The sequence below is a fragment of the Phascolarctos cinereus genome, unplaced genomic scaffold, assembly GCF_003287225.1.
Source record: "Phascolarctos cinereus isolate Bilbo 61053 unplaced genomic scaffold, phaCin_HiC Scaffold_2;HRSCAF=192, whole genome shotgun sequence".
Taxonomy (NCBI): Eukaryota; Metazoa; Chordata; class Mammalia; order Diprotodontia; family Phascolarctidae; genus Phascolarctos; species Phascolarctos cinereus.
Genome location: NW_027555625.1, coordinates 239474692 through 239546780, shown reverse-complemented (window position 1 = coordinate 239546780; position 72089 = coordinate 239474692).

The following is a 72089-nucleotide window of genomic DNA, read 5'->3' as shown; positions in this document are numbered from 1 at the left end:
GAGAGGTTGCAATTTGTCTAAGGCCATACAGAAAGTAGAAAAACCAAGATCTGAACCCACATCTTCTGGCTCCAAATCTAGTGGTCTTTCTGAGCCTAGATAATAAGAGTTAGAAGGAAATTTATAACATAGTTTGTGTATATCCCATAGCCTAACATGAAAGACCTGAAAGAGACTTAGAAATCATCAAATTCAGCACCTTCATTCTACAGATGAGAAAGAGAAGGACTCAAGAAGGGAAAGTGACAAAGTGGCTTAAACCCAGGCCTCCTATGAGTCTAGGACTCTATATTGCCCCACTTAGCCTCCCGTCACTGGCTTACACAGGGCTGGTCTAAACCCAGGAAAGCAAGCTCAGAGTCACCGTTGCTCCTTCCCTAATACACCATCTTCTTAGAGTTTTGTTGTTTATTGTTCAGTTGTTTCAGTCAGGTCCTGCTCTTCGTGACCCCATTTGGGGTTTCTTGGCAAAGATACTGGAGTGGTTTGTCATTTCCTTCTCCAGCTCATTTTATAGATGAGGAAACTGAGGCAAACAGGGATAAGTGATGTGCCCAGTGTCACAGCTGGTAAGTGGTCTGAGGCTGGATTTGAATGCATGTCTTTCTGACTTCAGGCTCAACACTCTATCCACTGCACCACTAGATCCAAAAAGCTTAATGAAATCCTGCCACAACCTTGTTTTCTAAAGCAGCCAGTAATCTCATTACGTGGTATAATGAAAACAACAGTGGAAGTAAGAGTCAGAGGGCCCGAGTGTGAACACCAGCTCTGCTACTTATTACTTATCTGTGTGACCTTGAGTAAATCTAATAACCTCTCTGGGCCTCTGTTTCTTCATCTGGATTATGAAGGAGGTGGACTAGATGACACCTAAAGCCTCTTCCAGCTCTGAGTCCAGGACACTGTTAAAATATTTTAACAACAAACAAACTGAGTCTAGTTCCTTTCAGTCAGCTAAGGATTTGAATATTACACATACCCCTTGTCTTCAGAGACAAACTTCGATTATAAGAACATCATTGGTCTTTGCCTGAACCATCCCAGTATACATCCTTGTCTCCCATGCCTGGCACCTACTAGAAGAAGAGCGAAATTCAGAGAGGCCACTCTGACACTTCTTCTCCATTCAGATGAGCAGATCAGATTTCACCTCCTGTCACTCAACTTCTATAAGAAGACAAAGAAAGGTAACTTCTGTGGTTACTCTTAACATCACCCATCCCATTTTCACTCCCTCCCTTTTTCACCCAAAATACACACACACACACACACACACACACAAAGTCTCTCTTCCAGCAGGCACCTTCTGTATATAGCCTGTTTTCTTTCAGGAATAGCCTCATATTGTACTGTGTCCCTTCCTTGGTGAGGAAACATTAGAACATCTACACTAAATGTAGAAGCCCAAAGGTGTGCATATCATCCATCCATTGGAGGTGGTGAGGAGGAGCAGAGCAAAAGAGAAAAGTTGCCAGAGACCATACAATTTAGAGCTAAAAGGGATCTTTTTAGAAAAATTTATACGTATATTTTAGCTAGGCAATTTGGTTAAGTGACTTGCGCAGGGTCACACAGCTAGTAAGTGTCACGTGTCTGAGATCAGATTTGAACTCAGGTCTTCCTGACTCCAGGGCCGGTGCTCTATTCACTGCACCACCTAGCTGCCCCTAAAGAGGGATCTTAGATGTCACTTAATCCAATCCTCTCACTTTACAGATAAGGAAACCAAGGCTCTGTAATGAAATAAATTGTCCAGTATCATACAGGTTGGAAGTAGAATCAGGATTTGAATCTAGGGCTCTGATTTCAATTCCAATGCTCTTTCCATTACCCTATGCTGCTTCTTATTATGCAATTAAAAAAATGTGAGAGAAAGGCCCTTCTTGACTTGGTGTGAGAACCCAAAATTGAAATCAATACTACTAAGAGTACCACTACCTTTCCTACACACACACACACACACACACACACACACACACAGATAGGCATATTTTGCCACTGGGTGGCAATGATATGGTAACTAGGTCTGCCCCTGGACTAATAACACAGTTCCTGTATTACCTTGGACAAGTCACTACCCTCCCTCTATAAAAACAAGGGAGTTAGGAAGGATAATCTCTAAGGTCCCTCTTTCCAGGGCAGACATTCTATGAGCCTCTGTGAAGATCCCTCCACACAGAAACAGTCTTCTTCCCACCTCCACCCCCACCCCCAGCCCGTGGGCTATTTTTTTGTGCAAGCCTGTATTTCTCTAAACATTGCCAGAACGGCAAGAAAACGGTCTTAACTCTGTCTGCATGCTGGTACTTGCCTTTGATGGAAGTCTCCAATTTTCTTTCCTTTCTTTAAGAAAACACACACACACACACACACACACACACACACACACACACACACACATGCACACGCACACACGCACACATCATAGACCTGCAGTAACCTAACTTTCTATGTGCTCGGTGAATTCCTGACTACTTTTTCCTCATAACCAAGCCCTGCTTGGGTCTTCTCCCCAGCCCATCCTCCCACAGAAACCTCAGGGATCAGCCAAGCCATCTGCAGAAGCTGGGTCTAAATCTTTCGCTCTTCTCCCCTGCCCCTCTCCCCATGTGAATGTGACTCCTCTATGAGTCATCAGCTTTCATGTGTTTAAGTGAAGATAAAGCATATGTCACCGTTTCAGTAGCCCTAAATCCAGCACAGCTGGGTACCAGCTTCCAGGTGAGTGAGCCCATGGAGAAGCATGACCACCAGGAAGAGTCATGTGGGATTTTAGGCATCTCAGCATAGAAGAGAAGCCACAGACCATCCAAGTTGAGAAAAGTCCATAACAATCATTGTTATTGTTCATTCCTTTCAGTCATGTCCCACTCTCTGTGACCACATTTGGGGTTTTCTTGGCAAAGATACTGGAGTGATTCACCATTTTTCTGCTCCTGCTCATTTTACAGATGAGGAAACTGAGGCAAGCAGGGATTCCTATTTCAGGCATAGCTTTGAACAAAAGGACCTCTGAGGTCCCTTCCAGCTGTAAGATTCTGCTATTCTATGCCATTGTGCTATAAGAAGTGATGAAGGGAATCAGAAAAATCTGGGAAGACTTATATGAACCCAAGTAAAGTGAGCAGAACCAGGAAAACACTGTACACAATAACATCAATATTGTAATGATAATTAACTGTGAAAGACTTAGCTACTCTGATTAATACAATGATCCACAACAATTCTGAAGGATTCATGATGAAAAATGCTATCCACATCCAGAGGGAGAAATGACAGACTCTGAAAGTGGAATGAAGCATAATTTTTTTTCCTACTTCCTTTATTTTTGCTAATATGAAAATGTTTTGCATGGCTTCACATGTATCATATTTCTTGGCTTCTCGGTGGGTGGGTAGGGGTGGAGGAAGGAAGAGAATTTGAAACTGAAAACATTTTTTTTAAAAGATACATTTCAGCTATTCTCCTTTCATCATCTCTCCAGGACTACACAATTAATGATCTGAGTGTTAATTTAGAACATCACCAATGTGTTGATTTCAATATTACTTCAATAAAAGTTGTTTATCATATTATTGTAAAAAAAATTTCTACTGTTCTAAGAAAGCGGCAAGTGCCTTGCGTTGTCTCTTTGAGAACAGAAATAAGTGGGTAGTAAAAGAAGTACAGGGCACTGAGTCAACCAGAATGTTCATCATAGCTCCCACTTCCCAGCTGTGTGACTTTATTCAATTCACTTCACCTATATCACTGCTTCAGTTCTACCATCTGTAAAACAAAGGCATTATTACCTCACCTATCTACTTCACAGGATTGTCATGAGGAGCAAATGAGGTTATGGATACATAGGTACCTTGTAAAAATATAAAGCAATGGCTTGGATTCTTAAAATATAGCCACTGTTCAGATTCTTATAATCTAGCCAATAGCTTACTAAGGTTCAGACTCCTTAAGAGTCTGTCCAATATGACAGATATTCTAATAAACCTTGTCTTTGGCTGAAAAAATATAAATAAAGCACCATATCACTATATCCTGTATCAGGTTATCCTGTTCAAAGTCCCCAAATTGCTTATTAATATCATCAATACATCATTACAATAGAATGCAAGTTCCCTAAGGACAGGAATTATTTCATTCCCTCCCCCTTTATCTCCCCAGCATATAGTAAGCATTTAATACATATTTGTTGAATTATATAGCCAAACCCCACCTGAAAGCCTTAACATTTCACTATAACATAATTTGACCATTGATCCACTTATATTTTGAACATTGTTTCAGAATCACCCCATGTAATGTCATTTCCCCTAATGATGTGTTTTCATTAGCCTGATTAACAACATTCAATAGGGTGTGTCTAAATAACTGTGAGATATTGTTGTTATAAGCTTACCCTTTTGGGGAAAGTGGATAGGGAGAGGCAGTGGCCTGAGCCCCGGAAACTCTCCAGCCACCTGGCATCATGAGAATCTTCCCAGTCTGCAGAGGGGAGCTTGATTCACCCTCCATTGGGAACTGGCCCAAAACAGCCAACACTCTCTTCAACATTCCACAGTTTTTAGCAGGCTCTTAGCCAATGTGTCATTCATTCCCCGCCACAGACACTCAATGAGAAAGAATGAAATTATCCCAGTTATACTCTTTTTTTTTTCTTAATAAATGAAACAACAAAGTCAGGAATCAAACAGTTGTCTAAGAAGCCCCTCAAAATCATGCTTTTCAGAGCTTAGGCCTGGAAGCAGACATAGCGGATAGAATAAAAGCCTTGTGATCAGGTGTCACAGCCCCCCACCATTTATTTGCTCACCAGATGAATAAGGGCAGGTCACTAAGCTTTAGTTCCCACACCTGTAAAAGGAGCGAATAACACTACCTGCCTCATAGGGCTATGGTGAGGTGCTGTTATTTTATACCTCAAAAGTTGTAGCAATCTATAGAGCATAGAATAAATAGCACAGCATAGGCCCTTCCTGGCCAAACTTAGAAAAAGGTCAATAACTGTCTGTGGAGAAGTATCCCAGGGCTGGTTGGGTATAAGCAAGTGACTTAAGCAATTACCCATCTTCCAGTTACACTTTCACGCACTCTACAAAAGTTTCTGGTTCCTCAGTGTTCCCAGAAGCTGTTATCTCCCTAACTTCTGTGGAGGGAGCATGGGACTATGTTCTCTGCTGCATGTTGGGGTGAAAGTGAGCCTTCTGTTGAGTGGCTCATGAAGGAGGCTTCTGGTATGTAGTCAGGCTGTGGGACCTGGCACGAGATGCAAACCAATTGATGTGATACATAAATCCTCAGCAAACCCATCGTACACACCCAATTGAAAAATGTAAGTCAACAATAAATCCTGCCCCTTTATACCTCTATGGCTTCAAGCTCAAGCCTGCCTTAATCCTGCATTTTATTTGGTCTCATTTACCTTATCCAACACGTATAAAGGGATATTGCCCTCCGCCCCCTTCTGCCCCTCTACTCCTCATTAGGCTGCATTAAACGTTCTATGAAACTAACTTTAAGGAGCGGGACAATATTTGTAGAGCAGTTAATACCTAAACAAGGCAGCACGCTCTTAGGTAACCAGAATACTAGGCTGAAAAGTCACAAGCAAGCGCCTTTAAATGGGGCACCTATTGTCAGGTTAGAGACGCAGAGTCTGCTTCCCCACCAGAGTTTATGGACAGGGAATTTATTGGCTTAAAATCTCAAAAGAGATTGAAAGTGTAATTTCTATTCAACTCTTCTTCAGCACACCTAATCAGATGTGTGCAGCTCCTATACACACAGCACAGGATTCGGAGCTGGAAGGGAGCTTAGAGACCACTTTGTCTGAGCATTTTGTTTTGCAGAGGAGCAAACCAAGGCCCAGAGAGGTCACATGACTCATCCATAATCAAACTGCCAGGACTTAAAGTGTAAATCATTGTGCTGCCAATCCATTGGGCTGGATTCACTCTGTCACAATCCTTTTCAGGATCCTTCATGCTTTTGCCAGTATGACTAGCTCACTACCAATTGTGACATTTGTCCTTTCTAACCCACAATGCTTACATGAGCCCATGACCCACCTGTGCAATGAAAACACAACTGATTTCACATCTGATATGTCTTTTCCTTTGATCTTATTCCTTTTTAACATTTTTGCTTCTGAGGAAGCCTCACGTATGTTCTTAAACAAGTCTCTTCCCTTCTCTGAGCCTCAGTTTCCTTTTCCTGAGTATCAGGATCTCTAGTAGACCTTCCTCCAGGTTTCTAGATGCCTGAATGTAAGTTGCACAGGACAAAAGTTTCAGATGGTGGAGGAAACAAAATGCCTCCACTTGCTATTTCTCAGTGAGTAATCAGGCGTAAATAGTCACTGAGCTATGGGCCTGGAAGGGATCTCCACGAAAGGTCATTGGGTACAATCCCCTATCCCTAAACATTAATGTGCTCCAGACCATTGCTGCTTTTGGCCCTTGATGTCTTGTATGGTTGCTTCATGCCAATTCTTCATATATATATATATATACACACACACATATATTTTTACTTAAAAGTTTTACCACAAGAGGTTTTAAAGACCAAAGAGACTGGTTTTTGTACAGAAATCAGTCTTCCATTATACCAGGAGAATGCATTGGATGGTCCATTAGCCATGTCCAAATCCAATGCCCCATAAACTCTGCAGATCATCCTGTGTTTCTACTCCCCCCTCCACCTTCAATGAATGCCTTTGCCCACTATAACTGACTGTCTTCAGTTTCTTCCTTGTCCCTTGATTCCTTCACAGGGCTGCATAAGTAATAGCCCTGTTGCAACAGAATGTTCAGATAATTCCTTTGCACAAAAACCTTCAGTGATTCTTTGTTGTTGATGAGTCATTTCAGTTATGTCCAACTCTTCATGACCCCATTTGGTATTTTCTTGGCAAAGATAATGGAGTGTTTGCCGTTTCCTTCTCCAGTTCATTTTACAGATGAGGAAACTGAGACAAACAGAGTTTGTCCAAGGTCATACCACCAACAAGTGTCTTGGGCCAAATTTGAACTCAGGAAAATGAGTCTTATTGACTTCAGGCTCAACATTCTATCTACTATACCACTTAGCTGGCCATCAGTGATTTTCTCACTGGATCTCAAATCAAATGCCAACTCCTTATCCTAATATATACAAGGCCCTTCATTATCTGACTCCAACATATCTTTCCAGACTTTGTCTCACATAAGTCTTCATCTATGGATCACTGGTCTTAGAGGTGGGAAGACCTTGGTTTGAATCCAGGTTTACACACTTAGTAGCTATATGACTCTGGACAAGTCACATAATCTTTCTCAGCCTCAGTTTTCTCATTTGTAAAATGAAGGAATTGGACTAGCTGACCTCAAAGATCTCTTCCATCTCTAATTCTAAGATTCTATGCACTAGAGTCCAGTCAGACTGGACTATATGCTGTTCCCTGATCTTCTGTTCCTCTTCTATCTCCATGCACTGGTATATGCCATACCATCTACCCATACCAATCTACTCACTTGTTGAAATTCTTCTCTTTTTCAAGACTCAGATCTGCCGCTACCTCTTTCAGGAAGCCTTCCCATACCTCTACCTTTCAGTTGGCAATGCTCTCTTCCTCCTCAGACCTCCCACAGAACTTCATTAGGGCTTCTCCCTTTGTACTTAAGACATTCAACAAATCCAATTCAAATAAACATTTATCAACCTCATTCCATGCCTAGGGAGCTATTCTGGGTGCTGGAGATATAAAGATGAAAGGGGATATCCTTAGGTCTTGTTTTCAAGGACTTTAAAGTCTAATGGGGAATATGGCAGACGTATGAATAAAGACAATACCTCTATGGACTATGATGGGAAATAGGGATGGTCTGGGGAAAGTGCTGCACCAAACTTAGGAAAAGAGGGATCACTTTTACTGGGGGTGGAGGGAACCATTTCATGGAAAAGAGAGTAACTGAGCTCAGGATATCACAGACATAGGGAGGCAAAGGGAGTCTTCTCAAAGTTTAAGGAATAGTGAGAACCAAGGCACAGAGACAGGAGAAGGTAGGATAAGAAGGGGGCAGTGCAAAGAGTCTGACCATGGCACTTCCTTGTTCCATAGCCTTCGATAACCTTCCATATTGTTTCCATGATAAAATATAAAACTCCTAAAGCTTAGTATTTTAACTCCCCTCCAAAACTGCCTCCTCCCTCCTTTCCCAAACTCAATGAACATTTCTCCTCTTCACACACTCTTCTTCACACTTTCCAGACAAATTGACTTACTAGATATTCCTCTAACTTAATATCCCACCCCTCCCCCCATCCTCATGCCTTTGCTCAGGCAAATGCCTAGAATGCGTTTGCCTCCATCTCTGAGAATCCCCAGCTTTCTCTAGGCATTGCTTTGTAGGGGAAGCCTTTCCTGATCCCTCTTGTCGTTATCACTTCCACTTCAAATTATCCTACATTTACTTGTGTTGGATACAGTGCTGGACTTGGAGGCAGGAAGAACAGAGTTCAAATCCCACTGTAGACACTTACTAAACATGTGGCCCTATGCAAATCTCTTAACCTCTCTGGGTCTGTTTCCTCATCTGTAGAACAAGGGTATTGGATTCAATGACCTCTAAGGTCTCTTCCAACTTTAAAATCCATAAGTCTCGGTTACATTTCTTTATTAGAATGTAAGCTTCTTGAAGGCAGAGACATTTACTGAGCCCCTACTAAATGCTTGGCACTGGGAGTACAAAGACTGAGTGGGAAAAACAGTCCTGAAGTTGGTGGGATCTGTGTTTGAATCCTAGATATGCTATGTGATCTTGGATAAGGTCTCTGTTTCTCCTATTAATTGAGAAAATTAGACTTTGTGGTCTTTAATCCTTTCCAAGTCTGATATTTTATAATTAGATTATGCTGGAATCTTCCATATTAGTGTATAAACCCCTTTGGGGGAAGGGGGAAGCAGGGAACAAGATTTATTCTTCTCTGAATGTCCCAAATCTGGACTAGATATATGGAAGATAGTTGATGGATATTTGTTGAGTTTGCTTTTTGATAGCATTATCTTTCAGGCCCCCTGCTCTTCCCATCCTGGACAATGAGCTTAGCAATAGAAAAACACCTTCCAAAATGAAAACCCTTATCCTTGCCTCCCTGCTCCTATTTGTTCTCCCTGGCATCAGAAAATGTCTTGTTTGGACATGAATCATAGAAGCAAACCAGAGGAGAAAATACAAAGACAGTGATTTCAGAGGTGAAGGAGACCTTGAATGACAGGTCTAGGCATTCTGTGTGTGTAGCTTGCACAAAAGTTTTGGCAACAGGTGGGACCTCCTTGAGGGCAAGATCTTGGTTTTCTCACAGTGTCCAGCACCATTCTGTGTACATAGTAGCTGCTTACTAAATGACAGATTGAGACAAGGGGACTTTATGTCACCTTTCATTTTAGAGAAAAATATAGTCGCCTGCTAGCAGCTGGAATGTGGTGGAAGGAGCATTAGCTTTGATCCCAAAAGGCCTGGGTTTGAATCTTGGATCTTGCCCTTACTAGTTGCCAGATCTTGGGAGAATCATTTGACCTCTCTCAACCTCAGTTTTCTCATCTGTAAAATAGAGGTAATAATACTTGCATTTACCTACCTCATAAGTTTGTTATGAAACTCAAATTAACCCAGTCTTTATAAAGTGCTTTCAACAATTCAATAAAACATAATTTCAATTGCCATGATGAGGTGATGGTCTTCTTCCCATGGTTTCACTACCACGATGACTGTGCTTTTTATTATTTTATTTTATTATTTATTATTTTGGTCTTGCAATGGCATATTCAAAGAATACATTGACTATTAACTAATAGGCAACAGGCATGTTGCGATGGCCAAAGAATGCATCACAAAGAGGAAGTCTCTCCACAATCAGCTGGACTGGTTCTAGTTAAGCAGACATTTCTATTGCTGGGACCAAAGTGGAAGCTTGTATCTGGCTGGCATACCCTGCTAGAACCCAGGGCCACCTCTGAGAAACAGCTCATTTGGAAGGGTGTTAGATCAGTGATCTTAGAATTACGTGATTCAAGCTAGTGGAGACCTTAGAAGTGATCTAATCCGATTCCCTCTTTTTACAGGGAAGGAAACTGAGGCCACAGAGCTTAAGTAATTTGCCTAAAGTCATTTAGATATTGAGTAACAGAGCTGGGATCTGAACTCCAGTCTGACTCCAAATGCCCTCCCCCATGCTATTTCCTTTAAAGGAGCCAAGGGGCCTTGGTTCTGTCCTGGTTTCATCAGCTTTGGTGATATGACTAATTTTTAGAAAGGAGGTAAAGTGACAGGGAAGAACATGGACCTCGGAGTCAGAAGACCTCGGCTCAAATAAACTCAGTGTTTTCATAGGATTTTGAGATTTTACAAGACATTTTACACAGATCACCTCATCTGAGCCTCACAACAACCATGTGAGGCAGGTGCTATTATTCTCCCCATTTGACAGAGGAGGAAACTGAGGCTCACAGAGGGTTAAGGGACTTACACATGGTCACACTGCTAGTAAGTATTCAAGACAGTATTTGAACCTGTGTCTTCCTAGCTAGAAGTCCACAGCATCAACAGAGATCCAGTAAATCAGATCCTGGGCCACTTTGCCTGGACCCCAGACTATGGAGTTTCACCAGTCAAACATCCAGGAAACTGTATTTTCTTATTTGCTAGCCTGGAGCAGCACTAAAGTGAAGATCAACAGAGTACAGATAGAACTAATATCAATTTTCATTCTTGGATAACAACTTGACGTTGCCTCCAGGACAAAGGCGGGTTCTTTTGCTCTGGACTGGAAAAAAAAAAGGCACTTTATGATCAAGTGCTTACTCTTCCCCAGGCAAAACACGTGGGTCCTCTCTTTCCAAAGTGCTCAACGACTTTACAAGTTACATGATTCCTACAATCTTTTCATTTTTCAGGTTGCTAATACTGAGTGTGAAGAGAGCTTGCAAAAATGAGGACAGCAGCTGCCAGGCCCATGTGACACTCACAGACACACCCGTCTGATCCTTCACTCATTTGCAGCCTCATCTTGTCTTGTTCTAGAGGCTGAACCTCAGCTGCTGACTGAGGCCAGGCCAGTAAGAGCCCCAGGGGCCAAAACCTTCAAGGAAGCACAGCATCACTGCACAGCAGAACCAGGAGAGGCCTTAGAGTATAGTCCTCCCTTTACCAACGGGGAAATCAAAGCCCAGAGGGGCAGTGTGACTTACCCAACTCGGCAGATCCAGGACTAGAAGCCAAGTGTCCGGCCTCCCGGTGCTGGTAGAGTATGGATACAGAACTAGCCCTTAAGTCAGGAAGACCATTCAGGAAGCATCACCCTGGCAAGTCACAACCTCTGTTTATATATGTACTGTACCTATTGTCTTTCCCATTAGAATGTAAGCTCCTTGAGGGCAGGACCTATTTCACTTTTGTCTTTGTATACTGAGTGCATAGCACAATGCCTGACCATAGTAGGCACCAAATAAATGCCAGTTGATTGATCGAGCAATAAAATGAAGATTATAATTGCTCCTACCTCACCAGGTTTGTTATGAAGATTAAATAAGATAACATCTGTAAAACAACTTTTCAAACGTGGAAGATATATCCATGTAAGCTGTTTTTTCCCCACTGCACCAGTAAATGAACTAACATATATTTACTGGCCACTTAGAGATACAGAAGAAAAAAAAACATTAGACACAGTTTTGTCTTCACACATAAGATCATACATTTAAATCTGAAAGGGACCTTAGGGTCATCTAGACCAGCTCCCTCATCTTTTCAAATAAAGAAAGTGACACTCAGAGAGGTCAAATTATTCAGGTAGATAGGAAGAAAGGAAGGAAGAAAGAAGAAAAGAAAGAAAGAAAGAAAGAAAGAAAAAGAGAAAGAAAGAAGGAAGAAGGAAGGAAGGAAGGAAGGAAGGAAGGAAGGAAGGAAGGAAGGAAGGAAGGAAGGAAGAAGGAAGGAAGGAAGGAAGGAAGGAAGGAAGGAAGAAGAAGAAAGAAAGAAAGAAAGAAAGAAAGAAAGAAAGAAGAAAAAAGAAAGAAGAAAGAAAGAAAGAAAGAAAGAAAGAAAGAAAGAAAAAAGAAGGAAAGAAAGAAAGAAGAAGAAGAAAAAAGAAAGAAGAAAGAAAAAAGAAAGAAAGAAAGAAAGAAAGAAAGAAAGAAAGAAAGAAGAAAGAAAAGAAAGAAAGAGAAAGAAAGAAAGAGGGAGACAAAGGAAGGAAGGAAGGAAGGAAGGAAGGAAGGGAATTTGTTAAGCATTTACTGTGTGGCAGGCACTGTGCTAAGTAGTGGGGATGCAAATAGAAGCAGACAAGACAGTCTTTACCCTCAAAGAGCTTGCACTACGATGGAGGCCCCTTTTTCCCATTGGTGAGGTCCTCCAGGACCTCCATTTTGGGGAGGGGCCCAGGTCAGCTTTCTTTTACCCAGTACCAACCTCAGCTTTTCATCTGTATTTTGTGTGTTGTCTTCCCCCATTAGAATGTAAGCTCCTTGAGGGCAAAGATTGTCTTTTTTGCTTGTATTTGTAACCCCAATACTAAGTAGTCTATGCCTAACACATAGTAAACATTTAATAGCTTCTTTGGCTTGCTGCCTGCCTAGAAGAACAAAATACTTAAAGGGGAGCTGGATTGGGGGAGGGGAAAGGCAGCATGATGAGTTGATGACCAGGAAGTGGCATAGAGGTCTACAGTGTTCCATCAAGATAAATCAAAATCTCACCTATCAGAACACAGGTCTCAGGGTGGAGTCCAAGGTTTCTATCTGGAGGAGACAGGGATGATTGCCAGGGTGCAGGCGTTACAGTGTGGAGATGCTTGGGAAGTGGCCTGACATCTAGCAAGATAAGGTGATGAAGTTCACCTATCAGAGCTCAGCATCCTAGGGGAGGAGCTCAACATTGTATGTGGGGGAACAAACAGAAGATGGCTGCAGTAGAGGTAGCAAGCTGTGGAGGTCAGAATTCAAACCCCGATCCTCTAACTTCAGATTCAGCACTCTTTCCATTACCCCACAGCTATTTACCATGAATAATAATAAGCAATACAATGTAGAATAGTGTTAAATTTTCAACTGGACAATACAGCTAGAAAGTTTTATTGGAAGAGAAATCAGAGATTGGTGAATGAGTAGGGAAGTATAAAGGGAGAGCTTCATGGAAGATATAGATCTTTAGCTGAGACTTGAAGGATGCATGGGATATTTTCAGTTGGATAGGGAAAGGGAACCAACAGGGCCCCCTGCCTTATAGTTTCTGGAAACTAAGAGCTGGTCTTGAAGCAAGAAAGACTTGGCTTCACCTTTGACACATACTGGCTATTGTGACATTAACCTTTCAATGCTCCAGTCAACTTCTGAGATAGTTCTCAACCTTAGTTAAGGGGTTGGGGTTGGGAACCATAGGGTTCCTGTGGAAAATTTTCAGGGAGTTTGTGAACTTGGATGGAAAAAAAAATGCATCTTTATTTCCACTAACCTTTGGTTTCCTTTGTAAGTCAATGCATTTTATTTTATTCACTTAAAAACATTATTCTGAGGAGGTGCCCACAGGCTTCACCAGACTGCCAGAGGGGTCCATAACACAAAAATGATTAGGAATCCTTGGTCTAAAATGATAAATAGCAGGGAAGGTGCCCAGTTTCCTCATTCAGGCATTCCTCATAACAATGAAATCGTAGTCTGGGTCCTTATCCATATCCAGTAAAGCTATCTATCCAATTCGATTCAATTCAATTCAATTCAACAACAACAACAACAAAAAACCAAACATGAAGCATCTACTGTATACAGAACACTAGGGAGATTCAAAGTTTAAATAAGCTTTAGTCCCAGCTTTCTTAGAGTATGCCTTTTGAATAAGTGATAAAATATAAATACAGATCATTATAATATTAAAAAAGGTAAATACATGCTTGAGAAGTGAAGTCTAAGTATCATGTGATGTCTAGGGGTAGAAGGTCACTATGGAAGACTTCATGGAGAAGAAGCATCTGAGTTGGGTTTCAAGGATGGCACATGTGTACCTGTGCATAGAATATAGGGCCTTTCACAGAGTGAGCAATAAATTGAACAGTCAGGGATTTGACAAATTGAGGGGGAAGGAGTTCTGGGGTGTAGGAGAGGAAAACCACGAGGAATGAGCAAAGGAGAAAGAGTAGAGAGCACAGGGCATATGCTTTCATCAGCAGCATCAAGGGCCTGCTGACTAGGAGGAATGGAGAATGGAGAGAGTTATTCAAAAAACTCGGGCCCCAACTCTGCCTTTGACACAACTGGCCTGTTGATCCAAATAGAGGTGTAGGTTTCCACCCCATATGTACACTCTGTCCTTTCCCTTTCCCTTCCTACCCCAAAATGCATCACAGTCAGGGAGGTCTTCATCCATACTGATGAGGACAAGGACCCTTTAAATTCTTCCAAGGATCATCAGATGTTAGACTGTTGGAAATGATTTGGTCTGAACCAGGGGTAGGGAACCTGTGGCCTACAGGACCACTTGTGGCCACAGGTTCCCCACCCCTGGACCTTTAATTTTATAAAGAAAGACACCAAGCCAAAGAGATGGGAGGCAAATTGTTCAAAGTCACCCAGGTAGCTAGGGGCAGAGCAGGGATTGCAACTCAGGTCATTTGACTCCAAGTCTAGCTTTCCTTCCACTAAACTAGACTGCCACCTTGTTACTAGCCCACCTCAGTCCTGAAATCCAGCCTACTGGAAGTCACGGCTCTCTGATTTGTCTACCTCTTGTCTGTTAAATAGGAGTTTGGGGGTCTAAATGAGACTTCTTTTAGAGATGGCCAAAAGGTGACGGATTCTTCATGGCTCAACCAATGAGCCAAATTTCCCAGACTTCTCCTTCCCCCTTCCCTCCCTCAGACAGAGGCGGGAAAGGTAAAGAGCCAGCTATCCAGACTTGTGTATTGGACCAATCTAACCCAAGAGCCAAGGAAACACAGAGCAAAGAGGAAAGACCGTCTCTGGCCTGAGATGCAAAGCCATTCAAAGGAGACATTTGTTTTTAACCTGTTCAGAGAGTCTTGCTTTGTTTAAATATTCTCTTAAACCCCTGGAGCCTGAGATTCCTGTTCCTAGCAGCTTAAACGTTCTTCCTCTTGGGTACTTCTTCCTTTCCCTTCTAAATGTGTGTCTATTTTAAGAGAAACTTAATACATGTGCTTCCGATTGACTTACACTTAACTCATCAAAATCTTGTTTAGTAAAAGGCATTTGAAGTCCAAGAAACCGTTGGAACTTTTTTCCTTCTTTTAATAAGCCCTTTTCTTTTCTTAGACAAGGGAATTCATGTTTTGCCAAGAATAAACCCACTCAGCTCCAAACTACTGTACTTGGGGCTGTGCCTCCCAGCCCATGAGAGCTGAGTGGGTTCAGAATTTGGCAAAATCCAAGCTTTCCTCCCTACTAAGGCCATCAGTCTGCCTTGGGAAACTGCAGATGGAGAAAGAGCATTGTAAATTGGGTAAGCTTCCCCCTGGGGAATACCACTTCTGGTCAGCAGCTTCCAATACTGAAAGGGAAAACCATAGTCCCTGGCCTCTGAAAGCTTATAGTCTAATCACAGTCATGAAAGTTATAGAATATGAAAGCTAGGAGGGCCCTTAGAACAGAGAACAGAGAATGTTAGAAATGCAACAGAGCTTAGAAATCATCTTTTTCAATCCCTTCGTTGTATAGAGAGGGAAAGTGATGATCAAAGAGGTGAAGGGACTTATCCAAGGTCACACAGTTACCAATTTTCAAAGGTGAAAGTAGAACCCATGCCCAATATCACTATGATCTTTTAGTAAAATGAAGGATGGGCTTCACGTTAAGGGATTTATACCCTTCAAACAGGAAAATAAGACCATTCAACACAATTGCCTTCCTTTCAACTAGGTGATCTGGGGTCCTTTTTTGCTGCTCTCAGAATTCTCAAGAGTCCTTGGACTGGGAAGTTGACTTTTCAGGAATTAAGCCCAGTCAGCCAGTGGTCTGCTCCCCAAACTCTAGGCCCTCAGGCTACCCAAGGCCTCAGTTTCTCCACCTGGTATATGTAGGCTTATTGCAAAAGAGAGTTGAGGAGGAGGGAGGCTTCCTGGAGGAAAATTAATTAAAGCATGTGGAGAGCTCCAGATGAAAGGTGCTTGGATAGCTTCTTAATAATCCTAATAAAGTGTTTCCCCTTCAATTACAGGATAATTTTCATCTCACAACATTAGCAGGCAGCTTGGAGGCCTGGCACGCTAATTTCTTGCAGGCTACGGGGCTGGCCTGAATGTCTGTACCAGTTTTTCTGGAACCACTGCATTTTTTGGGGTAGGGGGTGGGGTAAAGAGAAGGAGGGGGACTGAAGTCTACATTTTGTAAGTAAACAGTTAATGAGATTGGAGAGGGTCCTGTAGGACTTGGACTCAAAGAAAGGGGCTGTCACAGCAAATGGTCTCTAAATTTGGGGGTGGGGGAGCGGGAAAGAGACATTCTTCCAGCCTTCTTTCCACAATGAAGCATAGTAAAAGTAAGAAATGTCTCTGAGCTCCCTTCCTAAGGCTCATTCCCTTAAATTCACCCAACTGAAATGATAGAATGTCAGTTTGCTCCCCTATAAAAAGGGAGGCCCGGACTAAACAATTTCCATAGAAGCACAGGATTTTAGGACTGGGTGGGACCTCACAGTTTATCTAGTGCAACTGCATCATTTTATAGGAGAGAAAAACTGAGGCAATGGGAGGTACAGTAACTTGCCTCACAAGGCAGAAGGTGGCAGAGCTGGAATAATTAATGATCATAATAATAAGTGACTAGTATTTATGTACTACCCAATACATTCCAGGCACTGTACTATTGACTCCATATCCTGTTCTTTCACAAGGCCTCTTTTAGCTCTGCTGCTCAGACAAATGTAATGACTTGCCCCATGGTTACACAGTGAGTTAATGGTCAAGCCAGAATCAGAATCTACTTTTCTTTGCTCCCTTTCATTTGCTCTTTTTATTATACCACACTTTTTTTAAAATTTGGGGCCCATAGGGTCTATCAGTTCCAATATAGAGACCCCCTGACGGTTTAGAAAAGGGAGATTCAGACTAAAAAGTCAACAAATCCTCAAGGATCTTTCAGAGAGACTGTTTTTCTCCTAAGGAAAGAAAAAGAGGCCATAGCTCAGAATTAGAAATCCAGCCCTCAATCTAGCAGGAGAAATTTCTGCTATCTCACTACCCAAGTCTGGGTAACTTTTAAAACATCTTGTATGTTATCTTACCCATACTTAAGACTAGATGTACTACAGAAAGCAACTGGAAATTTCTTAGGTACCCTTTGGGGCAAGCTCTTTTTTTTCCCTCTATTCTAGCATGGTTCCCCCAAATGACCTCTCCAACTCACTAATTAGTACCTAGAATTAATTACATCAGAGCTTTATTCATAATCATAAAATGCTAGAAGCAGAAAGAATCTTAGAACATAGAATGCTAGAGCCAAACGCTGGCTTTGACCCAAAGGACCCATCAGGCAGGGTATTTAAAATCAAATCTTGGTGTATCTGAAGATGCAGTGGGATTAGAAAGAAGTCCAGAAAACAGCTATTGTGATCTTAGAGTCAAAGAGGCTAGGTATGAGGACAGATTGAAAAGATGAGCTATCTCTAATTCTCAACAATGCAAATCACATTTCAGGGTAGGGGTGGGGGGAAGACATGACTTTCTAAAATAATGAAGGAGATGTCCACAAGAAAACAAGCTTCCTCATCAAATTCCAGGTTAATAAGCCAAGGACTGTCCTACTGAAATGGGCAAAAAGCCACATTTATGACAAAGAAAAGGAATTATTAATTAAACCTCCATTAAAATCTTCTCTTGACTTTCTTGATCAGAGAAAATTTTCATATACACCAAAGTATCCACAGAAGCATTTTTTGTGTGTGGTGGTAAAGAGTTGGAAACAAAGTCAGTGTTCATTAATGGGGGAATAGCTAAACCAGAAATGATCAAATCTTTTGGTTTCAGGACCTATTTATATTCTTAAAAATTATTGAAAAATCCTTCCCTGCCCAAAGAACTTTTGCTTGTGTGGGTTATATCTACTGATATTGACTGTATTAGAAATTAAAACATCTTGACATTGTCATGAAAATAGTTTTGACCTTGTGGACTGCGTTAAAAGGTCTCAGGATCACACTTTGAGAACCTCTGGGCTAAATAAATTGTGTCATATGAATATGATAGAATATTGCTGCACCAAAAGAAATGACCAATGTGGAGAATTCAGAGAAACACAGAAAGACTTATGCCATGTTCCATACCCATAGTCTCCCACCTCTGCAGAAAATGGAGAGAGGTGCATTTCATCGGCTCTTTCTTGGGCCAAGTTTAGTTCATACAACTGCCCAGCATTCAGTTGCATATTAGGAGACTATGGGTGTAGAGCATGGCATATACAGTCTGACTTGTTAGTTTTGTTGGACTGTATGTTTCTCTTTTTCTTTTAATACTTTTTTAAACCAAAAATGATTTCTAGAGTAGGAGAGGAGGGAGGGATATATTCAGAAATAAAAGTGATGCAAAGATTCATTTTTTTAAGTCTTATTTCAAAGACTCCCCATGATATGGGATTAAGTATGCTTGGGGACCAGTAAGATGGAAGACTAGACATTTTCCCCAGTCCCCACTAACTCAAAGGCTATACCATCAGAGCACAAACTCTAGCAGGTCTTGCAAACTAGAAAGGCTATGAATATAGATCAGAGTGTGAGTTGACAGTCGAAATGTCTGTCATCCAAGGACTAGCTAAGTTAGAATAGAATAATCATCAGAAAGTGATACATTTTCTGATCACAATGACTTGCAAAGATTGCTCATTAAGGTCATCGTGAAGGGACTTTCATTAATGAATCAACAAGTATTAAGTGCCCAGTCTGTGCAAGGCATTGTGCTAGGTTCTGAGGATATAAGTACAAAGAATGAAATCATCCCAGTTTGCAATGAATTTACTTTTCTAATGAAAGAGACACCATATTTATGTTGTAACTATATATAAAATAAGCATAAAGAGAATAAATTCAGCAAAGATTGAGAGGAAGAATGTTAATAGCTAAGTACATCACTATGCTTGAGCTATGACTTAAAGGGATGGCAGGACTGTATGAGGAAAGGTAAAGAAGGTATATATTCTAGGCATGTGGGACAGCTAGTAAAAAGGCATGGATATGGGAAGTGCTGTGTACAAGGAATAAAGAGACCGCTAATTTGGCTATTTTGCAGAGTGTGAAAGGGTAGTAATGTCCAACAAGCTGGGAAAATTAGTTTGGCCAAGATTGTGAAGAGTTTTAAAAGCTAAACAGTGGCATTCATATTTGATTCTAGAGGTAATTGGAAGCCACTGGAATTTTACCGACTTGGGGAATGATGTGGCAGAATCTACTCTTAAGGAAAATTGTTTTGACAGTATTGTGTAGGAATGACTGAAGTGGAGAAAAACAAGGTAGGAAGACCATGCAGGAAGCTGTCTCAGTAATAGGTATGGGGTGATGAGGGCCTGAACTAAAGTGGTAGCTGTGTAAGGAGATAAAAGGAGTCAGATGTAGGAGTTATTGAGGATATAGAAAGGGCAAGATTTGGCAACTGATTATACATGTGGGCTGAGGCTTTAAAGACAACACTGAGGTTATAAACCTAGGAAAGTGGAAGAATAAGGGTGCCTTCCAGAGAAATAGGGAAGTTTAGAGATGGGTGAGTTTTTGCCCATTTTATAGGGCAAAAAATAATAAGTTATGCATTGTACATGATGAATTTGAGATGTTTCTGGGACATTTAGTTTGAAATATTCAATATGGAAATTGGTGATACAACAGCTGAATCTCTAGGAGGAAGGTAATAGGACAAGGGGGCAAGAGATTTGAGGGTAGAAGACAGCATAGATATAAACTGGTTAATTAAAGGGTCGAGACTAGAGAAGAAAGAAAGTGAAATCACAGCAAGGGTAATGGCCCCAGAAAATTATTGAGGAGTAAAGGGATTGGAGTTCTCAATGAGGCCAAAGAATGGGTTCGGGAAGGATTGGGGAAAGGAGAAAATGGAATGATGGGATCTCATGGTCAGACAATGTTGAAATTTTTAATTCGGGAAATGGAATATTTCTGGATGATGGTGAGATCCAATGTATGACCAATGTAACTGAGGTGGACTGAAGGAATATGTCATGGGATGTAAGGAGACTGAAGAATTGAAAGGTTAGGGATTTTGAGAGTACATAGATGTTGATGTTGAAGTTCCTTATTGTAAAGACAAGAGTTGGGGTAGAAAAGGAAGAGGTCAGCCATGAACTTCTTGAGAAAGGAGGGAGAATGATCTAAAGGCTGGGATACAACAGCTGCCATTATCTGAATTGGGTAGAAAATGTTAATACTATGAAGTTCAGGAGAAGAGGTGGTTGTGTGATGGTGGTAAAGGGACAGTCTGGAAGCAGCACACAGGAACATGTGCTTAGCCTTTGGCAACCATCACAGAGCTCTCTCAATAGTTCTTAGACTCATTTTTCCCAAGAAAAAGTAGAAAAAAGAAAACTGACATGTAGAATGCTTTAAAGTTTGCAATGTACTTTATATAACTTAACTGTGAAGTAGAAGCTAAAGGTGAGTGCTGGGCATGGAGACAGGAAGATGGGGCTTCATATATTGCCTTAGACCTTATTAGTTGTATGACTCTGGGCCAGTCATTTCAGCTTTCTTAAACTCAATTTCTGCGTTTTCTCATCTATAAAATGGGGATTGTAATTAAGCACCTACCTCACACGGTTATTGTAAAGACCAAATGAGTCAAGATGTAAATCATTATATAAATGTGATCTATTACTAATCTCTTGAACAAATGGGGAAAATGAGGCTCAGGGAAAGTCAATGACTTGCCCAGAGTCATACAACTATCAAGTGTCAGAGGTAGGATTTAGTCACAAGATAATTTAGAGCTGAAAGGGACCTTAGAGGCCATTGAATCTAACACTACCTCCTCCCACTCCTATTTTGCAAATGAGGAATCTGAGGCATAGAGAAGTTGCCCAGGGTTGCAAAAATAATTAGTACCTGAGCTACAATTTGAACTCCCCTCCCAACTCCAAGTTCATTGCTCTATATACTACACCATGATGCTTCTCTCCATTTCAAGTCTTCTTAAGTTGAAGTCAATCACTCAAACCATTATACCACCCTCCTACCTAGCTCACAGGCTTACTGTGAGGAACAGGAAGGAAAGAGAAGAAGCATCCATTAAGTACCTGCTATGAGGCAACTAGGTGGCACAGTGGACAGAGTTCTGGGCCTGGAATCAGGAAGACTCATCTTCCTGTGTTCAAATCTGGCCTCAGACATTTACTTACTGTATGACCCTGGGCAAGTCACTTAACCTTGTTTGCCTCAGTTTCCTCATCTGTAAAATGAGCTGGAGAAGGAAATGACAAACCACTCCAGTATCCTTGCCAAGAAAACCCCAAATGGGGTCACAAAGAGTTGGACATGACTGACAAATGACTGAAAAACAACAAGAACAAGTACCATATGTCAGGCATCATGCTAAGCACTTTATAAATATTCTGTCAACTGATAATATGAAGGCTTATTAAAACTACTAAGTGTCATACATGATACTCACTAGCTGTGTGACCCTAGGCAAGTCACTTAACCCTGATTGCCTCACACACACTCTCACACACACACACACACACACACACACACACACACACACACACAAAAGATTTGGGGCAGCCAGGTGGTGCAGTGGATAGAGCATGGACCCTGGAATCAGGAGGGACCTGAGTTCAAATGTGACCTTAGACACTTGACACTTACTAGCTGTGTGGCCCTGGGCAAGTCACTTAACCCCATTGCCTAGCCAAAAAAAAAAAAAGCCAAAACAGTAAGTGTCCTAGAAATCAGAGTTGTTGTTATTATTAGTATTAGTAGTCATAATATTTTCTCCCCTCATAAAGGAGGATGGAAGCAGAGGGAGCTGTTCAGATTTATCATTTGCTGGACTCCCATCTAAGAGTCAGACCCTTTAAAACAATATGCAAGCTAAGAAGGTGTATAAAATTCTAGCAGAGACAGGCAGAGATAGAGTAGTTTATGCCACTTCTTAGGCGATCTCTGATGTTTCTTGTAAAGAAAAGAGCTTTGAAGTTTGCTTACAAATTAGTGCATTAACCCCAAACACACCACCAGAGAAGCCCCAGCTAAAGGGCAAGGGCATTCACAAATATTCCCAGCAAATTGTGTTCTTACATGATATTGGGAGAGAAGCGTAAACATCCAGAGAAGACATTGGTGGTCATAGGCAGACTTGTTTTGATCTTTACAAGGGTTTAAGCCAAAGTATCTCTTACCCCAGTTCTTATTAAATTTATGTGCTTCTCTTTCTTTCCACTATGGCTCTTTCAACCACAGACCCAATTGTTCACTTTGGGGATTTGGTTAGCTCAGGGATGATCTCCCCAGAAACGTGTTTCCCAATTCTCCATATCCAACTTGCCTATATGGCCATGTTGGGACACCAAATACTTGAGGTTTTGCTGTGAAAAATCTGTTTCAGAATTCTTAAAGCGTTTTGGAGTTAGGAAAACTCCTAGAGATTAATTAGCTCTGTCCCACCTTTTTGTAGTTGAGGAAAATGAGGCCCAGAAAAGAAAAGTAATATGACCAAGGTGATACAGATAGCAAGTAGAAGATCTGGGATTTCAATCAGGTCTTATTACTCCAAATCCAAGGTCCTCTGACTTTTGGAGGATTTTTTTCCTCAAGTGATTTTGCTAAACAATGATAAATGCTTTCTGGAAACAATCAATAAAAATTTATGAAGTATTTATTATATTCCAAGCAGTGAGATATTCTGGAATGACAAGCCTGTCCATTATTATTATTATTTAAGGAAAAAAGAACAATAAAACAAATAAAAGAAGGAGGAGGAAGAAGAGGAGGAAGAGGTAGAGGAAAAGGAGTATGAGGAGAAGAGGAGAAGAAGGAGAAGAAGGAGGAGGAGAAGAAGGAGGAGGAGGAAGAGAAGGGGTGGTGATGACAATGGCAATGATAAGGCAAGTGATCCTGGGTAGATCTCTATGGGCCTCAGTTTCCTTATCTGTAATATGAGGGAGTTGGGCTGCATAATCTCTAAAGTCCCTTCCAGTCTATGACAAAAACTTATCACAAAGGAAAGTGGGCTGATTGTGGTATCAAGAGAGGACAGCAGATGGACAACTGAAGAATTATACTTGTGGCAAGGTATACTGTAAAAAGCAATGAACTTAGAAGCAGGGAAGTAGATTCAAATTCCAGCTTTAATGCTTACTAGACAGGTGAACATAGGCAAGGCATATCACCTTTCTAAGACTCAATTTCCATGTCCGTAAATTGGGAATAATAACACTTGTGTTTATCTCTTTCTAGGATAGTTCTGAAGATAAAGTGAGAGAATATGTGCAAAAGCATTTAATAGTCACAAAGCATACATACACATATATATATATATACATACACATATATATTGTTTATATACATATGTATATATAATTATTAAATAAATTTATATTTATAATACAAATATGACACAAATAAAAACAATTTGTATTTTGTATATAGAAATATATATAAAATACCACTATATATGTATATATAATTTTTTATTACCTTTTAGATCTGTGATTTTATCACTGTGGCCATTCTGTCTGCCAGTACAGACTGAAACCTCTCCACACTTTCTCATCCCATGTAGTTCTCTTCCATTTCTTTCTGTAATTCCTCCACAGAGGACCCTCTCAATGTGCTGGAAGCCTTGCTGTGATTCTCTTCATACAGGAGAAGGTAAGGTGAAGCATAACAATAACCACACATATATTCACATTTACATAGCATTTGAAGATTTCCAAATCACTTTCTCCACAAGCTAAGATCATAGAGTTAGTAAGCAGTGGGTCCTAAGCCAAGGCTCTCACCCAGCTCTGTCCCTTTCACCAGCCAATCCTTCCAATACAGTCTATCAGTGGGATATTTAAATCAGTCCTATCTTGTTTTAGAGATAGATTACCAAAATTATACTTACTAGAGTTTAGCTTTGCTGTGATTAACTGATCCACAGTGATAGACCAAACTTCAGCACCAAGATACTTCAGAGCAATGAGAGAAGACAAAACAGGAGGACTTTGGAATGTTACTAAGTCCAATGTGGAAATAATTTCTTAGAAAAATGACAAATCAACTATTTAAAGAGGTTTTCTGCTGTCTGATTTAAGGTCTGGTTTGGCTGGAATTGCTTACTTCAAAAGGAACCAAATATGCACCATTCACAAATATGCACCCATTCTCTACCATAGTCCCTCTCCTCCTAGACACACAGACACACACACACACACACACACACACATACACACAGAGAGAGAGAGAGAGAGAGAGAGAGAGAGAGAGAGAGAGAGAGAGAGAGAGAGAGAATCTAGATTGTGAGAAACATAAAATATAAATTATACAGGAGATCAGTACTGGACTTTTCCCAAAGGTTCAGTTTTTTGGGTTGGTTTTTTTGTTTGTTTGTTGGTTTGGTTTTTTTTTTTTTTGCATAAAAGGATCCTGGGCATAGTTTTTGTTTTGTTTTATTTTTTGGGGGGAGAACCATTTACCCACGATGAGTCATGATTTGTGCTTGGTGAATGAGAAAGAGAGCAGATTCATTCACTTTCTTCCCTGAGGCAGAAGGCCTTGGAATAAGTTGAGTAGACTAGTTGATTTGGGCCACTTACTTGCTAGGTTGCTAAACCTGCTTTGGGAATAAATTGACAGGATGTAAATAGACCATAGGGAGAATGTTCAGAATGACACAAAATACAATTCACAAACAGCGCCCACCTTGGGCAACATGCAGTGAAGTGATTCCAGGGTACTGGTAATGTTCTCTTACTCAGAAAAGTTTCTGCTCTGCCTGTTAGTTGATGTCTGAATATCCTTTGAGGAGAGAAGGCAGCCCTTATAAAAGAATCTCACAATTAGAAATTAGGCTTGAAATTCAATTATTACTTGGAGATGGAAGACTGATTTACATTTTCAATAAAGTATAATGAAAAACTGAAGGAAAGAAAGAAGTAGCATACAGGAAAGTGTGAAGGAAAGAAAGAACTCTGCACTAAGAAATCAGGAGGCCAGAACACAAATTCCATGTGTAACATGAAGTAAATTCTTACCCCTTTCCCAGCCTCAGTTTTCTAATCTGTAAAATGGAGATTGTCAGTGTGGTATAGAGGATTTGGGGTAAGAGGACTTGGGTCAATTCCTGAATTTTTGACTTCCTATCTGTGTAACTTTGGAGCTGTAGCTTCTATAGATCTGTTTTTTCACCAGTAAAATGGGAGAATTAAACTCAGTCTTATGTAAAGAACTTCCCAGCTCTAAATCCAGTTTCTTCCCCACAGTGGTCCTCTGGTTTGTGATCCTCCACCACCTCTGCAAAGGGCTGCCATCTTTGCTCCCTTGCCAGGTCCTGGGCCACTGCCCACAGACTCCTATCCCAATTGCATCCCTTTCCTGGAGCTAGCCTTCTCCCACTACATCCCCCAACACCTGTTACCTCTAAATAACCTCTAACCTGGATGGAGAATGGGAGCAGTTGGGTCATGGGTTGGTCATTGGCCATGCTATTTAGATGCAGCAAGACCCTTTGGGAAACAAGCCTGGGAAACCATGACATACCTTTCAGTAGAGGTACTTGTGGCATTCCTCCTATTCACAGAAAGGAAGCCTGTGGTCTCTGCCCCCTTCCCCCCACCAGGAGTCAGTGTCCTAGGATCTCTCCCCTTAACATTTCTAGAGTCTCTTGTTCTCCTCCCACCCTTAACTAAATTTGCCTTGGGCACCAGAATTCTTAACTAAAACTTTGATTTTCTTCTAGCTGTTTGAACTTTCATGTTTTCCACCTGCCACTCCCTCGATCTATGTGTCTAGTGCTACCTCTCTGGAGGCCCCAGTCATTCTTATCTTCTTCATTATTCAAAAAGAAAAAAACTGATTTCTTCAGTATGGATATTCCCTCCACAGATACCAATCCCAAATCCTCTGAGTCTTGGCAGAGAATTCCTCATTCAAACTCAAATTCAAGAAGCATCTAAGTGCCTACTTTGTGACTGGCAGTTGGTCAATCAATTAAGTAACATTTATTAAGCACCTGCTATGTGCTGGGTGCTGTGTTAAGCACTAGGAATATAAGCAAAGGTAAAAGGCTTTCAAAGAGCTCACAGTCTAATTGGAGAAACAACATGCAAACAACTACACACAAATAAGGTATATAAGGCATCAGTTGGAGATCTCAAATGGAAGCCACTAAAATTAAAGAGGACTGGGAAAGACTCCTCGCAGAAGGTAGAACTTTGGCCGAGACTTGACGGAGGCCAAGGTAACCAGGAGGCAGAGATAAAGAGAAAGAGAGTCCTAGGCATAAAGGGACAGCCAGTGAAAATGCCTGGTGTCAGGAAAGGTAGCTTCTTAAGGAAGGAGCAACCAGGAGACCAGCATCACCACATTACAGGGCACATGATGTCAGTGGAGGGACCAGCATAAGGGTTAAGAGGACTGGAAAGGTAGGAGGGGGGTAGGTTGTGGAGGCTTAAAAAGCCAAACAGGCTTTTATATTTGATCCTGAAGGCAATAGGTAGCCACTGGAATTGATGAAATAGGGGAGCAACATGGTTAGATGTGCTCTAGGAAGATCAATTTGACAGCTGAGCAGAAGATGAATTGTACTGGGAAGAATCATTTGCTAGGGACAAGAGATGCAAAAGAAAATAGTCCGTGCCCTCAAAGTGCATATATTATGGGGTGGGGGGAGAGATCCTAGGACACTGACTCCTGGTGGGGGGAAGGGGGCAGAGACCACAGGCTTCCTTTCTGTGAATAGGAGGAATGCCACAAGTACCTCTACTGAAAGGTATGTCATGGTTTCCCAGGCTTGTTTCCCAAAGGGTCTTGCTGCATCTAAATAGCATGGCCAATGACCAACCCATGACCCAACTGCTCCCATTCTCCATCCAGGTTAGAGGTTATTTAGAGGTAACAGGTGTTGGGGGATGTAGTGGGAGAAGGCTAGCTCCAGGAAAGGGATGCAATTGGGATAGGAGTCTGTGGGCAGTGGCCCAGGACCTGGCAAGGGAGCAAAGATGGCAGCCCTTTGCAGAAGTGGTGGAGGATCACAAACCATGCATGATATGGCATGTTTATAGGTAAGCAAATTCAAAATATATGAAAAAACGAAATTCGTAGTAATTTGGCAGTAGTGGTGGAGAGCTAAAAACTGGGAAATCAGGAAAGGCTTCACAGAAGGTGACACTGAAACTCCAATTTAAAAGCACTTAGAGGTTCCAAGAGTCAGAGGTGAGAAAGGGGAGCACTCCAGGCATAGAGGCCAGCCTCATGTAAAGCATGGAGATATTGCTCTCTAAACTAACTTCTCTCTTATTGAATTGATTTCTTTTTACATATGTTGAATGCTATTATGATAGCAAGCCAGAAGATCTTAGTAAAACAGAGGTGTCCCATACCCTTCAACTTCAATTAATGTAACTAACAAAATATTCTGCCCTGGTAACTTAATCAAGAGGGAACATTTTTGTTTACTTTATTAATCAATGAGCATTTATTCTCTCTCCCTCCCAGCCCCCCAACCAAACAATCAAAATGAGAGGGGGACAGATTTCTGGCTACAAATACGCATAGTAAAAGCAAATTCTCTTATTGTCCATGTCCAAAAATGTATGTCAAATTGTGCCTGTTAAATCTATCATCTCACCTGCAGGAGGTGGAAAGCATGTATCATTTTTGGTCCTTCGGAATAGTAACTATGTTATTGCTTGGAATAGAATTCTAAAATCTTTCAAAATTGTTTTTCCTTGTGATGTTATTGTATAAATTGTCTTCCTGCTTCTGGTCACTTCACTCTGTTTCACTTCATGTAGGGTTTTCTTTGAACTGTTCATTCTTTCCCTGCTTATGTCTCAATAATATTCCCTTACATTCGCCTATGATTATTTGTTTAACCAATCTCCAATAGGTAGGTACTCCCTTTGTTGGGAACAAAAGCTTTTTGCTATTATGAAAAGAGATGCTTTAAATATTTCTGTACATGTCTATGTCCTTTTCCTCTTTCTTTGATCTCTGGGAGGTAGGCCTTGAAGTGTTAACACTGGGTCAAAAGGTATGTATGGACAGGTTAGTGACTTTAGGGGCATAGTTCCAAATCGCTTTCCAGAATGCCTATACCAGTTTGCAGCTACAAGAGTGCAATAGTGCACCTGTTTTCCTGAAACTTCTTGAATATTTATCATTATTCTTTTTTTTTAATGGCCTTTACCAATCTGAAGGGCATAAGGTAAAACCTGGGTTGCTTTAATTAGTATGTCTTTAATTATTAGTGATTTGGAAAACTTCTCTTAGATTTCTTCTTTTGAAAACTGCCCATCTATATTCTTTGACCATTTATCTACTGGGGCCATTTTTCTTATAAACTTTAATCCGTGGCGATTAAGTTACCATTAGTAACTTTGCAAAGAACAATTTCAATTGAATGATGAGGACAGCAGCTAGATTGCAGAGTTTCTTTTTAGCACCAAATTCCTTAGACTCAACAGTGGATTATCTGGGTCAAAAGATATGGATGTTTTATTCATTTTCTTTTCATAATTTCAAATTCCTTTTCCAAATGGTTATAACAGTTCCTCCCTCTACCAATAATAGTACATTATCTCCTAGGTCTGTTGGTATTTCCGTAACTAAGGGTCTTCTGTGTGATTTTTAGATACATTGTTAATGACCAGTGTTCTAAACATGTAATATGTAGATTAGTCTTGTTTACTTCTTTATTTAAACACAAATATGACAAACTAGATTTTAAACTTTTTAATCCATTCTTTGTATATCTTGGGTAGAAGAACTTTATCAAAGAAATGCTGCAAAGTTTTTTTTTAATAGCTGTTTGCCTTGTGTGTAAAAATTTAAATTTTGTATAATCAAAATGATCCATTTTATCTTCTGTGATCCTCTCTATTCCTTGTTTAATCATGTACTGTTCCTCTTTTCAGAGATATGAAAGGTAATTCCTTTCTTGCTCTTTTAATTTGTTTATGATGTCACTTTTTATGTGTCAGTTCAATATTCCTTTGGAGGGGAACTTTTTGATTGAATGATAAGATCAATCAATCAAAAGTGTAAACTAGGAGTGAACAGTTCCTACACATCTCTATTGAATACACCAGTTGAGGAAATGTGGAGACTAGGTACAAATTGAAAGAAGGCAGATGATACAACCCAGAAAATTTCTTGGATTGACTGATAAACATTAGTCACCTGTGGAGATGGATGAAACAACAAGTAAATTCAGAATCTAACATTCCATTAACAGTCCAGTACAGTGCAGTAGTAGAGCTTTTAGTAGTAGTAAAGTAGTAGCAGAGTTTTAGTCAAACAGGGAATCTATTGAGAGTTGGGGGAGAGGTCTCCATCTCCCACACTAATCCCCCTTGATTAGAAGATGACCTTGTGAGCTATGAAAGATCTGAAGATTTGCACTTCTAATTGGCATTGGTAGCAGTATCCCTGGAATGAGCAGTGACTGATGGTAGTGTCTGTATCCATAGTTGAGAACAGGGGCAGCTAGGTGGTGCAGTGGATAGAGCACTGGCCCTGAAGTCAGGAGTACCTGAGTTCAAATCCGGCCTCAGACCAAACACTTGACACTTACTAGCTGTGTGACCCTGGGCGAGTCACTTAACCCCAACTGCCTTAAAAAAAAAACCATGGTTGAGAACAAACTGGACGCACTGAAGAAAATCAGTTTCATAATTCTACAATGACATCAACCCTTAGATTCCAGTTGAGAGCTGCATGTATGAAAGGGTTACCACATGAATACTCTACAAAAAGAGAAAAAGATTTCTATCTACCAGGAGCTATATTACCCCCTTGCTACATATGCCCTCTTAATTTGAGCCCCACTGACCCATAGATTCTGTATGTACTTAAGGGAAAATATATCTCAGACTTCTATAGGGATGTTTTTGGGCCAACTGCTTCTCTTACATACCACACGAGTAAATACTTTCTTCTGCAAGTTACTTGTCCAGCTGGCTGATAATCAATGCAGAGCACACCAGGTAGGGGCTTTTGAGCCATAATGCCACAGAACTCCTCCCACCTCCACCTTTCAGTTATCTGTAAGATCCTAATGGGAGAAGTAGCCATTGCCCTCTGAGGCCTCAACATGTCACCAGTTTGAGTGGCAATATGAGAGTGAATCCAGAAGGCATATTACTCTACTATAGGATCATAGATTTAAAGCTTAAAGGGACTTTAAAGGTCCCTTAGTTAAAACCTCTCATTTTACAGATGAAGAAACTGAAGCCAGAGGTTAACAGGCCTAGGGTCATACCAACCAGTAAGTGTCTAAGATGAAATTAAAAATTAAGTCTTCCTGGATCCACAATTGTCAATCCCCCTGGCCAAAAGCTATCTCTTATATTTCTTTATTTCCCTCCCAACAACTTGGTGAGAAGCAATTTTGTCAGAAAAGGAGAGCTAGAACAACAAAGACATTCAGTATTTGGAGGCATGCAAACAGAACAGAGTGGGGCAAATGATAGGAAAAGGGAAGGCTGAAAACTCCATGCTCTCAAAGGATCCATTCTGCAAAAGCCACTCCCAAGGCGCCATCAATCAACCTTTTAAAACACTGGAGCGATCTTATCCTTTGCACAAATAAACAGATAGATACACAACTGCCTGGCCAACTTGTATTTTCTTCTCCTAATCCAGCTGTACTCTGTACCTGTCTTAAGCATGATGCTGGAGAGTTGTTTTCATTTTTTATCTGGGACACTAAAGAACACTCAGATCTCACAAAGGGATAGGCTGTGAAACTTATACATGTGACAGGAGTCAAAAAGAAGCGGTATCTCTTTATGGCTGTGTGGTGGGTGGCGGTTAAAATCTTTTGGGAAGGGTAGCTTTTGTACAAAACGTAAATTCTAAGGAAGATACATAAAGGACAGTTGAAAGGTCTAATCTGGTACCGCTGAACTTTTTCACTGCCTGGTGCCTCTCCAAACTGAAAACTCACACATTTCTTAGGGTGTAAGGAAGGCTTTCAAGATGTCACTGTTGTATACAAGTCCCATCTGGGAAGGGAGGGTGGGAACAAAATATTTTGGAAACATTGTATTTCATTAAAGGTTAACCTGGACATCTGAGAGGCTTGGAAATGAGAGGCAAGAGAGGAGATCTAAGCTAGGGAAAGAGGGGGATAGGAAAGGAGAGAGTGAGCCAAGGGTGAGGGGTAGAGCACCTGCCTAGGCCTTCTGCCTTGTAGAGTAGGAAAAGTATTGATTCTGGAGTCTGGAAAACAGCCTTAAATTTGGCTTTGCTATTTGCTGTTGTTCATCCTTCATTTTTGAAGAGGACTAATGACATCATGGGTAACGTCTTGACTCATTTGTGAATTGGATTGAAGGGAAGCAGAGTTGCACAAAGTTGTCAGCCTCACTCTCTATTCCACAGTCATCAAAGTCCAGTGGCAAAACAAACATTGAGATGACTGGTAATGGCCCAGGATGCAGTGGTTTACTGTGCCTTCTTTGATGTCTGACCAAGCTCTAAGTGCTCCACAGCGCCTGCTTCAGCAGCCCTCATGGCCATTAAAACAAATTGTTCTCATCTACCCATTCCAAAGAGAAAAGTCTTCACATGTTCACCAATGGGTTTGAGTTACTCAACTTTCAGTTACTCTCAACCTGATTTGGCCCATCTGCCGAGAGGGTTCCTATGTGGCCAAGTCACTTAACCTCTCCAGGATTCAATTTTCTCCATTTAACCCAAAGCGTTGGATGAAATGATCTCTAAGGTCCCATCTAGCTCTAAATCCCATGATACCCCCAAAAGGACAGTCATGGACACATAAAACATTAGAAATAGTCAGAGCTTTAGAATACTGCAATGGCAAAAACATGGGCTTTGGAATTAGAGGTCCTGGCTTCAAATCCTGTCTTTGCCAGGTACTACTTGTACAATCTTGGGCAAACCCCTTAATTTGCCTTAGCCTCATTTGCAAAAGGAAGTGGTTGGACTAGATGGCCTTTGAGAACCCTTCCACGTCTAGCTCTATGATTCTCATTTGCAGTTTTCCAAATTGTGGGTCACGCCTCAATGTCACAACGAAACAATGGCAAAAATGAAAATTTTGTTTTTGTTACAACTCCCTATTCACATTCATTTCTTTTCAATAATGCAAAAGTCAAGTCAAAATGAACCAAAGCAGCACTAACACAGTGAGTTTACTCCATCAAAAGCTGAATGAAGCACATTGACCATTTAAAATAATATAAAAAAAAATTATAGTCGCCTTTCGCTAACAGTAGATGTAAGTAGTGGAAAAGCACTGGACCAAGGGTTAGAAAGTCTAGGGTTTATTCCAAAACCTACTACTAGTTTGCTATGTGACCTTTGGCAGAATACTTTTCTTCCTATGAAATGAGGCAGTTGAGTTAGATCAGTCACTTCCAAACTCTAAGTAGGAATGCTCCACTTTCTATATACTTTTCATAAAACAATTTATGCAAGTAATTTATATTATAGTGAAAATATGAAATTTAAGATTTATATTTCAATTTAATTTTAAAATATTTTAATTGATTATATATAACAATTTTGATTTTTTTTCATTTTTTAAAAAGTTCACGTTGTTTTGGAAGGCACTTTGATATAACGTTCTCATCAAAATGAATGATGTTGAGACACATAGCAGATTATTATAGTTCTTTTCTTCTGCATAAAGATCGCCTCCTTTTGAGTTTATACCTTTCATGTTTAAATTCTGCATTCATGGCTATCACACAGCTTGTGCTGGTTAATGGGAATACTGGCAGGTTCTGTCTGCATTGCCTTGAGATTCAGAAAGCACAGACTAGGTGGCACAGTGGATATAGTTTGGGCCTGGAGTTCGGACAACCTGAGTTCAAATCCAGCTTCAGACACTTACTAGCTCTGTGACCCTAGAGAGGTCACTTCACTTCTACCAGCCTCAGTTCCTCAGCTATCAAATGGAGATAATAATAGCACCTACCTTTCAAGGTTATATTTGTGAAGTGCTTAGCACATAGTGCCTGGCATATAGTAGGCACTTAATAAATGCTTGTTCTCTTCCCTTTGTTTCCCCAAAAGGTTCTTCTCCAAACAATCATCAGAGCATAGCTATAGATCCTAATTTTATAAATGAGGAAAGTGAGGTCCACTAAGGTTTAGTGACTTGCCCAAGGTCACCTAGATAGTATCAGAAATAGGATCTGAATCTTGAGTGTAGTACAGCAGAAAGGGCACTGGACTGGGGGTCAAGGAAATTTGGTTCTGGTTCCAGGTCTGACACTAACTAGCCTGAGTCACAGCTAAGATTGGGAAAGCAGGGCTTTGCTCGAGGCTGCCAAAATTTATAGTGCACTGACAGTACCTACAATACTCTAGCAGCATTGAAACAATTGCGCTTGGCATGGTTAGCAAGCATGTTTGTTTGTTTGTTTTTAGCATTGTTAGCAAGGAAAATTAGTTAAAATAAGAAGATTATTACTTCTTTCCTGCTTTCCCTTCACCAGCAGCCATACTTTAGGTGAATTCCTTGCCTGCTTAGCCCTGATCTAGTCAACTGAAACACCTTTAGAGGCCTCATTGTACCCTAGTGTCTCCACTGTCCCCATCCCTCAAATGAATTGAAACTGAATTTTGACCCACTTGCCTTAAATGTTCTTAGGTATAAAAACTGCTAGTTATAACACTGTAACTACTAGGTATCTTGGGCAAGTAACTTGGCTTCTCTGGCCCTCAGTTGAGTTTATAAAGTAACCACTAAGGCCCTAATGGTCCATGAGTCTCTGATCTCTCCTAGCGTTCTCTGAACCATACAATATGGCTCTTGGTTATACATGGCCTTTCCAGGGGCACCTAGGTGGTGCAGTAAATAGAGCACCAGCCCTGGAGTCAAGAGGATCTGAGTTTAAATCCAGCCTCAGACATATAACATTCACTAGCTATGTGACTCTGGGCAAGTCACTTAACCCCAATTGCCTCACCAAAAACTAATAAAATAAATGGCCTTTCCTCTCCTTTGTTTCACTTCATTCAATTATAATCTAGAACTGGAAAGGACCTTAGTAATAATTTAGTCCAGTGATTCTAAAAATATGTTCTGTAGATCCAAAACCATTTCAGGGAAGCCAAGGAGTCAAAACTATTTTCATAATAATGCTAAGATGTTAGTCACCTATTACTCCTGCCTTTCCTGCTACATATCTGTGTGGGGTCAGGTTTTCTTCATGTACTTTAACCACAACAAAATATTGCAACAGATTGAATGAAGATGCAGATATGAGAATGCAGCTGTCTTCCGTGAAAACCGACATTAAAGAACAGCAAAAATATGCAAAACAATGTCATTCTTCTCACTAGATTTGTTTTTTAATTTTGGAAAAATGTAGTTATTTTCCACAGGATGATAACTTGTTAACACCTAATGGGTTTATTATTATTTTAGATGAATTAATAAATATTTTAAAATTCTATATGTTTTAATTTCTACCCACATAAACAAAAGCTCTTTGAAGTCTTCAATAATTTCTAATATCGTAAAGTGATCCTAAGATGAAGTTTGAGCACTATTGATCTAGTCTATTTCGTTTTTTTTTAACAGATTGGGAAACTGAGGCCCAGAGGGATGAAGTACCTTGTTCATTTAAGGAAAGCCATACAGGGAAAGGGCATAGCTGAGATGTGACCCTCCTTATGTACTTTTCTTATGTCTCCCACTAGAAAGCAAGTTTCTAGAGGGCCAGAATTGTGGCTTAGCTTTATTTTGTCTCTCCCTTCCCTCCCCTTATTACCCTAATTCCTAGTGTGGGGGCTGGGCATATAGTAGATACTTATTAAATTGTTGAATTGAACTGCACTTAGACAAGGCAGAAATTAGAAGGTAGTATTATTTTAAGTACCTTGCATAAACCATTTGTTCATTTCAGAAACAAAATAAGGACATTGCCATGTTACAAAAACCAATACTGTGAGAAATGGTCCCTGAACCTACACTTTCAGAATCCCTCTCTCTAACAGAAAGGGCTCTAGTTGGAAAAGTCAGGAGTTCTGAGTTTCTAAAAAGGACCCTTGTCCATTTGAGTTCATCAAACAATATTGAGTACTACTTGAAAGGTGCTGCGCAGAATTTAAAACATATAATACCTGACATCAAGGAGTTTACACTCTGCTGGGGTCTTAGCATATGTAGTACTGGCATCCCAGGCTCTTGACTCCAAGGCGAGGGTTCTAGCCACTATGCCACAGATGAGAACAGGAAGAGTTCAGCTGGCATCACTTCCAGCTTGGAGGAGGAGGGGGAAGTAAGGGAGATCCTCGTGAATGAAGTGCACCTGAACTGGGCTTGAAGGAAGAAGAGAATTTTAACAAGGGGCAATAAAGAGACAGTGAATTCCAAGCACGGAAGAGAAATAAATGGGGGCAGAACAAGATAGGAAGCAGTGACAGAAGTGGGATGGACGTGGTAGTTTCAGAATCAGAACATCTGGGTTCAGACCTTGGTCCTGGGGTATGCTGCCTTTGTGGATTTGGGGAAGTTACTTAACCTCTTCAGGTCTCAGATTCCTCTTCTATAAAGTGATGGGAGTAAACTAGGGGATCTCTGAGGTCACTTAAAGCTCTAACAGTTTCTGACTCTGGTAGTTCAGTTTGGCTGGAACGTAGGGTTTATAAGTAGGAGGGGATAATTTGACATAATGCTAGAAAGGTAAGTTGGAGTCAGTCTCTGGGAAACCTTAAATGCCAAACTAAGAGGCGTGCATTTTCTTCTGAGAGAAACAGGGAGCTATTGAAGGGTTTTAAGGGGAGAAAAAAAAAAGAGATGGTTAGGTCTGTGTACCAGAAAGATTTTTTTTTAAGGCTAGAAAAAATTCACTATGCTTTAGCTGAAGGAAAAGAAATCCAGAGAAGCAATCATGATCTCAGACAAAGCAATAATAAAAATAAATATGGTTAAAAAAGAAAAATAAGGAAACTACATTTTTTCTTCTCTTCTTTCTCTAGGGTATAAGATCTTAATTTTATTTTTTTGAATTACATGTAAAAACAATTTTTAACATTCATTTTTTAAAATTTTTAGTTCAAATTCTCTTCCTCCATCAGAGTTCCCTATGCAAGCGAAATCTCAGATCCAGTCCAAAAGCATTAAAAAAGAGATCATCAGTGACCTTGGGAGAGTCATTTTGGTGTAGCAGAAAGAGTAGTCAGAGAACCAGGGTTGGAGTCCTTGTTCGTACACTTGTTATCTGTGGGACCTTGATTTACTTTACTCCCCGTCCTTTCTCAGTGATGATGACATCTTCTTGTTCCATTCCTCCATCTCCGACTCTTCGCCTTTTCACTGGCTGTCCACCATGTCTAGAATGGCTTCTCTCCTCATTTCTGACTCTGAGTTTTCCTGGCCTCCTTTGGGACAGCTCAAATCCTACTTCCTTGCAAGAAGTCTTTCATGGTCCCTTCCCCACTAATGCCTTCCCTCTGAGATTAACTCCAATTTATCCTGTATATACCTCATTTGTACATAGTTACTTGTGTGTTCTTTACCCCCAGTAGAATATGAGTGCCTTGGAAACTGCAGCTGTTTTTGCCTTTGCATCTCTAGTGCTTTGCATATAGTAAGTGCTTAATAAATGCTTATTGATGAACTGACTGACAGAGGAAGGTTCTCAAAGTACCCTTGTCTATAAAATAGTAGTAATTACGCTTGTGTAACAGGGGTCTGGTGCATGTGCAGAGTGAGTCAGCTTGCTCACCTGGTGCAAGGTTCTCACCTGGAGATGCTGGAGAGCCTACGTAGGTGATGCCATGCAGTGGAAGTGACTTGGAGAGACTGTGAAGCATGTGGAGATATTCTGTAACTGGGCCCCATCTGCTAACCAGGGGCTTTGGAGGAGCATTTTTTTGGAGCTGTAAGTAAGGGAGATACAGCAGGCCTCGCTCTGCCCAGAGTGAGCCACAGCTTACTCACCATACTCAAACTAGCTACCTTAAAGGGAACTGTGAGGAAAGCACATTGTAAACTGTGAAGTGCTACATAAAAGTGAATTATAAGCAACATTTAATAAAAAGTTTTTCTAGTCTCTGCTTTTTTTAATCATGTGACTTCCAGCAATTAATTCACTTTGTCTTAGCCTTAGTTATCACCTCCATAAAATGGGAATAATAAAGACTGCCCTACCTACCTCATAGAGCTAGAATTTAAGAAAGAAAATGCAAAGAGCTACTTTCGAATGTTCCTCTAACTCAGCTTGTAGTTCAGAGGCTGACTAGATTATCTCTCGAAGATTCTTCGAAAGAATGCAGCAGGTTTTGTAGATTGGCTAAGAAACCTAATCTGAAAATGGTCACTGGCAGGGGAAAAGCCTGCAAATGGATCTTATAACCTTGCAGTGAGATTTGCAGAAGCACCCTGACAAATTAAAATCCCATTTCTCACCAAACCTTACATGAAACTTTCCAATAAGTACTAGATATTCTAGAGTTGGAGTCTGAGGACCCAAGCTGAAATTCTGACTCTGTTGCTAGCTTCCTGTGTGACTTTGGACTAGATATGTCTTCTCTCTGGGCCTCAGTTTCCTCATCTGTAAAATGAGAGGATTGGCCCAAACGATCTCTTAAGGTCACCTCTAGTTTCAAATCCTGTGACTCTGGGACCATCTCCTTCACCCTCTCATCTTTCAAATTATCTGTGAGAAAAGGAAGATTTAAATCTCTGCCAATGGCTTAGGGGATGATGGTGGAAACACCAGGTTGTGTAAAGAGGCTAAGAATGAGAAATGTTCTCCCCGAATAACAAAATGACCATTGCTTGTCTACCAATAAGGGTATGTCAAAAATCTCACCTGTATCAGTGATGATTCACTAAGCCAAACTGGTGAGAGGGGTGCAAGAGACATTCTTTCCAAGTTTATAACTTAGTCCAAGGATTGAAATGGAGTTGCAGACTGAATTTGAAGCTAGATGGGTGGAAGTTCTTTTTCCATTGGCTAAAAGCAATTCCTGCTTTGGAAAGGCCACAAAGCATCATTGAGGAGTCTCACAGGGATTTTTAGAAACCATGTGGCTCTGATGGCTCTTACAAAACAAGACTTTGGTGAGTTACATATAAGTATAAATGAATCAGAATGCCATAGATCCAATTTTTCTTATAAAACACATGGCTTGACGGTGAAGCCTGAGACTGGCCAAGGGCTCATAGAATTTATTGAAAGCAAGATATTACATGAATCATTCCAAGATGTTTGACAAGGCCCAAATACAACCAATTTTACCCATTTCTGCTGGGCTATTTCACTGGGAAAGTGAATTCTTTTGAACATCTCTTGTTCAAGAAACATTTCCTAGCTCTGAAGATTTAGAAGAAAAAAAAAATCTACTTAATTCTCTAGGCTATTTTGGGGGTTGGAAATATGATGGCTTTCTGTGGAAGGCTCTGCATGTTGAATTTCCATCCAGGGGTGTTACCTAATCAAGTCATTAAACTTCTGTGGATCTTAGTTTCCATATCTATAAAATGATGGTGTTAGATGGGATAGCCTCTGATACCCTTCTCAGTTCTAAATCTGTGATCCTATGATCTTTGTTGTTATTCAGTCATTTCAGTCATGTCAGAATCTTTGTGACCCCATTTAGGGTTTTCTTGGCAAAGATACTGAAATGGTTTGCCATTTCTTCTCCAGCTCATTTTACAGTTGAGGAAACTGAAGCATATAGGATTAAGTGACTTGCCCAGGGTCACGCAGCTAGTAAGTATCTGAGGCCAGATTTGAACTCAGGAAGATGAGTTTTCCTAATTTCAGACCCAGCACTGCATCACCCAGTTGCCCATGATCTAGTTATCCCAAAATTTAAAACTATGGAAATCTGGTTTTTGGTTTTTTAAAGATTATGTCTTCCTATTTCTCCCACCCTAGCAGTATAACAACAATTGAGGTCAATCACACTACTGATTGGCAGGACAGCTTTAACCTGTCCCATTTCTGATCTGGGCCAACTTTCCCCTCTTTAGACAAATTTGCAGGCCTCTACTCCTGGGGGGCTCATTATATTGGTGCCAGTCTTAGTGTAGAAACCCAATTGATTCAGCCCTACTGAAGCTCAGAAAATCAAAGCTTAAGCAATCCACCAGCCTCAGCCTCTCCAGTAGAAGGGATTACAGGTGTGTGCCACCATGCCCAGATAAAGTTATGGCCATCTTACAAAGAAGTTCCTTAAAATAATTTCTAGCTCAGTGACCATGCCCAGGAAGGCAAAGTAGGCATCAATCCTGGAATGTTGCCATGAACCCTCTCCACCCTTCAAATACTTCTTGATCCATACCAATGGACCCAAAGCTTCATAAATTGATGATTATATGTTTCAACTCCTCAAGATTGAGGCAGTGTCTAAGAATAGCCAAATTTCCACTAGTAAAAGAGTATCATGGAAAATGGACATATTTATTTGAGTGTCCAGATTCCTTACACAGATCATGATGAATTACCTGGAAAACTCAGGCCAAAATAGGTATTTGACCTCAGTTCTCCCATCTGCTTGGATTATGGAGACTGATGTATACAATTCCTGCCCCGTGGTAATAGTCCCACAAACCACAAGGTACTGTGATTTAAAGAAACCACCTCAGACAGCCTGGAATCTAGGTGCTTGTTTCTCTCTGAAGTTGCCATTTCATTACATCATATTCTTGCTAATACCTGACTATGTACGAAATTGCATTCTTACATGTGCGAGAGAACACACACGTGCTCACCAGGCACCCGACATCAGGCATCAGGCTTTACCCAGGCACCAACTCAGTGAAGCCTTCCTTGATTCCCACAGCTGAAAAATGTTTTGTGCCTCCTCAAATTTTTCCAAAGCATTTTATGGCACCCAAATAGAGCATAAGAGGGGCATCTAGGTGGCGCAGTGGATAGAACATCGGCCCTGAAGTCAGGAGGACCTGAGTTCAAATTCGGCCTCAGATCAAACACTTGACACTTACTACCTGTGTGACCCTGGGCAAGTCACTTAACCCCAACTGCCTAAAATAATAATAATAATAATAACAAATAGAGTGTAAGTTCCTTGAGGTTAGGGTCTGTGTTACTGCAGGCACTTCTATGTTGTTGTTGTTATCTTTTGTTCTCAAAGAGGATCAAAATGACATCACTATGCTACAGTCAAGTTTCAGTGTGTCCAACTGTGGCTGATCAGATCAATATGAGCTCAGAATGTTCTACTACCAGACAGGCACAACTAGTTCATGTGAACCTTTGGGGTGGAGTCTCTAGGTTTGTGTTATATTGCGTTTCTCTTGGCTATTTCAATTCTGCTTTGCTCCTAGAGCACAGCACCTTCTCTGATGAGGGCATGCCATGCTGGGTGACAGTCCTGTGCCAGTGTCTCCCATGTCACACAATCAATTCCAAAGTTCTTTAGAGAGACCTTGAGGGTGTCCTTGTATCGCTTTTTCTGACCACCATGTGAACGCTTGACCTGTGTGAGTTCTCCATAAAATAGTCTTTTTGGCGAGCGTACGTTTTGCATTCAAACACTTGAATGTTTGGTGAATGGACAAAGGCAGGTCCTTCAACCTTGAATTTTCAGGTGTCTTTAGGAACATGAGGTAATCAATCATTCAACAAAAACATTTTATTCAAAAACAATATTGCATCTTCAAAGTACAATGCACTGCACCAGGTACTGTGGGGAATATGAAAATGTGTCAACGGGATCCTTACCTCCAAGGAACTTACAATCTGGTTGGAGAGTCAAGATATGCATGCATAATGGCAACGCTAATGATACAAGGCAGGTTATGATAAATGAGAGCTGAGTGTTATAAATAAGGCCATAGGAATTTGGAGGAGGGAAAAAATCACTGTTTACTAGAATGGAAAGGACAGTCAGCACAGGGAAGGTGGGACATCTCTACCAGAACCTAAGAACACTATATTTGAATAAAAACAGTTAATACCAAAACATAATGCTATGGCCTAGAACAGGGGTGGGGAACCCGTGGCCTTGAGGCTACATGTGGCTTCTAGATCCCTATGTGTGGCCTTTTGACTGAATCCAAATTTTACAGAACAGAACAAATCAAAATTTGGACTCAGTCAAAAGGCCACACTTAAGGATCTAGAAGGCCACATGTGGCCTCAAGGCTGCAGATTCCCTACCCCTGGCGTGGAGAGATGTAGAGTGGGAAGACCACTGAGCAGGTGTCAGAAGTCTTAAGTTCTTGGACCAACACAAGCCTTTAGTATCCATGAGATTCTGAGAAGTTCCTTGGTCCTTTCTGGGCCCAGTTTCATATCCATAAAATGAAAGAGTCTTGGAATAAGAGATATCTGATGTCCTTTCTGGTCTACAACACCACTATTACACAGGGTGTTCCAAAAGTCTTATTGTAGTTTTAAGCTTTTAATAACAGAAAACCATACTAAGTCTTTTGGGACACCCTAGATTATAAAATAAATGGCATTTAGAAGTCTGTCCTTTTCAATACCACCAACAGTAGGAATCTTCATATACATAGTGACCCACTTATCTCTCCAGGTTCAAATAAGCATCGATTGATTTGCCACAATACACAGGACAGAGGGAGAGACTGGCCTGGCTTCTCAAAGCAGACATTTTGACATTTGGGGCCCACTGGTTATTGGTGTGATATTCTCCTCTCAGTGCCTGGGAAATTCTATAAGATTATAAACTGCAAAGTGCTGATCTGTGTCAGCAGGGAGAGTTCCTGCCAAATTTCTACCCTATGCTCTACTCACTGACACAGTATCATGGATCCAAACCTCTCCATCTCCCCCTGTCTTGGTCTCTATGTGTCACGGCCTTTCTGTCTTGCTGTGTGTCTCTGTCCCTCTGACTCTGTTTCTCTCTCGGTGTGTCTCTCTGTGTCTCTTTCTTTTGTTCTTTCTATGTCTCTCATTATATTTCTGTTTTTGTCTCCCTGTCTTTCTGTATCTCTGACTATATCTCTGACTTTCTTACTCTGTGTGTGTGTGTGTGTGTGTGTGTGTGTGGTGTGTCTCCATCTTCTCTCTTTCTCTTGGTCTCAGTCACTCTCTTTCTTGGTCTTTCTGTCTTTGTCTCTCCATCTATCTCTGTCTCTCTGACTCTCTCTTGTCCTCTATCTCTCTATATGCCTTTCTCTGTCTTTCTGTGCCACTATCTCCATATCTCTGACTTTGTCTCTATCTCTGTCTCACTATCTCTATCTGTATCTCTCAGTCTTTCTGCTTTTGTCTCTGTCTCTATCTCTTTCTATCTCTAGCTCTCTGTCTCTCTGACTCTATTTCTGTCTGTGTCTCTGTGTTTGACTACATTTCTGTGTCTATGTGTGACTGTCTTTCTATCTGATTCTCTCTCTGTCTCTGTGTGTCTCTCTCTCTGTGTCAATGTCTCTACCTGATTCTGACTATGACTTTCTGTCTCTCTCTCTCTCTTGCTATCTCTCTGTCTCTCTCTGTCTCCTTCTTCATCTCTCTCTGTCTCTTAGTCTGTCCCTCTGCCTCTGTTTCTGACTCTTGCCATTTCTCTCCCTGGGTTTCTCTCTGTCTCTGTCCTTGCCTCTCTCTGACTATATCTCTGTGTCTGTCTGTCTTTCTTCCTATGTCTCTGACTCTGTGTCTGTGTATCTCTCTGTCTCTGTCTATCTTTGTCTCTCTTTCTCCTTCTCCCTTTCTGTCTCTGATTCTCTGGTTCCTTGTCTCTCTATGTCTATGTCTGTGTGTATCCCTGTCTCTGTGCATCTCTGACTCTGTCTCTGTCTTGCCATCTTTTCCTGTATCTCTCTTGTTGATCTCCCTGTCTCTGTTTCTCTGTAACTCTATCTCTGTCCCCCCTCCTCTTCTTCCTCCTTCATCCCTCCCTTCATTATCTTTTTGTCTGCCTGTCTCTCTGAGTGTCTCTCTGTCTCTTTCTCCTTTTTCTCTCTATCTCTATCAGCAAAAACATCATAGTATCTTCTGCTGACTGCCACGCTCTAAGACCTTAGCCAAGTTACTTCTTTTCATCAAATCTTCAGTTTCCTCATATGTCCAAGGATCACCAATCTAGAGGCAGCTAGTTGTCATAGTGATTAGAGTGCAGAACTTGGAATCCAAAGGCCTGAGTTCAAATCCTGCCTCAGTAACTTTTTAGCTATGTAACCCCGGGCAAGTCACTTAACCACTCTTAGTCTATTTCCTTATCTATAAAATGGGAATAATAATAGCACCTACCACGCAGGGTGGTGGTGAAGATCCAATGAGATAATGTATTTAAAGCCCTTTGCAAATCCTAAAGCACTCTATGAATGCTAGCTATTGTCTAAAGCTGAGAGGGATCTCAGGGGCAGCTGTCTAGTCCAGCCCCCCTCATTTATATCATTATAGAAGAGATGCTCTTTAAAAGCCTTTCTAGTTGTACAACTGGATCAGGCCCAAGACTGACAGCAGCCTGTGGTTATAGTGAGAAACCAATATATTTCATGCACCTGTATGCGGCCGTTGGAAAAGTTCGTCAGAGACCACCAAGTTAAATCTCTTCTGTGAGAATTAAGACTTCTCTTAGATCCTTGGCCAATTTGGGGGGATTTGGCTAAAAAGCATAAATGAATAAGAATCAGAAATCTTCCCTAAGGGTTTGAATTTATTAGTCACTCAAAAAAATGACAGGTCACTGAACCAAGAAATCAAAAGCCAGGGAAGAGAGAGTTAGAAACACACACCTCTCAGAAAAAACTCAGCCCATCCCATTTTTCTCTGCTCAGCCTCAAGAAACAGACCCTCCCAAGGCTCATGTGCTTTGAGCCTCACTCCCATATGCCCTTTAGAGCATCCAGTAATGATTCTTGCCCATTGATATGAATACCACTTGGACCATAATGCATCTGGGCACTCACTGTCTCAGGTCTATTCACCCCACAGTAATGCTAACATTTTCCTGGTGAATCTGAGCATTCCGTAATAGCATAGTGATGATTTAGGCCAAACAGACATGTAGACACAGCTGCCTAACTATTTATTTCTTGTCTAAACCCAACTATGAATAACTTAAGCACCTTAAGAAAAGTGGAATAATAAATACACAGACCAAATAGAGGCAGAAATCCAACCCAACCATCACAGCTCTTCACAAAAAGAAGAAGAAGAAGAAGAAGAAGAAGAAGAAGAAGAAGAAGAAGAAGAAGAAGAAGAAGAAAGAAGAAGAGAAAAGAAAGGGAAAAAGAAAGAAATTATCTTTCAACAGAGCTGGCTCTAACAGCTCTTGCTATCACATAACATGATTTAACCAAAAAAAAACCACACAAAAAACCCCCACTAAACACAAAGAGCACAGTTATTCAGTTATAGTTTTTCTTAATATATAGCCTGTTTTCTTTACCAAGACAATTGGAGATTGGTAAAAATAACCCTACTCCCCTAAACCTTCCTACCCCATAAATGCTTCTCAGTATAATGTTTTTAAGTACATAAAATGCACAATATTACAAAGGAAACCAATTGTATTGGAATTAATATGTAATTTATTTTCCTAGCCAAGTTCACAAACCACCCTGAAATCTATTCACAAACTCCTTGGGGAATCTAGGGGCTCCACATTAAGAACCCATGCTCTAGATTATAGGCTTAAAGGCCACATAGGTCAGGTAATTTGCTCTGGTCCACAACCACACGGCTTTGGCCAGCCACAATTTCAGAAAGGCCTTCTGTGGACACAAATAGGAGTGGATGAGGGAATATGGATGGTTCAGTGCAAGTTCATGTCCCATGCCCTTGAGTCACATGACCATGGGTCAAGTACATCATCTTCCTACACAAAGAAAAGCACACGACATTTAGACTAAAAGGCCAAACTTGAACATCCTGCCCATGATGCTCATCGCCTAGAAGAACCTGAGACACCAAATTGGTCAGTAGCATAGTGACTCAGTCTTGCAAATGCCAATCTACGTTTGTTACAGAAGAGGATTTATTTGCTCATTCTAGCCAATGGAAGGAGTCATACTCCACCCCTCAGCCCCTCCTAGTAGAATGCAGGCTCCTTGAGAAAAGGATCTGTGTCATAGCTATCTTTATAGTCCAAATACCTAGAACACAATAAGTCTTTAATAAATGTTTGTAGGATGGATGAATGAATGGATGAATGGATGAATGAATGAATGAGACACCCCAGGAAAGAAATCAGCACTATCTGGTGCAAATAGACAGAATTAGTGTCTATTTAAGGAGGTACAGGAACTGGTGGTAGGCCCAGGAATCTATTTCCTAGCTCACCAGCTAGCTCCCTGCCTTCCCTCTGTCTCCCACAGTGCCCCCTTTGTATCTCATTTGGAGTTTCCTTTGCTTTTTTGTCTCCTACAGACAGTTTTCGACTTCAACTCTTTCACTCACAGCTTCAGTCCAAACCCCTGTGCTTGGCATCACCTACAAATTCAAAGTTTGCCAAAGTCTGTTTATCAGATCCAAGACAGGCATTTATGGGCTGATAGTCTGACAGAAGCTCTATTTTCTAATAGTCGAGGGAAATCCAACTGTTATATAAGGCAGCAACAAGTCCTATTCATTCTAGCAATAAAGTGTGGTGGCTGTTCCAAGGTGATTGGCACAAGGAGCCGTTGTAGAGTGAATGTGTTTTTAAAAGAATGAAAGTTATTTCTATGATGATAAATTGTCTCCTTCTCCCCAAAGATCAGCTTATATGCACACAAAGGATTAACTTTTAGATGAGTTTTGGAGGGACTGACTTTTTCTATGAATCAGAGAAAAGGATTTGGTGTGCAAAGGCTACACATGCAAGGTGTTTCTGGCTGGAGTCCATGGCATTCTCCTATATTGAGAGGCACTGTGGTTTACTGGAAAGAACATTGAATTTAAAATCAGACAAGTTGGGTGCAAGTCCTGGCTACAGTACTTACTAGCTGTGAACCATGGGCAAGTCACTTAACCTCTCTCAGACTTAATTTCTTCATTTGTAAAATGGGGTTGATAATACTCATGCATCTACCCAAACCCATGTAGACACACATAACCCATATGGGCAAAACATCCCCTATACTTGTGCTGCTTACCTCATAGGGTGTTTTATAAAAATGAAATAAGGCTGTATGTAAAGCATTATGTAACCCTGAAATACTATATAAATGTAACTGCAGAAGAAGTGTGGTTATTGGTCACTCTGCAATCCAGTCCAAGTTGATGCAAAGAAAGTATCATCAATCACTTTGCCCATTTTTCTCTTTCACTGGTTAGGGAATATAGCCAAAGCCCCACATTAGCTCTTTTGAAACAAAACAGAACAAAACAAAACAATAGCTGTAAGGGTTGTTGATTGGAGGGGTCTTTGGTCAACATGATAAATTCTCTAATCAACTTGATGAGATTATAGGATGTAGACCTTTGAGGACATCTCCAATGGAGGTAGATACTGCTCTAGCACCTTGCTGAGAGAACACAGGAAATTCCCCTGGTTCCCAGGGACTGTAGCTATCTCCAAGATGAATATGGCAACTGGGAAGGTACAATGTGTTGAAAGAAGGGAAAAAGTCAAGGTCTTGTCAGAAGAACCTCCCATTCTTTCAAGATCTGGTCTTCCAGACCAGAGTGTAGCAAGCAACGTGGGTTTCAGGGAGGAGATTTCCCTTTCCTATCTTTCCTCTCTCTCCATCTCTTCTGCCCTCTCCACTTACACATCACATCCATACACTCCAGAGGAAAAATATAAATCAAACCCTTCTTCTTACCTTTAATCCACTTCATTCCCAGAGCTATCGGGGGAGGGAAGGAGATGGAAAGAGAAGGGGAATAGGAAGATTAGGCTTTGCTCAAGGACAACAAAACTTAGAGGTCACAAAAATTAAACACACACACTCCTTCAGGAAAAAAATGAGTTTGGTACCTTGTAAATAAGAATAATTAATTGAAATGGGAAACTTTCAGATCCCTATGGTGTTAATAACACCTACCTGTGGGTCACTTTAGCAACAGATTCCTCCTCTGACCCAATTGAATTAGTCTTAATTACTTCTTGTATTATTTTCACATCATGAATTACAGTTAATCTGGAGCTATCATTTTGTGTTGTTTGTTTCAGATGCCAGAATCCTTCATGATTAAATTTGAAGGTGACCAAATTTTGTTCCTACTAAGAATTGAGAGTTCCCTCTTTTCAATAGCTCCCCTAGCATGACCTGCTTTGGTATCCAGCCATGTGTATCATTTCTGTCGTGCCCCATGTGTTAATCTGAGGGTGCTCTGTGTTTAAGTGTTAAGACCTGACGAGGCGTGTTTTATGGATTCATTGCAACATACCTCTGGTGGGTCATGAGGAAGGAGGTTGAAGATTAAGGACTGTCAGCTGCCTGAGGTAAATAGTAATGGTCTCATTAAAAACTTCCCAGAGTATTCCAATGTGATTTCAACATTACTTGTCTCCTTTATCATTTCTTCCTTGCAATCTATGCATGTAAAAAAAAATCCACACCTTACTTTACTGTATGAGCTGTATTTTGTTCATTCTCCAAGAGGGCAGTTGGAATCAACATAAGAAGAAATCACCTTGTTACAGCTTTCAAGGCTATAATAACAAAGTTCAACATCGTAATTTCCCCAGTTTCCTAGGAAGAGCTGAACCACATGTAGAATCTGAAAACCTGGGTTCAAGTTGCTGTTCCCCCTGCATGGCCATGGCCAAGTATTTTCAATTTGCAGCCTCCATTTTCTGTTCTGTAAAAGGAGAAGAAGAAGAATACCTGCCCACTCCACCACACAGGGTTGTTGTGATCACTGAGTTGGACGCCGAAGGAAAGAAAGAAGTTGTTTGGGTTGAATGTGACCCCTGATCTCAGAGAGCTTAAAGTCTAGCATAGAGGTTGTGGCACAAACCCAGAGAACTGAAAGACATTGTGACACATGGTAGGTGCACTGGGGCTACTTGCACCCACACTCACAGGTTGGATCCCAAGAGGTGGAAGGGTGGAAAGGTGAGACTTACTCTCAGGGTTCTAAGAGCAGCTCTGTAGGAGGCTACTTCTAACAATGTAGTTCATGATCCCACATGGGTATACTTCTCAACAACAATCAGACAGTAGATTTAATTAGCTTTCAGCAAAAACATTTACAAAGGTAGTATGACAAAAAAAAAGGAGGGAAGGAAGAGAAAGAAAGAAAGAAAGAAAGAAAGAAAGAAAGAAAGAAAGAAAGAAAGAACGAACAAACAGGTGGTACAAAGCATTCTCCCCATTAAACATGGTACCCATTTTCTCATAAATACACAGTGTCAATGGGAAAAGTGGACTCAAACTTAATGTGCAATGGCAGTGAGGTGGATGTGTAGACAATCAATGCAACAAAGGCTAAACTCCTAACTCTTAGAACTGCATTTGTAGAGCCTTCATGAAGTTCTCCCTAGCTGTCTGCTGGGCAACAAAGACCTGTGTTTTTCTGTAGTCTGTAGCCAGCACTTCTCTTAGTCATGAGGGGTCACAGCCCCTAAGGCTGCCTTTCCTAAGAACTCTTGGTACTGGAAGTCCTTTCTGTCTTTGGAGAGTCCTCACATAGCTACCCTTGAGTGATTGATTGCCTGGGTTTCACTTTCCTGATCTGTAAAATGAAAAGACTGGATTAGGTGAACTCTAAGGTCCCTTCCAGTTCTAAAATCCTATGATCCTACTTTGTGCAATCAATGGGGAAAATTGTGAAAGAACTGAGTCACTACACAAAGCTCAAATATTTTTCAAACAGAAGGATTTAAATTTGGGAAAAGATGTTTATAGCTGAGAAAAAATGAGTGGCAAAGCCTATTTATTTATTGGGTATATTTTCATTTCTAAATGAATTAACTTTGAGTCTCTAAGGTGCTATGACTACTGTCTTCAATTTGTGTAATAAAATTAACACAATGAGGAAAACTTAACTTGAAGATCACAAGAGAATAACTGCAAAATGTTCCCTTTGCTTCTGAAATTCTCAAGTTTTTCACACTTAATTCTACGACATGGAAAACAACACAAACATCATTTATAACTTTTTGGAAGTACTTCTTCAAACTTTGATAACTTACTAACGACTCCTAAGGAGTTCCAGAATGCTAGAATTCTAGAGTTTTAAGAGACTGAATCCTTTGATTATCCAAGCCAACCCCACCACCCACCCACTCACCCAGGGGGATGATGGCAAATATATAATAATTGGGCTCTCAAAAGAATTACAAAAATACATACTTTGAAGTTTAATCTGCGTTAGAAACATTTTCTATATCACCTTCTTAAGTCCAGTCAACAAAACAATAACTCAAGCCCATGTTTCTAGCACACGCTGATTTCTGAGGTGCAAAAGCTTACACTAAAAATTTCACAATGGATTCTCAGGAACTGATTAAGAGCTCCTTTGACTTTACCTAAACAGGAATCCCTTCTATCCAGCATTCAGCCTCTTCTTAGAGACTAGAAGTGACAGGGAACTCACTTTCTATTTCCTGAGAAAGTCCATGCAATTATCAGACAACCCTTAGACTGTTAATCCTTCTATTAAGCCTGACATCATGTAGCCTGGGAGTTGCAATGAAGCCTGTACTATGCTATGATGTCTTGTCCTGTGCAGGCGCCTGGCAACTATTCCTGCCATCGGATCCATTGGCACCAAGACCTTAGAAGAGCTCTAGATGATGTGATCTCCAGGCCTATGTTTCAGGCCCCTTAGGAAAGGAAGGCTCTTTCTAGGAGCACAGCAAACCACTCTAGGCCTTAGTTTTCTCCTTTGTAAAATGGGGAATTGGACTGGATAAGTTTTCAGGTTTCTTTCATCACTAATGTTCTACAATTCTATAAACTCACATTTCAGACATTCATTTGATGACATTTTCAAAAAAGAAACCTTCTGTTGGTGTTTTAAAAATCTCATAAAACTTTTCAATTCCTCTTAAACATCTCAAAAGATTTCTGTGTCTAGTAAGATGCTTTAGATGCAGTATTCTGCAATCTTATGACCCGTGCCAGGGGCTGCCATATTTATGATTTATTATAATGGTGATGCATAAAGAAATTTTGGATTTGGGAAATGTGTAGATTATGGACCTAATTATAAAACATAAGATAACCTCACAGACATCAAGAAATCAAACAAGTGTTTATAAAATGCCTACCAAGTGCTGGGAATTCTGGTAAGTGCTGGGGATACAAATATATGGAATGAAACCACACAAGAAGCTTAACCATCTCAAGAAGCTTACATAAAGATAATACAAGTGTACACAAAGTAGTTAAGTATTGATTAGTTCAGAAGAAGGGAGAATATGTAGAAAGGTTTACAGAACCTTTGGATTTAAAGCTATAATCAATATTTAATTCATAAATATAACTTGATTTGGAATTTAAAAACAAAATAGGCTATGCAGTTCTATTAGAAACTGTCACTTTTTCAGTTTTCACTAGATCTAGGATCTTAATGAGTTGGTCATTCTTTCCAACAGTACAGGTCACAACCCATTTATGCCGACCTATCGTGAATGACTCTTGTCCACGTTCTGCTAAAAGTTCTCTGAAGAGTATCCATCCAACATTCAGGGGGGCTCTTCCTCTAGATCTCTTGACATTAGATGCAGCAAACAGAGTGTCATCCCATACTTTTATTACGTGGCTGGCTGACCTTCTCTTTGATTGCAGCTTTTCCCCTGATTCACATGCACAATTTACCCTCATAATAGTCTATTTTTACCCACTGTATGTCTCTTCATGCCCTATGCATTACCTGTAATGTTGATTTCTCAGAGATTGTAATATTCAGGTATTTGCAGCAAAATAATGTCACTAGAAGAATATTAATGTTTATACATGTACATATACATACATATATACATATTTGTATGTGTGTATATATATGCGTATATGATTTTGTTTCATAGAAAAATATGGAGTCACTGAAAATACAATAATTTCCCAAAAGCAATTTGATCTACTTTCTTCTGTTCTGGCTTTAGCTCATCATTCATCTGTAGCATCTATCCAATTGTTGTTTGTCCTTCATTCTAGAACAGGATCAATGATATTAGGAGGGTGATATCTTGACTTGCAAGTGAATTGGGTTTAAGTGAGGCAGAGCTGTGCAAAGTCATCAGCCTCACTCTCTCCTCCAGAGTTATTGGAGTCCAGTGGCAAGACATAGGTCAAGACAATTGGAGATAGCTGCCATATGTATATACCAATCAACCAACTCTGTGGCCTCTCTATCCAAATATGCATTAGCACACTGGCATTTGAACAATCCTCATTCACTTAGTAACTCCATTAGTAAATAAGAATTGGATTAGGATAGGGATAGAGAATGGACTTGTGATTTCATTGACATTCCAGGTGAAAGAATTCACTCCACCAAACAGATAAGCATCTTTTCTTTAATTTCTAGCCTTAGAGAGTTGCCTAGGGCTGTTGTTCATACTTCATTTTTGAAGAGAACCAGTGACATCATAGGTGATGTCTTGACTCATGCATGAATTGGATTTAAGTGAGACAGAGTTGAATGAAGTTATCAGTCTTACTTTCTCTTCCAAAGTCATCAAAGTCCAATGGCAGGACAAAAGTCAAGATGACTGGTGATGACCCAGGATGCAGTGGATGACCTTGACATCTCCAGTGTCTGACCAAGCTCTAAGTGTTCCATATCCCCTGCTTCAGCCTTCTTCCTGGATGTTGGAACAAATTGTTCTCATCTGCCATTCCAAAGGGGGAAATCTTCATATGCTTAGGATAGATATCGCCATAACTCACTGACAGATTTGAGGTCTGTCAGTTACCCTCAACCTGGTTTAGTCTTTCTGCCAAGTTGCTTTCACCTAGGTATGGGTGCTGTCTGTGCTACAGCTCCTAGGACTTGTGTATGAGAGTCGGTGACAGGTGGACACCAAAGATGGATGATCAGCCCTCACACCAGAGTCTCTAGTACTCCTAAACACCCCCAGCCCGCTGACTTGCTCACAGTCATAAAGGATGTGAACTCAGTTCTTCCTGGTCAGCTTTTTAACCATTACAGCACCCAGACTTCATGCCTACATTTCCTCAGATATAAAATGAAAGGGTTGGACTAGATCAGGGTTTCCCAACCCAAACTACATTGCAGGGTATCATATTATATCAATTGAATACTATAAAATATCTTTAAGGTGGACTCCTAAAATACCTTAGTTCTCTCTTGTGCTCTGCTCATTAAGGGTCATGGATCTCACTTGAATTGCATTACAGGGCTTGATCCAGTGTTCTCAGTGCCATCCACAAAAAGGAGCATGAGGAGGACTTCACCATTTGTTAGGGATCCCTCTCCCCACTAAATATAGAATAATGAGAATCTGACCCTTCATGGGAGGAGAAGATCAGATTGGATCATTTTTGACAATCATGTAGCACATTTGATGATCCCAAACTGCTCACTACTGTAAAAGTCCATATGTTTAACATCAGCAGTTTCCTGATAAGGCTACATAGAAGAGAACAACATGACCACCAAACAATCAAGGCTGCAAGTGATTGGAAGGACAACTTAAGCAATATATTCATGTGAAATAATATTTTTGGCTTTGACAATAACAGAAGTAAAGCAAAGAAACCTCTCGGTGTACAAATTGGCTCTATGTATTATGGTCACTTTAATTTTAATTCCAAGGATAGAAAAGCTGTTGAGTAAGAAAGAACTATCCTCACACTAATCATTTTTTTGTTTTTATAACTTTTTGTTGCTCCACATATTTCAAATAATATTAATGTAGCTTTCTTTGGATTGAATTTATTAATGTAGATATGCATTTTATCTCCATGCTTAAAGAACCAAAGAAAAAATTTTTTAAAAAATTACACCTGATTGATTAATTGAATGATTATATATTCTATATAAGCAATTCTAAGACTATAAATTACAAAGGAGGTACCAATATGAGTTGTAAAGAGAGTTTCCTCATTGGGTATTTCCTACACCAATGAATGAAATCACAGATCCAGACCAATCCAAAAATTTATTCTAATCAAAATACATATCACATAGTGATATCATTTTAGTGAGTATGACAGAGTTGAGATATTTTAGTGGCCCATAATAAAGTTTAGATACTTTCTACAATTTTAATTGAGATATTTTACAACTCTAAAATAGAATTTGGTTTGGGAAATTCTGATGTGGTCCTATTCCTTTGTTGTACATATGAGAAAACTTCAATCCAGAGAAGCTACATGATGATCAAGGTCAGATATCTAGCTATTGGCAGATCACAGACTAGCATCTAGGTCTCTCAACATCTGTGATTCTATTATTCTATGAGCCGAAAGGAATCTTAGGGACCATCTAGACTAACCATTGATTCCATGCTACAATTCTTTCTAAAATATCCCTGAATGATGGTTAAGTAACTTGTGCTTGGTCATGTCTAGTGATAGGAAGCTCATTACCTTCCAAAGAGTTCTGTTTCATTATTAGACATCTTCAATTGTTGGGAAGAACATCTCTATATTGAGCCAAAATCTACCTTCCTATCACCTTTACCATATTGGATCTAATTCTACCTTCTGGAACCATACATCCTTCTCCCAGGTGGCATCCCTTCTAATCTTTTTTAAAGATGCCTAACCCTCAGTTCAGATTTTTTTTTCCCTCTATTATACCATGCTACTTGCCCTCTGTTACAATAGCTCCCTCCATTCAGAGGTAGCAGAGGTCAGAAGATAGGATGCTACAGTTCCTAAGGAGCATTTAAACCAACACATGGATCAATCAGCACTACCTTCTTACGGACTTTAACTGTAGCCTATATCAGATTGCATGCTATCTTGGGGAGGGAGAAGAAGAGGAGAAAGGGGAGGGAAGATTTTATCTTTTAGTACCCTAATAATGATTCAGATTTTTTCCAGTTTAGAGGGAGAGCCAAAAAATTTTACAGGGATTTTCCAGGTTACTGGGGCACTGTGCCCCTAACCCCCGCAATGTTGAGGGATATCTGTATTCTCAGCATCCATTGCCCAAATGAAAACCTTCCTGTTCTCCTCTTCCCCAGAATAGTCTAGAAGAGCAGCTTCTCCCATTTATCTCCCCTAGAGCCTGGAAATGGAGAAAAATAGCACACTTTGGTGGTCATGATCCCCCCTCACTTATGGTGATGATAGATCTAACCAGGGGTGGGGAACCTGTGGCCTAGAGGCCTGAATTCTAAGCTATTACTCTGCCCTAGTTACATTTCTATTAGTCTCTGTAGTTCCATCATGTCACCTCTTCATGGCCAGCAGGTTTGACTCCCCACCTTCTGTAGTTCACCTTGTAGCCTATTCAATTGATCAGTCTTCACTCGCAGCTCTGTCCAGCAACATGAATTGGGCCCTGGTTCTGTCTGTCTCTGCTTGGCTTCTCTCTCCTCTTCCTTCTATCCCTTGACCATCATGGCATCCCCATATAGCATTCTGGTATAACATCCTGGGGAATTTGAAGTCTTGGCTCCTTGCCAGCAGGTCCAACTCATGAGTCTGAGGACTTACAAGAAATTTAGTCACTGATGGGATAAACACATGCTTATTGCACCACTCCTGGGGAAGTGTGGGCCTCCCCTCATTTGACTCCTATTATATCTAAATGGGGAGGCTAACCTTTCCTGGGCAGCCTTGTGGCACAGTGGATAGAGTGGTGGGCCTGGAGTCAGGAAAATTCATCTTTCTGAGTTCAAGTCTGGCCTCAGACACTTGCTAGTTGTGTGACCCTAAGCAAGTCACTTATTTCTATTTGTCTCAGTTTCCTCATCTATAAAATGAGCTGGAGAAGAAAATGGTGAACCACTCTAGTATCTCTGCCAAGAAAACCCCTAACAGGATCACAAAGAGTCAGACATGACTGAAGACAAGTGAACAACAACAGCCCTTCCCACTTTACCAAGCCACTCCACACTTGAGTGGCCTAAGGAAAAGTAAACTGAGCTACAGGAAGTGCTAAGTGGCTTCTATCTAGTCAAGATTTGTTATTATTTTACTGAGGCCACAGAGAGATTAAATAGTTTGCCTGGGGTCACAAACCAAGTCAATGATGAAGTTAAAAATTGACCAGAAGTTTCCTGATTCAACATTTGGTCCACTGATGACTAAGTTTCTGTTGCTTCCAGATGGAGAAGTTTTAGAAAAGGTTGAAGAGGGAGTTTGAAGTGGGAGGGGGAGGTGCAAGGAAGGTTCTCCGTCTGTAACTGACTGAAACTATCTCCCTTTCTACTTTCACCTCAATACTATTGCTGAACATCATCTGATGGAGGCATCAACCCCCCCCCCCAGTCACCTTGTTACCTTTCATCTATTAAACCTTGTTAAGAAGCAGCGTAATCAAGTAGAAAGATTATACTTGGATCCAAGTCCTAGCCTTGCCACCTACTAGCTGTGTGGTTTTAGACAACTCTGAGCCTCAGTTTTCCAATCTTTAGAAGAATAGTATTATCTGTACTACCTACTTCACAGAGCTGTAAGAGAAAGCCTGTTGTAAGCCTTAAAGTACTATAGAAAAGTCAGCTCCCACAACAGCGGAATCCAGATGGAGTCAAGGATTTCCACAACCTGCTGCTCCTTGCCAGGGAATTTCAGCTGTGTTAAAACTCTTGGGAAATACAGGGTGTGGCCTTTGTGTCTCACCTCTGCATAAGGCTGAAGATCAAGAGTCAGATCTCACAAAGATCCAGGCCTGGGAGCCAGATTGGTGACACTTAGTATTGCCAAAGTAGTGTCTTTATACATGGTAAAGTGAAGAACTGAGAGAATTATCCAGATAAGCTAGAACAACCTCTTCTCTCCCCCTCCCCTCTCCATACACGCAGGGCGCACACACATACACATACACACACATCCCAGTTTGTCCATAGATTGTGCAGATTCCATCTTATTTTTGCCTTAATTATGATTACAATCATGACCTATAATTGTGGATGACTGTTTCATTTTTCTGCTTTCCACACTTAAGCTAGAAGGGACCCTTGAATGTCAGAGCTACAAGGGAACTTTCAGTTTAGTTGTTTTTCAGCTGTATCTGACACTTTGTGACTTCATTTGGGGTTTTCTTGGTAGAGATATTAAAGTAGTTTACCATTTCCTTCTCCAGCTCATTTAATACATGAGGAAACCGAGCAAACAGGGGTTAAATGACTTGCCCAGGGTCACACAGCTTATAAGTGTCTGAAGCTGAATTTGAACTCAGGTCCTTCTGACTCCAGGCGCAGCACTCTATCTACCATACCACCTAGCTGCCCAGAAGGTAACTTAGAAATCATGTAATCCAACTGACTAATTTTATAGACAAGGAAACTGAGATTCAATGATTTGCCCAAATTCAAGTAGCTAGTAAGTAGCAGAGCTTGGCCTTGAGCCTCTAAGGGTTGGTGACACTCAGGCCAGTGCTTTTTGCAGCAAACCACCCTGTCCCCATGCCCTTAACATCACCCATCTGGGCTTCAGTTCCTCAATGATAAAATTAAACTATTGGACTAGATCTCTAAGGTGTCATAACTCTGAATGCCTGGCAGACTCTGAATAAGCTCTTAAAATAGGTTTGTTGAATTGAAAGGAACATCCCCTGCCCTGATGATGCTATCCATTTTCATAGCACCTCTGGGCCTCTCCTAACTATGAAACACCAATAATAACACTGGAGTATTCAACTATCCCTTCCTGGGGTGGGTCTGGTGAATCCTTAAAGAGACTGACTGTCCTGCTTGTAGAACACACCCAGTGAGGAGGGGTTAGAAGACTGAATACCTCCTAATATGGCCTAAGTAGCATATGACGCATCATCCAGGTGAGCTGTCTATATCTTGGCACTTTGCTCATGATGAAGAGAGCTTACTCAGCAAACACCAGACACTAGCAAATGCTTTGTACATATCTGGGGACAGTGTCAGGATTTAAAGATGAAAAGGGCGTTAGAGATCAAAGACCTAGAGGTGGAAGGAAATTCAGAGGACCTCTAGTCCAAACCCTTTCATTCTCTAGATGAGGGAACAGAGGTGAGTGTGGCAGCGACTTGCCCAGAGTCACACAGGGAGTAAACAAAAGAAGTGGGATTTGAAACAATGTCCACTGGTGCTATTCTGCCTCTCTCAAATCAGCCCCCTTTCACAGAGGAGCAAGCTGATGATGAGAGATTAAAGAAACATGTCTGATGGCATACAGGTTGTCAAAAATGAGGCTTTGATTTGAATTCAGCTATTCTTACTCCACATCCAATCTCTTTCCTCTCTCTTCCTACCTTCATTAATTCACTATCAAATTAAGAAGAGAAATGCTAGATTTGGAGTCAGAGGATTTGGTTACTCTCTGAGTAAATTCCTTTCCTCTCTGAAGCTCAGTCTCTTCATCTGTAAAATAGTCCTTGGAGGGAGGGGGAGAAGAGCAAGTAAGGAGGAAGAAAAGAAGGGAAGGCATCCACATAGTAGAAAGAGTAAGGTCTTTTGAATCAAAGGATCTAGATTCAAATCCTGCCTCTTAAGTTTCTTATCTATGTGACTTTGGACAAGTCACTTAAACCTAGGTCTAGGTTTCCTGTTCTGCAAAATGAGGGAGTTGTACTAGATGGCCTCTGAAGTCTCTTCCAATTCTAGATCTTTATAGGAAGGAATGTGGTATAATTAAAAGTGTCCTGGATTTAGTCAGAAGACTTGGGTTCAAATCCGGGCTCCACTACTAAGTACTTCTGTGACCTTGGGCATATTGGCCTCTGTGGGTCACAGGTCTGGGTATGTAAAATAAAGGGATTGAAATAAATGGCTTCAAAAGTCTCTTCCATGGGTAGCTAGGTGGCACAGTGAATAGAGCACCTGCCCTGAAGTCAAGAGGACCTGAGTTCAAATCCGGCCTCAGACCAAACACTTGACACTTACTAGCTGGGCAAATCATTTAACCCCAATTTCCTAAAAAAAAAAAAAGAGCCTCTTCTGTTGTGTGTCTGTAATCCTATGATTCCCTAAAATCCCTTCAAGTTCTAAATCCCATGACCCTATGCTGCTAAGCCTCCAACTATGTATTGCAGTGACTTGATTATTTCATTTCTCTGAGGATCTTCCCTCCTCCACCTTTCTAATTTCTGATAAGCCTTTCTTAGCACATTTCAGAACTTAAAACATCTGTGTATCTGATTACTCACAGTGACAGAGTTGAAAAGCTCTTAAAACTGAATTAATTATGCACACACACATATCACACACATACATCACACCACACACACACACACACACACACACACACACACACACACACCCCAGGAGCAGAAACTGGTTTGCTTTGGGCAAAAGACTGGATACTGAACTTCACACAGCTGCTGGAAACCAGACAAGTGTGATCAGAAATCCTTTTGCCAGGCCTGGTTACTCAATGATACGTTTAGGAGTTGGTAACAGGGAGCTCTTGTGGGGAGAAACAGCCCTCCTGCCAAGGTCTGGCCCTAGCCTTCAACAGACTTTGCTCTGCATGTGTTATTTCAGCTCAGTGGGCTGTGTGTCAGAGTTCTCTGACAACAGAGGTCATCTAGCCAAGGAAGGCTGTATGAATATTTGTCAGAGCCCTTGTCTTCCAGAAGGGATCCTTGCTTCATGTAGAAGCTGACTAGATAACACGGTCCATTCCAACTCGGAGAATCTAGGATTCATTCTTTCTCTGGTGTAAGAATATCATCTCCTCCATCATGTAGTAGTCAATGGTCATAATGCTGCAGAATACGTTGTCACCAGGGATGGCACTGTTTAAACCAAGAGGACAAACCACTATTGAGAAAGTTATAGATTGTTCAAGAAAGAAGCATGGCCAAACAATGAGTCCCAGCTCTGGTGCTCACTATGTGATTTTGGGTAATCCACTTAAGTCACTGTAAGCCTTGGTTTTCTCATCTACAAAATGAGTATAAGTGCTAAAAGTATCTGCCTTCCGGGGTTGTGATGAAGGTACAAGCATGGCAACCCCCTTCTCTCAGACCTCAGTATTGTCATATGACTGAGTTTAATGTCAGTTATTTTTTACTCCAAGAACTGACTTAAAGAAGCAAAAGAAGAAAGGATTACATATGATGAATGTGTATTATTTAGAAGATTGTATGGACAACCTATAGAGCTCTTCTACCAAGAAAGACAGACACACATACACACACAAATGGGGTTGGGGGAGAGGAGAAATAAATATTTATTAAGCAGTGTTTATAAATGCTAAGCACTTTACAGATCTTTCATACAATTGACAGAAATGGAGACAGAGGGAGATGAGAGAGATGGAAAGACAGAAAGACAGGGACAGAGACAGAGAGACAGAGAGATCTTGGACTGACATTGAAAAAAGACAAAGAGGTGGGTCCAGATTTGAAGAGAAGAGTGAGTTGCCTTAGGAAATTGCAAGGTTAATTTTAATGAAGTGAGCTTCTTCCTGAAAAAAAAAATATCCATCTTATCATCACCAATATTTTTCTGGTGATGTTGCGTGACTGAGTCATGCAACATCACAGTCTCCTAAGTTAGAAACGAAATTGAAGATAATTCAAAGGGTAATGGAGAGGAGTATGGTGGCCACAAGCCGGCTGTAACACATTACAAGTCAGCAACTATGCAGGAGAAGCAGTGTTGTGGATATCACCAAAGAAATGTGTAGCAGAGTCATGGAGAGGGCCCAAATTTGCCCTTGCTGGTAGATAGTACAGAGCATTCTAAGGTGTTCTTTACCTGTTTCCGGTCAACCATAAGGGAGCTTTAGGTGCCTATGTCCAGCTGTGTGTGACTCAGGAAAAGGGCAAAAATTCCCCTAGTTGACTTCTGAACCTGAAGAAGCGATGACTCAGATAATTCATGAAAGGAGTGACAGACACCCCCATCTCTCTTTTCATCTCCTTTCCAGAAGTAAAGCACTTGGACTATTTCCATCTAGGTCCTGAGAGTTGGCTAGGCTAGTTTGTCTCCTACCTGGTCTAAATGTGACTGTAAGCATATGACTACCTCTATCTCTTTTGGGTCTGTTCTTACATGATCTTAGGTGAACAAGCATTCCATTTTGGATATGTCCAGGACTTCAAAAGGTCCAAAGGTCCTGGGAGATCTATAACTTTAAAAAGTGTATCCACAGAGCAGCAGTAGCTGAAGAGACAATCACAATGGAGAAGAGTCATGAATAAAAGACTTGGCCCAGGCCTGGCCCCTGTGATAAATGCACACAGAAAAAGAAGATAGGCCAGTCACAGAATGAGATCGAGGGACCATCAATAATCAATCAATTAACATTTGTTAAGTGTGCCTGGACCTGTGTTAAGGACTGAGGATACAAAAGGAGGCAAAGACAGTCCCTTCCCTCAAGGAGTTTACAGTCTAATGGGGGAGACAACATGCAAAAAATATATAATACAAAACAAAGTATATACAGGATAAATAGGAAATAATTAACAGAGGGAAGGAACTACAAATAAGAGGTGTTGGGGAAGGCTTCCAGTAAAAGATGAGACTTTAGTCGGGACTTATAAGAAGCCAATAGGTGGAAATGAGAGAGAGAGCATTCCAAGCATAGGGGCCAGCCAAAGAAAATGCCCAGATCCAAGGCAGCTAGATGGCACAATGGATAGAGTACCAGGAAGACCTGATTTTAAATTTGGCCTCAGACACTCGACATTTACTAGCTATGTGACTGTGGGTGAGTCACTTCATCCCATTGCCTCACAAAAGAAGAAAAAAGAAGGAAATGCCAGATCTGAGAGATGGAGCGTCTCATTACAAAACAGCCTGAAGGCCAGTGTCACTAGATGGAAGAGTACATGTTGTGGAGTAAGAGGTAAGAAGATGGAAAGGTAGGATGTGCCTAGGTTATGAAGGGCTTTGAATGCAAAACAGAACATTTTGTATTTGTTCCTGTAGACAACAGGGAGCCACTGGAGTTTATTTGGGGTGAGGGGTGGGATGTGTGTGTGTGTAACATGATTAGACCTGTGCTTTGGGGAAAATCACTTTGGTGGCTGAAGGGAGGATGAATTGGAGTAGTGAGAGACTTGAATGAGACAAACAGACTCACTGGAAGACTATTGTAATAATCCGGGCATGAGGTGATCAGAGCCTGAACTAGAGTGGTGACAGAGTGAGAGGAAAGAAGGAAGTATATTTGAGAGATACTGAAAAGGTGAAATCAATAGGCCTTGGTGAGAGATTGGATATGAGAGGTGAGAGATTGTGAGGGGTCTAGGATGACTCCCAGGTTGCAAGGCTGATGGACCTCTACAGTAATAGGGAAGGGAGGAGCAGGTGAAGGTTTAGGGGAAAAGATAATGAGTTCCATTTTGGACATACTGATTTAAGATATCTACTGGACATCCTGTTCAAGATGTTTGAAAAGTAAGTGAAGATTCAGGTTAGAGGTCAGCAGAGAGTATGGAGCAAAATAAGTAGATTTAAGAATCATCAGCAGGGCAGCTAGGTGGTACAGTGGCTAGAGCTCTAGCCTTGGAGTCAGGAGGACATGAGTTCAAATCCAGTCTCAGACACATGACACTTACTATCTGTGTGACCCTGGGTGAGTCACTTAACTTCAACTGCCTCACCAAAAAAGCAAAAAAAAAAAAAAAGAAGAAGAAGAGAGAGAGAGAGAGAGAGAGAGAGAGAGAGAGAGAGAGAGAGAGAGAGAGAGAATCATCAGCAAAGAGATATAATTAAATCTGTGGGAGATGACAATATCACCAAGTGAAGTAGTATAGAGAGAGAAGAGGGTCTAGGACAGAACCTTGAAGGACACCCACAGTTAGAGGGTATGATCTGGAGGATCCAGCAAAGCAGGCTGAGAAGAAATGATCAGATAGGAAGAAGAGAACCAGGAGAGATTGATGTCCCAAGAGTCTAGACAGAAGAGAATATCAAGGAGGAGAGGATAATACACAATGTCAAAGACTGCAGAGAGGTCAAGGAGATTGAGAAAAAGCCATTGGATTTGGCTACTGAGAAATCATTAGCAACTTGGAAGAGAGTGATTTTGGTGGAATAATAAGATTAGAAGTCAGATCATTAGGGATTAAGAAGAGAGTGAGAGGAGAGAAAATGGAGGTACCTATTTTAGATTGACTTCTAGAGGAGTTACAGGAATTTAGCTACAAAGGGCAGAAGACATACAGGGCAATGAGGATAGAATGATCGTGTAAGGGCTTTTTCAGGATGGCAATAGGGAATGAATCAGTTGACAGGGAGAGATTGAAAATAAATGAAAGAGTAGGGATGACCAAGGGGGCAATCTGTTGAAGAAGATGGAGTGAAATTGGATTACTTGAACAAGTAGAGGGATTAACCTTTGTAAAGAATAAGGTTGCTGATCACATGAGACAGGGTGAAGGACGAGGTAATGGCAAAAGGTATCTGAATGATAGGAAATGGGGAAGAGGGGAGAAAAAGGAGCTCACAGTGAATGGCCTCAATTTTATCTGCAAAACATGAAGCAAGATTCTCAGCTAAGAGAGTGGAGAAAGCCATGGGAGGTTTGAGGAAGGATGAAAGATTTGGAAGAACTGCTAAGAGTTGAGATAGTGAGTTAATAAGGGAGGTATGATAGGATTGTCTAGCAGCAGTGAGGAGCTAGTTGAAGTTGACAAGTGTGACATAAATTTGTAGTGGACCCAATCAGAACAGTTCTACCATTTTCTCTATCTTCATTCAGCAGCACCTGTGTAGAAGGATGAGGCTTGGCTGAACATAATCAGCAATATCATAACAGGGCTAAGGATTCAAGAGAGGAGGACTGTGTAGAGTTGAATTGGTTCAGCTAGGGGTCAAGACAAGAAAAAGAGAGAATGGCTAGTGCAAGAGAGATAGCATGGGAGAAAATTGAGGGGTCAGGAGATTGGAGGCCATGGTTCAGACAAAGAGAAGGGTTTTACAAGAGAAGGCAAAAGGGGAGATGAAAAGTCAATAGGTTATGGGTTGGATAGGAGGATTCCAAGATATGTGTGGGTGATGACAAGGTCAAAGGTGTGACCAACTTTGTGTATGGCTGAGGTGGAGAACAGTAGCTAATGGAAAGTAAGAAGGTTGAGGAACTGTGTGATTTGGATATTTGACAGAGAGTAGAGCAGAAGTTGGAGTGGAGAGAAAAACTATGAGCCAGGTACCAAACTTAATGAGGAAAGAAGGGAGTGACTGGGAGTCTGTAGACAACAAACAGCTACCAGGATTTTGATTGGGTGATAGATATGAATAGGATGAACCTCAAAGGAAGAAAGTTTACTGAGTGATGAAGGTAAGGGGATAGCCTAAAAGTAATAATAGGGAGTAAGGTGTATTCCAACTCTTCTTCCTTGACCAGTGTGCTGAAGAGAATGAGTGAAAGTGCAGCCAGCACAGGAAAGGGTGACCAAGTAGGTTGTGTCATTAAAGGCGAACCAGGTTTCAGTAAAAGCTAGGAGATAGCAGGAGTGGAAAAGGAAAAGATTTAAGATGAAACAAAGTTTATTGTCTATGGAACAGGCATTCCAGAGGGCACAATGGAAGGTCTGGGTGGAGTTAGGTTGAAACATTGGGGTGAGAGGATTGAGCAGGATGGGATCAATTATGGACATCAATGGAAAACTCCACTGGTATCCTTATGATGTCAAGAAGATTCAAAGAAGGCTCTTAGCACAATGTAGAGAATTTGGGGAAGGATATGGACAAGAACAGAACAGCATGAGCAGGCTTGGTTAGGTTGCGATCTGTGATTGTTAAATGGAATATCCACATTGATAGGATCACAGATCCATCAGAGTACTGAAGGGAAAAAATAAGTATTTCTATAGCACCAACTACGTGCCAGGCACTGGGCTAAGCACTTGACAAACATTCTCATTTGATTCTCAAAACAACCCTGTGAAGATGCTATTATTATCCCCATTTTACAGATGAGGAAACAGAATCAGAGGTTAAGTGACTTGCCCAGAGTCACAAAGCTAGTTAATGTCTGGGGTCAGATTTGAGTTCAGGTTTTCCTGACTCCAGCCCCAGTACTTTATCCACTGCACTAACAAACAGACTTGAAACGAAAGTCAAGGGTAAGAACCAAACAAGATGAATGGTACTAAATATTTATGAAGCCCACCCTCCCATTAATCCCACGATGTCCAGATCAAATGGTAGAAACGCCATGGTGCTCCCTGTGCTCAAACAATGATTCTCCACTCCCTAGTGCCCAAACTCTTCATCTTAGCATGGTAAGTTCTCCTTAGTCCGGTACCAAACAAACTCTTTTGCCCTAACCTCACAACACCCCCTTCAGCCTACACTGATCCACTCTTGGCTCCTTAAATGCACCTCACAGAATAAGGTGAATCTGCTCATAGTACTGCTTCCATCAGGAAGACTCTCCCCTCTTTTGTTGTTACAATTAAACTTTCTTCTTTATTTTGAACTTAGCAATCATCCACAAAAACAAACATTTCAATATTCAAAGAAGAGCAAAAAAGAAAACTGGACAAGAAACTGTGAACCTCAATTAGGACTTTTTTAAAATTTTTGTTTAATTATTTTTAGGCAATTGGGGTTAAGTGACCTGCCCAGGGTCACACAGCAAGTAAGTGTCAAGTGTTTGGCCTGAGGCCGGATTTGAACTCAGGTCCTCCTGACTTCAGGGCCTGTGCTCTATCTACTGTGCCACCTAGCTGCCCCAGGACTTTTTTTTAAAAAGAAATATGCATATGCATATATGTATATATGATGAAAAACTATACATGGCTATTAGTTCATTTTTTAAAGAACTATATGGGGGCAGCTAGGTGGCACAGTGAATAGAGTACTGGCCTTGAAGTCAGGAGGACCTGAGTTCAAATCTGGCCTCAGACCAAACACTTGACACTTACTAGCTGTGTGACCCTGGGCAAGTCACTTAACCCCAATTGCCTAAAAAGAAAGTATATGTATACATATGTAATAAGCATATACATAGATGAATATAATATATAGTCCCTACCCAGAACTGCCATATCATGAGGATCCCCCACCATTCTGCTCACTTCATTTCCAGCTCACTTTCATTTTATTCCACCTTCATGCCAGCTGCCTGGCCTCCCCTCACTTCTCACCTTCTACCCCCAACTCCAACCTACTGCCCTCCCTACCCCCAGTTTCTAGGTCCCCTTCATGTTTTGTCTTCCCTTAGTAGAATGTAAGCACCTTGAGAGTAGGGGCTGTCTTGTCCATATCCCCAATACATGTTGGGCATATAGCAAGTGCTAAGTAAATGATTAATCTATCTACCTACCTACCTATCTTTACCTATCTATTTATCTATCAATGTATACATGTACAATGGATAATAAACTGTAATCATCTATTTAGCGTAGTTTGTTTTTAAGGAAGTGTATATGATATATGCATAGATTTATTGATGTTATGTGTATTCATAAAATGAGCAGCTAGGTGGGACAACGGATAGAGTGCCAGCCCTGGAGTCAGGAAGACCTGAGTTCAAATCTGCACTCAGAGCTTTACTAATTAACTATGACCCTGGGCAAGTCACTTAACACTACTTGCCACAGTTTCCTCATCTGTAAAATGAGCTGGAGAAGGAAATAGCAAAAACCACTCCAGTATCTTTGACAAGGAAATCCCAAATAGGGTCACAAAAAGTCTGATACTCCTGAAATGACTAAACAACTGTAACAACAAATGCACAAAATATATTTTATGGTGTAGTTCTACCCATCTAAATTCAGTGTCTAGGATCAGAAGATTCAGAGCCGAAAGAGAAACAAGAGCTCATTGAGTCTAGCGCCATTATTTTACAGATGAAGAGAGGCCCTGGGAAGGTGAAATGACTTCTCCCCAGGCACATGGGGAGCAGGTCAGGTAAAATTCCACTTCCTCTATGAACAGACAAAAGAATGAAAGCATTTATTAAGTACTTGCTATTTGCAAATCAAAAGAAGATTCTGCTGACCATGCCAATCTATACATGTCTTTTCTTCCTCTGCCAACATATAACAAGTCAACTAATATTAAAAAAAAGTAAATTACGAATATCCAATGAGTATTGTCTCTAGCCTATGCCCTCTATTAGACTATAAATTCCCTGAAGGTAGAACTTTATCCCCTTCAAATTCTCTATATTCTAGCTCAGCCGGACATCTCTGTATTGGCATCTTGTCCTGCTCTCTCCGTCTCATGTCTTTGCTTCATCTATTGAAATCCTTCCCATCCTTCAAGGAACAAATTTTCCAGAATCCTGTCCCTTACCTGAAGATGATCTCTCCTACTTCAGATTTCTCATAGCCCTTTCCCAAAACCTGCTCTTTAAACTTCCTGAATTCTCTCATTTATCATAGCTATGCCTCTACGTGTTATATACTCTCCAACCCACCAGGCCACTTACACCCATTCTTGAGAATAGAACTTGTGTCATATCTATCTTTTTATCCCCAGAGTCTGGCATACAGTACCCTGCACACCATAATTATGTAACAAATATTTGCTGAATACAATGGAATCTTCTACATTTTTCCAAACTCCACAGAGCCCAGGTCAGGGTTTTGCTGTCAGCAGGTTTCCAATAAATGTTGTTGTTGTTCAGTCATTTTCAGTCATGTCTGACTCTTCATGACTCCAGTTGGAGTTTTCTTGGCAAAGATACTGGGGTGGTTTGCCATTCGATTCTTCAGCTCACTTTAAAGATGAGGAAACTGAGGCAAACAAGGTTAAGTGACTTGCCCAAGGTCACACAGCTAGTAAATGTCTGAGGCCAAATTGGAACTCATGAAGATGAGTCTTATTGACTCCAGCCCTGGCACTCTATCCACTGTACCACCTGCCTGCCTTTCCAATAAATAACTACCGTTTGATTGACTGAGACTGTAAGGATGGAGATGGGATACTGGAATGACCACTGTCCAAGCAATTCCTACATGGCAAGTGGCTAGCAGAGCCAGAAGGTGCCCCTGGGCATTTCAGACCTAGGGATTCTGCAGTTGACAAAGAATAAGAGGACCTTTTGGGACATTTTGGCTCAAGGGCCCAGAATTTAAACTTCAGTCAGCCCAAGACTAGGTTAGGAACTCCAAAACAAGAGCCCAGTCCCAATGTCACAGGATGGTGCACCCTAGTCACGTAGCCAGCAATTCCCCTCAGCTCTAATCTGGGTATGCTGAGCTAAGAAAAGGTGAGCAATTTTCAAATGAGCTAATTTGGGTAGGTATTTAAGCTATCAACATGTGATCAGCAGATAACATTCTGGGGCCTACCAACCTTGCTGAGGCTGAAAGTTTTGAAGTATCCTTTTTAAACTAAAAAGAAATGAGCTACACTTTTGGGCTTAGTGTGCTCAAAGCTTCTGAAACTGTGTTCTACGCAATGGATACTCCAAGGGCAATCCCATTGAATTTTATCTGCAGATCCCCTCACTCACTCACTCATTTATTCAACAGACATTGCGAGGTAATGGAAAGAATACAAGATTCAGAATCAGAAGGCCTGGTCTGGAATCCCAGCATGCTGCTTTGTGACCATGGGCAAGACATTTATCATCAACTTTCAGCTTCCTCATCTTTAAATGAGGTAGTTGGAACAAATGATCTCTAGCTATAAATCCTATGGTCTTATGTATTAAACAACTTTGGCTGTTATTGCTTTCATGTTGAATGTGAGTTGCTTGAATACCTTCTTGTCCCATGTTTTTGTCATCTTGTGTTTATTCCCATAGTAAACACTTAATAAACAAGTAAGCCCCTAATGAAGGTTTGTTGATTGATTATCATCTGCACGTCCCCTGCTAGGGGATAAGAATGCAAGGATGAACTAATATGCTCTATATTTCCCAAAAGGAGATTCTAGTATAGCATTCAAAGAGGAGGGTGACCGCAAAGGAAAGGGACAAAGTGCAATGGGGGTTTAAAAGAAAAGGATTACTTCTGACTGAGGGGACTTCAGTTAGTTCTACGTGCATTTATCAGACACCTCCTGGGTGTAGAGTAAATCATTGAGTCAGGATTTGATCCCAGGTCCTGTGACTAGAAAATGAGAGGTTTGGATGAGAATGAGAGACAAAAAAGCCAGTTTGGCTGGGAGGTAGACCTTGTGAAGAAGGGTGGTACACTCACCAGAAATGAAGCATTCAATTAGCCTAAGAAAAGTCTATTTTTACTAGTTTGCCTTGAAGTCCAGGGTAAGAGATCTGGGCTTTATTCAGCAGGGTGCCAGGGAAAAGGGAGGATATTCAGAAAGGACTGGCAGCTAAATAATTAGAGGCAGTGATATATGAGAAAAATCCTTAACCTTGGAGGCAGGAAACTAGTCCCAGATCCATCTTAACTTATGTGTCCTAAGGCAAGTCATGGTACTCATTTCCTCATCTGTAAAATGTGTATAACATCCATCCTGCTCACCTTCAAGAAGCAGGACAGCTAGGTGATGCAGTGTCTAAAGCACCCTGGAGTCAGGAATACCTGCATTCAAATCTGGCCTCAGACACTTAGTAGCTGTGTGACTCTGGGCAAGTTGCTTAACAATGTCTGCCTCAGTTTCCTCATCTGTAAAATAAGCTGGAGAAGGAAATGGCAAACCGCTCTAGTATCTGTGCCAAGATACCTCAAATGGGGTCACAAAGAGTCAGATACAACTGAAATGATTCAGCAAAAACAACCTTCAGCAAGTGTTTTATCAAGCACTTAGCATTTAGCAAAGTACTTTGAGAAAGCATTGAATCCCCTTCTTTAGAAAAGGGTCTTATTTCCTAAGTAGTTGAAGAGGCAGGGAGAGAGAAAAAGAAGAGATGAAGGCAGAGAAATCACCACAGTATCACACTGTTGCTTCAGTGTTGTGTTCAGCCTTCTAAACAATGGAAATCATAGGATTTGGAGCTAAAAAAGACCTTAAAAATCATCTTGTCCAACACCTTTATCTTACAGATTGAGAAGACCAAGGCCCAGGAAAGGGCCTAGGGAATGCCTAGAAAACATAGGATTTGGAGAAAGGGGACCAACCCAGCTTCTAGCTGTGTGACCTTGGGCAAGTCACTTCACTTTATTGGCAATGTCTCCCCGTTTGTAAATTTCGGTGATTGGACTAAATAATCTCTAAATCTATGATCCTATGATTGTTTTAGCTTTGTAGAGGCAATCTGTTAGCTTATTAATTCACATTAGAAAGATTGGATATAAGTTTTGATCCACAAATTAGGACTGCTGCTCTAGCAAACTAGGAATCAATCTAGCAATATGCTCGACATTTAAAAAATATATATGTATTGTACTGTTATCTTCTGTTTTCAGTATTATATGAGATATGTTTAACAAGGTGGTACTCTCCTTATTCCTTCCCTGGGAACCTTCCTTTATAAGAAATAAAAATCACTTCAATAAAATTAACTAGCAAAAAAAAATGTGAAAAGGCATTTATTAAGTATATTTGATAAATACTGTTGCCATTCAGAAAATGAGCTGAAGGGAGCTAGAATCCAAGCCTTCTGGCTACCCCTCTGTTGCCTTTATATTTCATCATATCAGCTTCTTTCAGATAGCTGAAGGTGATATGTGACCATCTAACCACTGGAAGAAGCTACAAAAGGTGGTTTAGAGAAAGGAACAGATGTAGACCTCAGCAAGGGTGAGCAGCTGGGCCTGGAATGTTGCCTACAGGTCTGGGCACTTCCATACCAGAATGATGAGGACAGATTGGAGGGAGGCCAGGGAAGAGCAGTTGAAGTGATGAAGGGAAGAGAGGGACTGATTTATGGGGCACAATTAAAGGGGCCAGACCTTCATAGCTTGTCTACATGCTGGTGAAGGAATGAGAGAATGGGGGTGTGGGAGTAGAGGGACAAGACATTCCACAAATACTTGCAAGGTGTAAATGGAAGGGGTGAGTGGGGCAGAAAGAGCCAAGGGACAGGTAAGGAAAGGGGGAGTTTATGGTCACCCCAGAAGTATGAGTTTGTAAGGTCTCATAGACCAGCATGGCATGCTTAGTCACACCCTCCATGGCAAGGACTGGATGGCCAATTTGGTCTGGTTTGATTTCAAGGCAGCTTGGTATAGTGGAAAGCAAACTAGACAAAGTCCAAATCAACTCCAGGCCATATGATTCCTTCACTTAAAAATTATATGACATTGGATGTAAAATCAGACCAATAATATAGTATTAACCATGAAGATTCATTTTCTTAAGTTCAAATCTGGCCTTAGACACTTACTAGCTGTGTGACTCTGGGTAAGTTGCTTAACAATGTCTACCTCGGTTTCCTCATCTGCAAAATGAGCTGGAGAAGGAAGTGGCAAACCACTCTAGCATCTTTGCTAAGAAAATCCCAGATGGGCTTACATAGTTGGACACAACTGAAAAACGAATGAACAACATATCCTAAAATAAGATGTACTCTCCAGCAACAAAAATTCTGACATGGCTATGTCAAATTTTTATGGGCAATATGGTGAAATAGACTCAGAGTTAGACGTCTTAAAGTCAAAACACTCCCTTTGAGTCCCCACATGCTTACTAACTATTGAATTTTGATCAAGTCATTGATATCTCAACGGCAGGTCCTGGAAGGCCTGTAAGTGCTACAGATGTGGTATCCCCAGTACAGTACTGGATAAAGCATCCGCCTTGGAGAGGATGGCCACCAACAAGAGGCTTGGCCCAAGCCTAGGCCCTGTTATAAATAAATGTATTATAAAAATATAAGATGGGCCAGTCACAGAGTGACAGTGGGGGACCATCAGTGGACAACTCAACTGGTATCTTTGTGTCTTTAAGAGGATTCAAAGAAGGCCCTCAGCACAATGTGGAGAATTTTTAGGAGTACGTGGACAAGATTGGAACAGCATGGGCAGGTCTGGATGGGTTATGATTTGAGATTATTAAAGGGAACATCCACACTGATAAGATCACAGATGCATCATGGTATTAGAGAATAGAAATAAAAACCAAGGGAAAGGCAAGGATTAGAAGATAAATGATCTCTGAGTATTTATCAAGTTCAACCTTCAATTAATCCCAGTTTCTTGATCAAATGCAGGAACATCATGTTACTGCTTACACTGTTTTTCATTGGGTACCTATACATTTTTTTCTCCTTTTGAAAACATTTCATTTTAGAGGTGTGGCTTACATTTGAAACAATGCACCTGACTCACCTCGCTAGGATATTGTAAGAAAAGTTACTTGTGAACAGGGGTGTGCTGGTAAATTTTTATCGACCAGCTCTCCGTGGAAGAAAAATGTGCCTAAAATATATTTTTGAATTTAATCTGCATCATTAATGTTTTCTCCATCACTTTCTTAAGATGACCAAGAAAACACTAAATCAAGCCCTGATTTGTAGCAGTTGCCAGTTTCTCAGAGATAAATGCTCAAACTGAAAAGTTAACAATTGGCTCTCAGGAGTCCATACAAACTGGATCCAACATACTCCTGCCTGTAAACTACAACATAGACTAAATGTACAAATAAGTCTTGTTACTTGGAATTTGAACTAGAAACTGCTAACCACTGGTTCCGGACTGAGAAGAAGCTTAATTGGGGAGGATGAGGAAGAAGAGGAGGAAGAGGAAGAAGAGAAGAAGAGGAGGAGGGTTTGAGAACTAGAGCTGAGCAGATCTGCTCAGCACAATGAAGGGAGTCACTGACTCTGCTCCTTCCTGGGAGCTGTAAGACCACAAAAATTTACCATCTGCCCTGCCCCTACATCCTGCAAATCCCTAACATTGTCATGTGATCTACTGATATGACCCATGGACTCCTATGCCTTACCACCCCAATGATGCTGAACCTGTACAATCCTTGGGCCTTTCTATCCATCCTAGAACTTAATTTTCTTTTGTGTGTTATCTCTCCCAAATGGAGTGTTGACTCCTTGAGAGAAAGGACTGTCTCATTTTTTTCCCATTTTTTTCTTTCTACTTTTCTGTTTATTATTTCTTTTTTTCTACTTTCTATTTCAATTGCTCCTATTTTTCTAACTTTCTCTTCTGCTACAAAGCACTTCATGCAGTGCTTGGCACATGGTTCAATCCATTCGTTCATTCACTGGCA